Consider the following 55,680-nt stretch of genomic DNA (forward strand, 5'->3'; position numbering starts at 1 on the left):
TCGGATCCCACTGGCGGCATGTGGTTGTTTTAACGCGATAGAGTTAAGGGTACCGTTCAGGGAAGAAAGCGCCGTAGTTGGCGTTGGCGTGTCGAGAAAATCGGGATTGGTTGAGAAGGCCGTGACGTCAGAACCACATGACCTCCCACGGGTAATTCGAAAGCCCCACAACTATCACACAGTAAAACAGTGATGACGTCACTGCACAATTCCTTATTGGTCTACAGGGTCGTGACGTAATTCCACCACCGTTACGTAGTGCCTCCGAAGAAAGGAAAGCAATGCCCTAGAAAGAAATATGGTCGAGCCGAGACTTAACTGCTGCGCCTTGAGTCTTGAGCCGGGCGTGCTACCCCTTGACCACTGAGGATTTTTTTTTTCAACTTGGTATTTATTACTTGAGGTTATGTATGTACAGGAAAGGGCTATATACATAATAATTACCGAACACTTGCTTTGACAGAGAACAGCGTGCTCCAACTCAAGGACGTTTAGTTGTGTGGTCCACTGAGGAACGTTCGTTCGCCTTTTTTTTATTCGAATTTTTCTTCCCCTCTTTAATCAACTATCTTTCAGGCGTAAAATCATTACGTTACTAGTTGATCAGCACCAAAAATAAAAAAATAACATTTCTCTTTGTTTTACTTGGTCTCAGTGACTGTTGGGTTCTGTTATATGAATGCAGAACGCCTAGAAACAGCTGCGAAAAGTCTACGAGGCTATAGCGGAGCTTAGATGAGTTTAACTTAACGCAGCTGACAATGGAATGAAACTTACTTCTTAAGGCAGTGCGCAGCGGTGAGCACCCAGCGAGGGGATATCAGGGCTCCGCCACACAAGTGGCGTCTGCCCAGCCGAAGAGAAACCTGCACCGTCACAGATTTAATTGGATGCTGTGCCATGCGCATAACACGAATAAACAATGCAAGTGAACAGCGCATCAGACATTTGAAATTATTCAAATATTCTAAAAAGGAAAATAAATGGTGGCGTCCTTACTAAGGAAGTCATCTATCCCACGAAATGGTATCGTAATAGTTTAATAGTTGCAAGGTCCATCCGACTGTCGCTGATAAGGAAGGTCTTTAAAAAGCGAAATAAAGTTGAGACATGCAGTTCATAAAACTAGTTCAGGTATTAAATGGATAATTTAACCTGTAGGCTAAAATTAAAAATTAGGTATCAAAAAGTGCCACTAGAAGACGTTTTTTTCTTGTTCCGCTTATGTATATTAGGTCACGCTACATGTGAAACGCGTTTTTGTTCTCACAAAAAAAGGGCAGGCAAAACGCGACCCATGTTTGCAAATCGTTGCCATTATCTTTTGTTCCCAGATATCGGAAACGAATACTGTCGAATTATTCCCTACCGTCCTGGCATCACGCTCACCAAATATTACAAGTGCAGCTGAATAGGAACACAGTAAAATGTAATTAAATTTAAAACCTAAAAGTGTCGCATTTCGCCCCACTCAGTGGGAGTAAATGAGGGTGCAGGGGACAAATTGAGACGCACTTTCAAAATCACCTTATTACTTGTCCTTGCAATAAATTTAGATTTTAAGTTGGCTCTATGGGCACCTAGACAATCTGCGGGGCCTATTCGAATGACCGACACTGTACTAAAACCGAACCTGACAAGATTTTGTTCCATGACCCACTATAGTCTGAAGTTATACCACCAGGCTGTGCTTGTAGCCCGGCAACGCGATGTTTTTGAATTTGCTGCCTTCATCGCAACTTTTTTTTTTCTGTTTTAGTGCCATAGTTGTTACTCTTTTGCTCAGCCGTGTTCATTTCATTTCATTTCATTTCATTTATTTGTCCCTTAAAGGCCCGGATGCATTACATAAGGGGGCGGGGGGGGGGGGGGGGGGGCTACATATAGGTTGGAGGGTAGTGGTAGAGAACAAAACAAGAGAGGGGAAAAAAATACACGGGTACAAAAAGAGTACAATAATATACAAACTAAAAGCAAGAAATAAACAAAGAAAAATAAAACAGAAAAAAAAGTTGGCACTTCAGTGTTGCAGTATGAATGATGTTTTGGGAAGTGGTTAGCCAGTTTCTCGCGGAAGAGGTGGCGATTGGATGGACATGCCATTTGGTTCGTTTCCTAGTACGTGAATACAAGTTTTTTAATGTGATTGTAGGTCAGACCGAACAGCGCTTGCTCCCTTGTCAGAATGTGTTATACAAATAGCTGTTCATGCCCGCCGTACAGAGTGCCACGCCGAGGTTTGCAACATTTAATAACGGGATAGCATGAGAATGGTCATAAAGGCGAAAATTGTTCGACGGCGTCTGTGTGAAGCCTACACCTGCTGGGTGGTGTGTAGGGGAACCTGCCTCTTTCCACCCGCCACCTGTCAGCCGTTCCTCTCTTCACTTGTAGGGGAGAGTAAGGAGTCGCCGGACGATGAATGACTCAGCAAAAACGGATATGTGCATTAAAGTGACTCATACAACAGAGAGCCTAGGTGCAAAATACACAGCCTCTCGAAAAATATATGTGTGCAAAAATGAGGCCTGCGATAGCTATTATTAGCTGCGATTATTGCTCGTGACAGGGATGTTGAGTTCAAAGCAGTGGTCCTTCCGGAGGTTATTATGCTATCGGTGTGATGTGTTACTTGATTGTGTAGGAGGTGGGGTGAAAGAATGATGTCTGTAAACAATTTTTATGGGAACGGCAAATAAGTGCAATTGTTCTACGAGCTTCTAAGGACGGGAGGGAGAGCGATGTCTTAATGTTAGTTTTGCTGGAATGTCGGATTCAGTTTCGAGCAATTAAATGAGCGGTACGATTTTTATGCGCTCTAGGGAACGAATTAAGTAGTCTCGATGAGAGGACAGAATGCAAGATTCGTATTCAAGTTGAGGACAAAAAAGTGCTTGACAGGCGAGTTGGAAAATGGATGTTGGCGCACCTCTGAGGTTGCGTTATGTAGCCGAATGTTGGGTTAGTTTTGGCAGTAACCTTTTCTCTATGGGTTGGCCATGAGGGATCAGGTAAAAAATGAATGCTGAGATGCTTATACGATGACGCAAGGGTGGCTTTATTGTTATTAAGCGAATAAGTAAATAGAAAATTGAATTAGTTGCGGCTAAATGTCATTCACAGGCATTTATCCATGTTAAGGGATAGTCGCTATTATGAACATCAGTTACTAATGCGGTCGAGATCTTCCTGAAGAGCAATGTGACATTTTCCATGATGAACACCAGTTGTAACTTAATGCGGTCAAGGTCTACCTGAAGAGCGATGCGGTCCTTAACAGAGCGTATTTTGAGATAAATAATGCAGTCATCGGAGAAAAGTCTTATGGACGAGGTAATTAATGGTAGATCATTTATGTAGCATACAAACAATAATGGGCCTATTACACTAAATTGGGGTACGCCACATGTATGTCCTTTAAGAAGGATGAATAAATGCCAGCAGAAGTTAACTGTTCACGAAATGATAAAAGGTTTCTTGTCTAAAAATTTGTTAATGGATCGAGGTGCAATGAATATAGATTGTTTTGCTATTAGGCGACAATTTGGAACGCATTCAAAGGCTTCGGGAAATCCAAGGGATATACAGCCGACTTGAAGACTTTCGTTCATTCCATGAAGCACCTCGTTCGAAAACTCGAGTAGTTGTGTCTCAGATGATAGCTCCTGCCTAAACCCGTGTTGTTTTGAGTGCAATGATGTGTTCGAGAAGTTTGAATGATATACATGTCAGCGACACTAGGCGATAGTCAGCAACATTGGTACGGTCACTGGATTTGAAAATTGAAATGATTTTTCTAATTTTTCACCCGTATGGTATGCAATGAGGCCCTACCTGCCACGGAAACTCCTTGTAGAGGGCCTCACGTCCTCCCACAATTCTTTCCGACGCCACTTGTAGTAAGTTGAGGCTAGCATGACTCACACCGCATTCTTCGCCACCTCAGGAAAAGAGAGTGATATGCACTTTAGTCACCTGTTACAAACTGATTGAATGTCTGAAATGAGTTTGCAAGTTTTTATTCTCACTTCCTTTAAGTGCTATAAGTGTAATTATAGCTCCAAAAGGAAGCCCCACCGCCTGAAAATGTTTTATGATTGATTGATTGATTGATTGATTGATTGATTGATTGATTGATTGATTGATTGATTGATTGATTGATTGATTGATTGATTGATTGATTGATTGATTGATTGATTGATACGTAAATTTTTCAACAAATTAATCTTTATGTACAAGTAAGTGAACCACAAAAAATCTGGAATTCTAAACAAGGAGAGCAAAACGCAATCAGAGTTTCAGAGTTCCTGGGAGACATCTAAATAGGGTTTGCTGCAAAGCCGACTAGATACAAAAGCACCCTAAAAACCATCTTATGAAATCCAGGGCTTGATGGAAACCCGTCTGATCGGGAATGTTCATGGCGGAGAAATATCTAGCGCCGACCTATCTTGTTAAAATGAAAAACATTTCGGCCCCGCTAATGGAGGCCTTGTTCACAATGAGTGGACGGAAGTGAGGGTTGATACATAGGCTTCATGATGTGATGTAAGCAGCGGGTGTACATCGGGAGCAGATTGCCTTCGTTGCGATTGAGCGTGTGAGCCGTCTACTGAATATGAAGGGATGCCAAGTAAAGCTATACTGTCGTCTTCTTTTCTTTCCGGATTATCTTCGCGCCGTCCCAATCGATGTCGTGGCCCTAGGAGACAGCATGTTCAGCCAGCGCGTATGTTGCCACTTGCTTCTTGTCGACATCATTGTTGTGTTGTCGCAATCTTCTCTTGACATCACCCGTTTCACCGATGTACACATGTTCGCAACCAGCTCAAAGAATCCTGTATATCATGCCCAAGAACTACTCCTTCGCTAGCTTGTCTTTTACCGTCACCATTGCGCGTCTAAACTTGCGCCTAGGGACATGCGCGACGTCTCCTGTACGACCGAAAAATGTGGGACACGCTTTCGCTTACACCGCGGACATATAGTAGCGGAATCATATTCCTTTTTCTTGTCTCTAGGATCGTTGCGGCGGTGGATGAGCTAGGCGATTTTCAACAGTCTGTATAAACGAACTGGGATAGCCCGACGACAACAAGGCTTTAACTGGAATCCCTTAATATTCAGACGACGGCGCACACGCTCAATCGCAACGAAGGCAATCTACCCATTTAATGTCTGAGACACACCTATACATGAACTTTAACAATGTACAGAACAGGGTAACCGATCTCAGACAAAAATAAAAATCAAGGCTGGGCTGAAAATACCATCGAGCTTGATTATCGGGAATGAATCATCAATTGTACAGGAATTTTCTGTAAAGATGTGACGCCAACTCGAGTAAGAGTATGTGCTAAGGGAACGTTCTCGCTTACCTGCCAAGGAGAATAACACCAGAAACGTGATCATCGCGAGCACCTGTCCACAGAGAGCCGCCATGTCACTTGCGCCGTTGGTTCTTTTCTGGTGGGCGGCACCAGCGTGTCGAGAGCGCAGGTCCTCCTGCCAATCCCTTAAATAGGTGACTGTCTCTCTGAACAGGGTCACATGAATAAGCGATCCTGGGCCACTGTTCATGTCGCCTTTCCAAGCAAGAAAAACAAGCCAGCGGTAGCACAGGGCACCCGTACGCGCTTACGCATCGGGAACACGCCGTTACTTAATACCCCGCGCAGTCTTCGCAACCTTGAGCCGATTTCTGCCACAGGAAGACCCCGGCCATTGCACGCCTCGTTCTCCGGCTGTTTACCGCCGCGGAAACCTGCGACGGGTGTCAATGATTCTGTTAGCCTGTCTTGTGCGCAACAGCAACTTCGTTGGCGTGCTGCATACATGGGTAAATGTAGCTTTCGCTGCCAAGAATATTCATAATCCTTTCGTCACGCCTTGTTTCGAGGTTGACAGGCACAGCTCTGCAGAGCTGTGGTGAATCGGTAGCGTCGATGCAAACGCTGCTTGTGATAACTGTGGCGTAAAAATGTGTGCCAAAACGTGTAAATTACCTCGCACTTGGAGACTTGACGCACATAATTTTGGTTCAGCTACTCAAGATTCTCAGCATCATCATCATCATCAGCCTGACTATGCTCACTGCGGGGCAAAGGCATCTCCCATGACTCTCCTGCTTTTTGCCAGCTGTGGCCACCGTATCCCCGCATACTTTTTAACCTCATCCGCCCACCTAACTTCCTGCCACCCCCTGCTACGCTTCCCTTCTGTTGGAATCCACTCCGTTACCCTTAAGGACCAGCGGTTATCTTGGCTTCGCATTACATGCCCTGCCCAAGCCCATTTCTTTTGATTTCGACTAGGATGTCATTAGGACGCGCTTGTTCCCTCACCCACTCTGCCCGCTTCCGGTCACATGATCCTGAGAGGGCTGCAGATTTTTTGTTTGTTTAGATTAGGAAACCTAGAAACAGTTATGATATTACCTTCAATCTTGACAGTTTTTTTCTCATTTCATGCTCAACAACAAACGGCACTGCTTTTTTCGTGCATGCGATTCAGGCATCAGCACCATCACGTTGACTGAGCTGATTTTTTTTAAAGTAGACCACTGAGCGGACCCAGATTATGCGCAGTCACATTGCGCAAGCCTTTTCAATACTTAGTTTCACTTTTTAGTATTCACTGCGGCATTATATCGTTCTTGGCTGTCTCTGACCCTACTTTTGACGTGCATAGCGCAGTTTCAATCTGCTGGACTGATTGCATCGAAGAAAATGATGAAGAGTTGTGAGCATAAATTCAGTGACACTTTATCTCATCACTGTAAAGTTATTACTGTGGACATTTATTTGTCTTTGTAGCAGCGCTGCAAATACCGCAGGCATCACCAATGGCGTATTGCGCGTACATTAAACGAAGAGCTACTTCCTTAGTGGCTCCTTTAATCGGTTTGAATAGATGAAGCGCACAAAATACAGCGCACAGACAAAGAATAACACGGGATAGGCTCTGTCTCGTGTTATTCTTTGTCTGTGTGCTGTCTTTTGCGCGCTTCATCTACTCAAGCAATGCACCAACTTGCCCCGGAACGCGTTCTACTCCGCTAATTGGCGCTGGTTGCATTAAACAGTGCTTCAGTTTAACTGAAGACGCCGCATACGTTGGCGCATTTGGTGAAGCGTTGTATGCTTGCATTCAGAATTAAACATTTCTTACAGCAGAATAACCCTTAGTATTTGCAATGACTTCTTCGCAGTGTTGTGTGCGTCACTTTATGTATGAGCACCCGCCGTTGGCAGTAAATTAAGTTGCCTCGCGGCGTCGCACTCAGACCCCATTATATCCATTTACAAAGCAAAAAAAAAGCATAAGTGCAAGCCATAGGCACTGGCAGAGAATCCATTTACATCAGGGTAAGATACGAACGGGACAAGAAGAAGGACACAGGCAGAGACACAACACAGCGCTGAAGATATACTTGACAGATTAAGTCCCCCTAGTTTTTCTAGGCGCCACGAGATGACTGCTCGCTAAGTGGCCCGTTTTTCGCGCTTTATGTGAACCTATTACGCGAGCAAGAGCCGCAATGACAAAGCAGTAATTCTCACCTGGCGTTCTCTTGTTCTTTTGTTTGTTCACTCTATAGTTGGCTGGTTCATTCGTCGCAGCCGCTGCGTCGGTCACAGAGCGCCCAGTCTAGTGTCCACGTTAAAAGAAGGAAAACGCTTACCGAAGGTGTGTGGCGTGGTTGCACTGAGCGGTACGCGGCTGACCTAACGTCAGAAAGCAAAGCGCCGTGCATTAGCATCCGGTTTATATGGCAGTGAGATAGTTCATACATGTTTTTGTTTGTGCCGGTTATGCTTGACCGCTCGGCCGATGAAAGACGGTGCGAACACAGGCACGGTTTTGAGGGTCATCTTTGTCTGTTCGCTGGTCTCCAGTGCATCTCCCGTGTTGTGTTCCTACATATATACGGACTGGTAGCTTTATGGTACCAGAGATGACGGCTATCATGTGGACACACAATCCAACACTTGTTAGGTTGGTTATATTCGAAGTGAACGCGCTGAGTCTCTTATATTCGACGTCAACACACAGCTTTTTATACCAGAAGTTGCATACTTACATTTGTTATATCCGAAGTAATACACAAAAGTTCATATACCCGAGAGTCATATATCATAACTAGGGCCCGGAAATTTAGGCACTAAAGAACCCCGAAATAGGCAGGCATCTAGGCTCTGAAAATATTGAAATACGTGCTAAAAAGCAAAAATAGGCGCTTTGAATAATACTCTTTATTCATAAGTACAAGATTTGTAAGTCAAGCACAGAGCGTACGGAGTCCTCAACTGAAGCAATAAAGCGCGCTCTCAGGCTTTCCAACTTGAAGCTCCTTCGGTTTTCGCTACGCATAGCGTTGTACTTTAAAATGCTTCTCTTGACATCACATGAACTTAGAGGCGCGAACCTAAAACATTAGAGTCGATAAAGGCTTAGGCCTTCAGGTGATGTGGCCGTGTCGTCTCCGCGTAGAAAGTCTCTTATTTGGGAAATTGTTTCTAGGCATCTATTTTTTTCTACTAATTGTTGCATCTTTGTGGAAGCAGTAGCACCCTTTCCTTCCAGTCCCCGAAGTGCTGCTGGTACTTCTGCCACTACCTTCAACGATTCATCTATTGAGAGTCCAGCCTTTTCCAATTTTGTCATCCTTTCCGTCAATGTTGAGAAGTTTGCATTCATGTAGGTCAGGTCTCTTTCCAAACTCGCCTCTTACTACACTTCGAGATAAACACTTCGCTACACTGCTTTCAAGTTACAATTCAAGAAAAACGTTCGGCCAGACCCGAGCCTTTTGTGCGTGCATCGGCGCGCGCCTTTCACCAAAACGGCACCGAGGACCAAAGTGCCGAATCTAGGCATTTACAGGCAAAAAGTGCAGTTAAATAGGTAGTATTTCCTAAAAAATGACAAAAAGGCAGGCAAGTGCGAAAATCCCTCGTTTAGGCATTTATAGGCATTTTTAGGCAAATGCCTAAATTTCCGGGCCCTAATCATAACATCATAAAGATGCAGCCCATTCCTAAATTGTGGCATCGTACGGCCGCACATGGTGAAAGTTTTTTTAAGGTGCACTAAAGAGGACCTAAATTCATTACGAATCAGATCGCAGGAACAGTCGTGGCCTTACGCGTTTTGTATAGCGTTCTGTGCCTTATCTACAGCACTGAAAAAATTTTCACAATGAAAGCATTTTTTCATAAATTTCATCACTGATGCTTATTCTAATGTTTTTGCTTGCGTATAATGACCAAAAGCTAAAAGCAAGGACAAAACTATATCAAATTTCGTTCGTCGGGTTCAACGCCCAACTTGAAGAATGCAACTGCCGGCAGAAATTCAGCTACACCAATCCTTTTCCTTCAGTAGAAGCTACCACTGTGACTGAGGCTTAGAAACAAATGCCGACAAATTGGAGCACCTTGCCCACCGCACTGTGACTTCATTACAACACTTCTAGAGCGATCGCCAATCGTAAATGACGTCTTTAATTGCGCAGAAAAGCCGCCGTGGTAAGCAATAAATCTTAAGGCAAAACCAAACTTATTGGATACCTTTAAGTTCAATAAATTATTGCAAACGGGCGTTAATTCGATTATTAAGGTACCTACGTTAAGTGGCGCCAGTGGGCGCATTGTATAAAGGATATTTGGAGTTTTGTTCGTTATACTTGCAGGTATAGGCATCTGTACTGTAAGAACGTAAGCCGATATAGCAATGGGAGGACATCATGCAGCGCTGACCTTCCGAGGACTTTAATTTGTAATTGAGCACGCAATATATACGCCAAGAAAAAAAAACAGAGGATAAAGCTTACGTGCGTGCGGAATTAAATTTTAACAAGGATGTGCTGACGCGCACAAAACCATTGTAGGCTAATTAGCTACCCCAATTAGTTTTCTTCGCCAACCGTGGATCACTGGAGCGGTGTACTGTACAATCGAATTCTAAGAATTCTAAGTGACATTATTGGCACAATGCTAGATGTAAGAATCGACCATATTTCGACAAATATTTTCTACCTTCACATAGTATCAGCGCAAGGGTGCAATGGACTCCCTTAAAAGCGCCGAGAGATTTGTATGCCGAAGAGGCTTAATCACTGCAAAACACACTTCTGCGAAAGCTATGTTCTTTTATCTGCCTTTAGAAAACAAAAATTTATGGGAAGAAGTTCTCTGAGAAAATATCAGAGCATTATCAAAAACGAACGTGATAGCGTGGCTACTTCAGATCGGCGCCTTGCAGACCGTGTTCAATCGGCGGTTAAGAGCTGCCCTCAACTTTTTTAAAACAAGCGATCCCTGCAGATATCCTCAAGAAGAACGCACCCTCAGCTTGTTAACGAATGTCGCTTCATCGAGAGTTTTCTTTGCTGCTGAAAATCGGAGGCAGCAGCCGTGCGAAGGGCTCACTCTTTGACAAAGTGAAATAGAACGCTTCACCTTTTCCAACTTCATCTTGAATTTCAAGCAGTTCTATTTCAGGTTTGTAGTGAAGTTTTAACATATTTTTTTTTTTTTTACCCCAGGTGGTCGAAATTTCCGGAGCCGTCCACTACGGCGTCTCTCATAGCCTTAGCCGCTTTGGGATGTTAAACCCTATAAACCAACCAACCAACCTAACATTTTCGGCTGTCAGAGCTTCAGTCAGGTGCACCAAGCTAGCGTGGAAAACTGGGAAACACAATTTACAACTTACAAATTAAACTTCTGGGTGTAATCTGACGAAGAGAAGAATTTGAAGAATTTAACGCACGAGCTTCACGCCGGAGCGCTTTACTAGCGCGGCCACAGTCAAACGGAAAGTTCAGCTAGATGGTACATTTTTGAATACAAAAGCAGCGCTGCGGCAGGGAGCGAAAGAAGGAAGGACAAACGCTACTAACAACTGAAAGTTTATTGGAAAGTCCAAGAGAGGAATGGCAAAGATTATTGGAAAAGGCATGGATAATATGCATTCTCATACCACAACCAAGAACGCGTGCGCTTCCCCCCAAAAATACAGAATGCATTACTGCTGGGTATCCAGATACATAATTACACAGTCACAAATGACTTTCACAAATGCGCGGCTGGAGTCCCAAATGCATTTCAGTCCAAATTATGCTAATATCTCTTTCCGGAGACCGTCATATGTGAGACCTCCACTAAAATTATTTAGTTGCGATGCCATTCTCATGCTATCCAATACAACATTCCTCCCCTAGATTTTATGTTTCAATTCGTAACCGCTCCTTACATAAAATGGTACTGCAGAGGTGCCCAAGCGGTCTGAGCATCCGCCTCGCATACGGGAGGTGTAGGGTTCGTTCCCCAATGCCCCCAGGTTATACAATGTGTACAAGCTTTCTCCTGGCCTGGTGCTCGGCTTATTTAGGGTGAAATGCTTGGGAAATGGGTCTTCGACCCCACCTTGAGCTGAAGAAAAGATAGCTTGTGCCATGGCGCTCTTTGGCCACAGATGCCCTTGCGCCATAAAAATCCACCATCATCCTAACATCAGTGGCTTTGTGCGCTCAAATAAACCGTGAATACTGACTCGAACAGACTTGGCTGCAAATGAAACTTGCAATTCGTGTGGTTTAGTTCTAATGAAGAGTTGTTTGCCAATTTTCTCATAGTTACTGGAAACTTTGATAGTTGCGCTCTCCTAGTGCTACATCTTATCCTCACGCCAAATAATTGCATCTTTTCGTCTTTTCAACAGAGTTCCCATGTGTCAAACACCTTCTGATTTTGCACACAACTGCCGATTAAGCACTGCTACGACTCATTTTAATCCTTTCGAGACTAGTGAGACTTCATTTTTTATAACCGCCATCCTTAATAGAGCAAAACGCGGCGCAAATCTGCGAATCATCGCCTGAATTTTATCACTAATCAGGCATCGACAAATATTCCCGAATTGCTACTTTTCAGGCATCGCGTTCACTAAATGTGAAAAGGCCAGCTGAAGAGGATTATCATAAATTTTATATTAATTAAAACTTCAAAATTTCGCACTTTGCCCCAGCCCACGCATGGCAAAATGTATCAGTGCATGGAGAAAAATAAAACATCCTTTCAAAATGAAAATACTCCGAAGTTTTGCAGTCCGTGTACTCAGAGTTGGCTCAGGGCCGCCAACACAATCTTTGTTAGCCTATCCACATAAAAAACACTGTATCTAGACAGAACCCAGAACTGTTTTGTTCTATGGGCTGTTACTGACTTCTACAGTCATGTTTTGCGTGTAGCCTGGTTACGCGTTTCTTTGTCAATGTCCTGTCATCTTCGCATCTTTGCAACCTTTTTCTGGTTTTGCGTCACGGTTGTTTCGGATGGACATATGATTTGGTTCGATTCGTACTTTGTGAACACGAGCTCTTTGGACGGGGTATTTGGTCAGACTGAACAGTTCTCGAACTCCTTTTGTTGCCAATCAGTGTGCTGTTTAGTGGCTGTCCTTGCTCGCGACTAAGATGGCAGGGCTTAGGTTCTAACGAAAGGCTTTTTTTCCCCTTATGTTGCACCCCTCCCTTTACTGCTCTGTACCGGGCGTCTTTCAGGAGGCCAATAGACTTGGTGGCATCGCTGCTCTAAAGCTTTCTTCCTCTATTCTTCGCTGGCCTATCAATTCTTTTCTTTTCAATATTAAAACAATCCAAAAAGTGTTAACAAATTCATGGCTTTGTAGCGAGAAATAAAACCATTATTTTTAGTTTAGGCCCAGCAGAGCACCTCAGTGTCGCGTTTTGACCCCAGGTATATAGCTTGCTGTTAAAATAATTACTTCGCAAGAAGGTGAGGTGCAGACATTCTCAGACTTTTCATGAGGTAAGACCACTGTAAGACAAAATACTTGCGATAATCCAGGACGCTACGTCGAAAGAGCTGCACTTTTTTTAGAACCGTGACGTGCAGAACTTCGCGCTTTCTCTACTGCTTGCTCCCGCATCGAGGCTGACTTGGCATTTTTTTTTTTTTTGCGGGCAGATAGTGCCAGCTAAATATCAAACTTGTTTGCACATTCAAATGTTTGAGGGGGGGGGGGGGGGTGTAAGTAACAAAAATTGGAGGGGACACTTAAGCTCCGCCTTTAGGGTATGACGCGATAGCTTAATTGATTAATTAGGGCTCGTATATGCGAAGTTGGTCATTCTCGACTTTCCTGGGAGTCATCATACCACTGCTGGCGCAGTGGTGCAGAGTTTAAGCGATGCGCCACTGCCCTGCGATGGCAGGTGCTGTCACCTGTAGGGCTTGTGCGACCTACGTTGCTCTTCTTGAGTGAGCAATCATTAGTTTAACTGCCACCTACCACTGTGGTCGGTTTCTTCACTATTCGGTGGGCAGGTTGTGATGACGCCACAAGGTTACGTGACCTGGGTGGCGCACCTGGTTGATTTTTCACAGATTTTTCGCTCACAACGCCGACGACGATGATGCCGGATTTTCACAGAATGGGCACCAAAATCACAACGCCGACGACACCGACGACGACGATGCTCGATTTTCTGCAGAACGGAAGCCTTAACGCCATCGCGTTAAAATGTCGCGTTTTGCCCCACTCTCCCCTGTATAACTTAGCTCAGTAGTTGGGTTTTGTCAAACTTACCTTTATGAAGGGCTTTTCAGAGTTGAATTATCTGCCACACGCTGTGTAGTCACAGGGCATTTTATTTCTGTGTTTTGTCGATTAGCGTTCTGCCCAACTATTCTGTTCATTTAATTGCGGATTCATCGAAGTGAAGAAATAAATATGAACACAGGAACATTGCTGAAGCATAAGCGTCCGCTACTTGTCAGGAGTCACTAGCAAGTAGGAGACAGAAACCAGGCGATGCATCATGGCACACAAATCGTTTTTATTTCAAACCTTGGAGTTTTTAATTTGAACATTATTATTTTTACCTGAACCGGCTGACATACGACCATGGGAGCAGTTCGAAGGCTGGTGTAGCCCTGAGACAAGAACGCCGCATGGTGAAAGGAGTACATTGTTTTGATAGTGATCTCTCATTCAGAAAGGTTCTTCGTATTTTACGCCGCTATTGTTTGTTTTGCGACATAATCTGCAAAGCAGTAATGCAACCTCTCTGTCATCGTATGTTCCAAGCAGGCCTGCGTCGAATAGATCGCAGCTGTCCAATCTAAGCCTCCTAAGTTGAGTGCCGCGCCCACATGCTCCCCGCCCTCCTCACTTGAATCACGTGACAAACATAATGTTCACAAGTTGGCCAGGAGGCGATCGCCACGGTGCTCTATTCTCATTGCTGAAACTGGAGCTGTGAGGTCAAGTGTTTTGTCGCGATATTTATGTTGTGATCTCTGATATTGTTAAGCAAGAGCAAAAAGGGGGGCGTTTGCTATTGTTTGCTGCAGCCACCGCTTCGCTCTTGGTGAGGCGATGTGGTGGCGACTGTTCTCTCTCTATTTTTTTTTTTAAGCGAGTGCTTCGCCAACACTCCGCAACTGTGTACCTTTGCCCCGGTGTGACCTACTCATTTATCCGTACCTCAAATATTTATGCAGATTTTTTATTCCTGAATGAGAAGTCTCGCATCAGGCGGATTTATTTTATATATATAATCATAGAAAACAAGATTAAAAAATTAAGTGATTCTAAAGCGGTGAGACTGATCTGGCTTAAAGCTCACGCCAAATGAACGCTTTATACATACTGTTACTGTACTTGACGCATATTCACTGTACCGGAATATCTGATAATTATGCCTCAGTAAAATAATATTTTGTGTACAGTTCATGCAAGACACAGCCATAATCGTAACGGATTTTTTCTTTTGTTTTTACGCCCCTTACGTCTCGGCCTTTTATTTCTCGTGCCTCTCTTCTGTGACCAAGCAGAATTTTTCAGGGTTTTGTCAAGCCATTGTAGATCTGTCGTTATCTCGGACAGCATCAAAACTGAGGAATAACTGAAGATACGGTGCAGGAAGGGAAATATGCGCAGTCTCTCTTAAACTTGCCCACGCCTCTGCGGCTGTCTCTGAGCTGTGAAGTATTCCGCATGGGAAGCAACGGTTCAAACGGCCTCTTAATGGCACTGAGGAATAATTTTGAGCTACATTACTTTGCCCTCAGAACACAAGACAAGCGCAAATCGTTGAGTGCTTGGTTCGATGTCGTGTGCATTTCTTTGCTGAATCTTTATTCTACCCAAGAATTGACCGTTACAACCCGTGTAATATCCTTAGGACCTCAAACCTCCTGACATTCCATAAAGCACTTTCGTTTTGAAGGTGTGTGTTTCAGGCTTACCACGGGAGCTCTGCCACACGTTAGGGGTCCATACCTGTCACGCGCTTTGTGCCTCTGAGGGCTATTCAGGCATAAGAAGTGTTAAAGACAACGCCTTATAGTATGCAGCCGATGATTGTTGATTGAAAGCAGGTGAGAATGGCAGTTTATTTCGAAACTAAGTTTTCTGCGGACAGAGGGCTACCATACCTTTCCAGTTCAACGCAGTAACAAAAAAAAAAATGTCGTTTGAAGACTACGTGCTTTCTTTCCTGTTGTTCGCACCTGTAGAAGGCTCGACTATGTTGACAGGAACATGAGACCGTGTTGCCAGTGCTTCCCGCAGCGCCTTCCTGACACAGCCACCTACATTACCGGCGAGGTTATTCAAATTGGCGGCGTTAGCCGCACAGCAGCGATCAGCCACGAGCATGTAATACATCTTTTTAAGATAATCATGATCATCATCAGCCTTACTACGCCCAATGTAGTACAAAAACCTCTGCTATCCCTCTCATATTAACCTTCTCCTGTGTCAGCTGAGGCCACTTTATCCTCCGCAAACTTCCTAATGGCATCCGCCCACCTAACCTTCTGCCGCCCCCTGCTACGCTTGCCTTTTTTTTTTTTATTCCACTCCGTTACCCATAACGGCCATCGGTTATCTTACCTTCGCGTTACTTGCCCTGCCTTTGCTCATTTCTCCTTGATTTCGACTAGGATGTCATAATCCTCATTTGTTCCCTGACCCACTCTCCTATCTTGCCGTCTCTTTACGTTATACCTGTAAAGACGAAGACGAACATTCTGTGCAGCGGCGGCAGTCCCATCGCTGCGCGTGCTTTGGGCTCGCTTTGGCTGGCCTTTAATAAACCCCCGTCTTACATACCTATCATTTTCCTTTTCATAGCCTGCTGCGTTGTCCTAAATTTCAGTTGAGCCCTTTTCGTTAACTCCCCGTTTCTGCCCTATAGGTTAGTACCGGCAACATACAACTGTTTTATACTTTTCTCTAGAGGGATACTAGTAATCTGCCATTCATGATCTGAGAGTATCTGCCAAATGCACTCCACCCCATTCTTATCCTTCTAGTTATTTCACTCTGGTGGCCCGTATCTGCGGTCGCTACCTACCTCTAATATATGTAATCCTTTACCACTTCTAGCGTCTCGCTTCCTATCGTAAATTGCTGTTCCCTTCGGAGGATGTTGTACATTTAGAGAATATAAGTACGCAAACTCACCGGGCGGTCTTGTCAGAACGTCAACCACTGACATAACATGTTGCCACTGAGAACCGTAGGTGATTACACCCTCGCCGCGCACTATCTATCACTTTCATGGCATCGCTGCCTTTGTTTTCTTTTTGGGTCACGCTTCAAAGATCCACTGAGAATGTGAGCTTGAAGAAGCCGTTTTTCATTCTTTTATCAATCGTCCTCTCCGAAAATATGGTTACACTCTGACTTATCACCAGTGCGCGTAGCGCCGCCGGTAATTCGGGAGCATGTCACACGAAGAGGCTGCCATGTAGTGCCGCTTCAACCAATACATTCGAGCTCTGTGCTTCTATTTTTTTTTTGTTTTCGTATCTGCATACCATCGAACAGTGGCGCCTTGTTTTCCATCGTGAGCCCAGATAAGCCTGGCGCCCGTTTGGAACGATAGCTGCATCAAAGGTGTTTCGTGGTGTTTGCGGCGCGGTGTAACCAAAAATCTCAGCGACGTTACCACTTCTGGACTGCCTGACCACCCTTTGACCGGTGGCAATAAAGCGTCGCCACGTTTGGCGTGCTGGTCAGTAAAAGTGTGTCATCGGTGAGCTTTAGACTTCAGCCTATTAACCTGAAAGAAGGCAGGGGTAGAGTGAGAGAGGGAAGGCTCTTTATCTCGACGCGTCCCATAGGTTGGCCCATTAGGAACCGCCAGTGAAGAATCATGGTCATGAGGTAGGGCCATGAGAGACCAGTCCAGAATACATGACTGAGATGGATCCGTCTTCTACTCTGCGCATTTCCGCGAGAGGCACCCGAACCGGGATCACCGCATACACTTCTGGCGGTGATCTAATAAGCACAACTAAGGTGCAGCTATTTTAATCGAGAGAAATTAATGACGAGCCACCTTTCATCTTCGTCACTAGTGCTGAGCTACCTATACCTTCACACGGAGCTGGTTGGTGGTGAAACCTGTTGATAGGCTTCAAGAAAAAAAAAAACGGCTATGCAACGAGAACATTTGTGTCTCCGGAACCTTCTGGATTTTGATATGTCCTAAAGCAGCTCACCAACTTTAGTGCGCCGCCGGTGGCTCAGTGGTCATGGCTCTCGGCTGCTGGCCCGAAAGACGCGGGTTAGATCCCGACCGTGGCGGTCGAATTTCGATGGAGGCGAAATTCTAGAGGCCCGTGTACTGTGTGCTGTCAGTGCACGTTAAAGAACCCCAGGTGGTCGAAATTTCCGGAGCCCTCCACTACGGCGTCTCTCAGAGGCTGAGTAGATTTGGGTTGTTAAATTCCCATAAGCCCTAAAACCATCTTCAGTGCGCGTCATGGAACAACCCTATTTGTAAGGCTGAAAAACGCAACGCGATAGACGCTTCCGATCCGCCAAAGTTATGTAGAACGGCTACAAGCACAACCTTCCGAGCAAGAAACTTAGAAGAAGACAACGACGCGCATGGAACATATCGCTGCTTACGGACAAGCCTTGGATAGGCTTGTCCTTGAATAGCCTCTAGGCTTGTCTCTAGAGCGGGCTATCCAGCGGCCATGATCTATGCTCCATTCACCTCAGGAAACTGTAATCCCTCAAAGAATTCCTCAGGCAACAATAGTAAAACTCCGTAAACGTTTGCCCTCATTCACAACGAATAAATGACACCTAGAGTCCCATCATCTCCCTCCCTAAATTCTTTTAGAAATATTTTCACACACGTCTTGTGTTTGCGGCGCAAATATTTCAAAAAGCATTAACAAACTCGCCCAAAACGCAACCCTTCTGCCCTACCGGAAGGAGCCCCAAAGGAACCGCAATTTAAAGCTGCTAACACTATGCGGAATTCTTATATGCCCGCTTATAGTGTGGCCAGTCAACGCAAAATTTATCAGCATGAATTTGCGAATACAAACTGAAATATTATATGTCAAGAGGGTTTTAAATTGTTGGCACAGGGAGTGACATACACACTTATCTAATTCTACTAATTTTTTTTCTAGCTTGTTTTCAACAGCTGAGCAAAAGGCGATATCTACGTAGCATTTCCTCCTTCTTTTGTGCGCACACGGCGTTCTAAGTAAATGTGTGCTGCCGCTATCTACCAAACTTCTTGGAGTTGTCTCGTATCCAGTCGACGTAGTGCGACACCTTGGTGTACACTCCGGCATAGCGCGCTCTGGCACAACCGCGGCCGAAAGACACGATGCCCACGACGACCGCCACGCCTTTGTCCAGCTGGGTCGCAGGACCTCCGGAGTCGCCCTGGATGCAGTCAGAGAAACCGAGTCCTTGCATGTTCGCGCTAATCTTTTTACATCCAACAAGCCCAAATTCATTTCCCTGCGGCCTCTGAAATCACTACATACTCAGCAGCTCAGTACCCCCCCCCCCCCCTCTCGACGACGCCAAGTATGCGGTGGCCACCAGGACAATACACAAAACACAAAACATATATTGCTCCTTACCTACCCCAATATGCTCAATCGTCAAGCAGTACTAAGCATTGCTCCTACTAAACTATTAACGGATCCTTTACGCGCACTCCCTTACAAAAATTTCTTTAGACAGCCTATAGACTGTTCATTGATGTTTGTCTACAAAGTCTATGGACTCTCTATAGACAAATCTTACAGACTAGTCTATAGTCAATACAAATCCTATAGACAGTCTACAGGCAATCTATGGATATATGGCCATACAATTTTAGTAGACTTTCGTCTGTAGACAGTCAATTGACTAGGAATAGACACAAGGAAATATCTATAGGAATGCAATAGAGTGTATCAGAAGTCTACAGGCACTCTATATACAGTCTATAGATCATTTTTATAAGGGAAGCTTACGTCTTGGTGACATTTTCTTGCTCTTTCTGCATACAGAGACGTGGCGATACTGCTTCAAATCTAGCAATGAATGTCCTACTGTGAACGCTTCATTTCTAGCTCTTACCTTGCAGGAACCTCGCCCTCCGAGCAGTGCCCTGGCGCAAAACATGCTCCTTCGGTCGTACAGGGAGCTGAGCGTGATCAGCTGGCCGTACTGGTACGTGCAGAAGAGGTCGCTTCCCACCGGAACGGACACAATGTACAGGTCCTGCGTAGTCTTTCCGGCTGCACGCGACAGGAAAAGGCAGGAAGGTCACGTTTTTCACCGCTTTAGTTGCGTGCATGTTCGAGACATGGATACTTGCTATGACTTCATTAGCAATGAGCCAACAGCGGTGCCCTGAAAACTGCAAGCCCTGTTAGCACTCTTTTTTCCTGCTTCCTTGTCACGACGCAGTAGCTCCTATTTCGTCTTAAAATTAAGATGATGCTCCTAGCAACAAATTCAGGCCTAAAAGCACCTCGTCTATTATTTTGACCGCCTCCGCCATCATCAGCCTAGCTTAACTCAAATGCAGCACTAAACAATCTCCAAGCGCCCTCCACTTGCATTGATCATGCATCGTCGAATCTACCCCATTCCATCAATGATATTATCCTAATAACTGAAAGTAATTATTTTAAGCGATTATGTGCCCGAGTGTGTAACTGAAAATATCGCGTAGAAATTTCAGGAACGTTAATACTGTTAGCCATCCTCACTGCAGTGGGATGACACAAGCCTTTTGAATTCTTAACTATAACGCTGCAGTTTAGAGTTCTTCGTGTGTGGACCTGTCGCGATACTTGATTGGCTTTGGCGTTTGGCCGCTGATCCCAAGGTCTAGGGTTCGATCCCGGCCGCGGCGGCCGCACTTCCATGGACTCAAAATGCAAAAACGACCCGGGTGCTGTGTGATTTTAGCGCCGGTAGAGAACCTTAGGTGGTCTAAATTAATCAATCCGGTGTCCTCCACTACGGCGTCCCTCGCAGCCCAAGTGTCGGCTCCAAGTCGCTTAATCCCACGTGCAGATACACGTTGTTTTCGAGTAGCCCCGCCGCGGTGGCTCAGTGGTTACGGCGCTCGGCTGCTGACCCGAAAGACGCGGGTTCGGTCCCGGCCGCGGCGGCTGGAATTTCTTTGGAGGAGAAATTCTAGAGGCCCGTGTACTGTGCGATGTCAGTGCACGTTAAAGAACCCCAGGTGGTCGAAATTTCCGGAGCCCTTCACTACGGCGTCCCTCATAGCCTGAGTTGCTTCGGGACGTTAAACCCCAATAAACCAAACCAAACGTTGTTTTCGAGTGTATCCTTGAAAATCGCGGCTCAAAAAAAAAGGGGGGAGGCAGACATCCCAGCATGCACGTTTACAAACAGTATAGAAAACAATTAATGTTCTAAATAAATGGGACGACAGTGGACACTACCGCTATTGAACACGTCCACATTAGTACAAATCTGCTGATGTTTGTGGAGCAATACTTACTTTCGCGTATTTTTCCCCAGCCGGAAACCGTGATGCTTCCTTCCATGCGATGATTCTTGTCTGGCAAGCACACAGGGGCTACGTAGCCGTCGGAGCCCTTGAAATCGAAAGGCTCCGCCAGTTTCAGCAGTGCGATGTCGTTGTTGGCTCCGTCAGTGCCGAACTTCGGATGGCGCCGAATGCTTGATACCTGCAGGGATTAGGTCCCCACGGTGATTGTTTAGAAATGCGAACAGTTGCGATTAGTAGAGCTGCCGTATTCTTCCACATACTTCCCCACAACAATACGCAAACTCGCTTTCCGGATTAAATCAGAAGAGAAGCAAAAAAATACAACTGTCGCGAAAATACGGTTGGTTGTCGTTTATGGGTATCCTGTGCTAAGGTGAACAGTCAGAAGGCGAATCAGAGGATGCGAAGGAGAGTGAAATGTATTTGGAAGGTATGCGAGCAAGGTTCTTGTCATTAACCTGTGTTTCTCGGAGCATCTTATCACTTTTGAACTTTTACCGCAGAAAGGAGAGGGGGGGGGGGGGGGGGGGGGTTACTACATGCTCTTGATATAAGACACAGAGATGATCTTAAGTTTTGTCATTATACGCCGAGTCTTACCTTTGCCCTTAAACCTTGCCTCATTCCCATTATGAAGGCAACTTATATGCCTAAACGCCTGTCTGCCAGTTGATGTGGGGGAGTTGCAGAACTTTAACATATGTTCGCTTATCTTGTGAAACGCTTAGCTTGTGAATCGATGAAGATCGCGCCAGTGGAATTTAGTTTTATTATAAAAACAATATTTTATAGTGTCCAAAATCTGCGGAAATTGCGATTCCAAGATGTTTTTAATATCGTAACTTACATTTCGACGTTGGTAATGGCTGGTTCTTTTCCCAAGATTCACAATGCCAGCCACGACGGTGAAGCCATTTGGAAACCTATGCAGCAAGAATTATCACTTTAAAATGTTAAACGTCGCTGGAATTCTTCGAACACATGGTGGGACCATCATGCTTGTTTTGCTTTGCTTTGCTTACTCAATGTTGTTCTTCTGGTAGAAAAATAATTTGGTACTTTATGAGTAGTCCGGGTGGGGCTTAATTAAATAGAAAACATGCAGACGACGTGGATGGCAACATTCTGCCGACTGTTTGATTGTCCATGAGTGCTATTTTGAAGATGTTTGGATTCAAAATTTGCTCTTCATTTTTTCAGTAAAAGTAAAATCAACTTCTTAATAAGCCTAGTTGTCAAACTTGCCTCTGTTATTTGGTCAAATAAAAAATAACAGCCCCGCCGCGGTGGCTCAGTGGTTACGGCGCTCGGCTGCTGACCCGAAAGACGTGGGTTCGGTCCCGGCCGCGGCGGCTGAATTTCGATGAAGGCGAAATTCTAGAGGCCCGTGTGCTGTGCGATGTCAGTGCACGTTAAAGAACCCCAGGTGGTCGAAATTTCCGGAGCCCTTCACTACGGCGTCTCTCATAGCCTGAGTCGCTTTGGGGCGTTAAACCCCAGTAAACCAAACTAAACAAAAAAATAACAAGGTGCTTTGCCGCATACATGTAGTGTCTGACGTTGTGACAGAACAAACAACAAAGAAAGCAAAATTTCGTGTGAAACACTCACCGACGAACGCAGTGTGCCGCGGTCAGAACAATAGTGGGTTCAATTATTGAGCCGCCGCAAAATGGGTATCCATTCCTCTGTAGAGATACCTACAAGGGCAACAAATCCATGACTTGAATCGAACGGCACAGTTAAGGCCGAGGTCAATTTTGGAACAAGGTGGGTCTTTAAATTAGGCTTAAATAAGGCGTGGGGTCACAAATATGCGTGCGAGATGATATGCGGAGGTTAGGTTAGACCGCACAGGTAGGGCGCGTTGTTTTGTCTGGGACATTTTTATCGCTGTTTCGTTGCAATAGCAAACTGCGAGATTTCTTTATCATCTGCACTAGGTACGTTTGTGGTTCTCAATTTTTTTTTTTTTCACGAGTACTTAAAGGCAAAAGTGGTCGCCGGTAAAATGGATGCTAGGCAACAAAATTATTCATATGCCAGAAGGAAATGTGCCATTCATTTCATTGTCTAGAAAAAATGGTTAAATGCGTGTATTCCTATACGCATCATCGTTACTCCGTGCTCAACTTGTTCAGCGTTAGCTTTGGTGGGTTTACTTATCGCCACATTTATAGTATCTATCATTTCCTTAATATGAAGCAAACCAATGTTCTCATACGGGATAAAATGCGAAACAAAAATACCATGCTTGAAATTTTGCAAACGGTTCTTTGTCTTCTATCGTTCATTCATTTATTGTTAATTGATTGTCTCTTGTATCCGCAGCAAAAATCAAAACATCTCTGAATACTGTAAGTGTACAGCGCAAAATCAGGACACAATTGAGAGATACGAAGAACTTAATGAAGCGTTAAATGCAGCGTATTCACGTAAAGCAGCGGAGATACTTTTAGCAGTAATGTGAAAATCATGCGGTCAGCACGCGCGTGCTACAGAAAAATTTCACTTCGACGAAAGGCTTTTTAAGGCTTACCCGCGCATGTTGACTCATGTAGCAATAAAATGAGGCAACACAGTACGCGGCAACATTCAGACTGCTAGTTGTTTTTGTTTTTTCATGAAAGAGCTTTTTTTTTCATGGCCCGGATCGTGGCACGACGCCAGACATAGCTATGTAGGCAGCTGTGGATTGCTACGCCCAGTTCATTTGCTCAGGTAGCGGAATTACGCCATTTTCTGCTTACCCTGAGTAAGCAGCAAGTAGGGGCTTCTAAAAGGGACCCGTTCAATACCGAGGCAGTTCAGTGTGTTATGGCACAATTTGACAGTAACGGCCTTCCAGGAAACAAATGTGAGTTCAAAGGGCATCGCGGGTGTACATTTCAAAACCCCTCTTTTTCGGTGCAGCTAAGTGATGAGCACACAACACCCGTCCACTCAAGCGTAAACGGTGTCTTACTTACCTGCCAGGGAACTTCGCCTTCTCTGGCTTTCGAGCCGCCAACAATTCTGGACTGCTGAGCATCTTTGGAAATTCCGCATTTGACTGAAACAATTTTACCCGTTAGTTACTAGCGTACTATCGAGATAATGGTACAGTTTAATGTTATTAAAATGTAACATTTAGCTCAGACTATTTTTGATCTCAGAGGGAGAGATAGAGGAGATAGAGACTTAAATTCGAAGGCCAGTCTCTGCCTTCAGGAGCTTAGTATTTACTGTGGTCGTTTTTGCTGTTATGCAGCAGTTGGTTACGATTGCGTCCCTACTCCTGGCGAGTTTAGCGTTGCCTGTTCACTTCCTTTTGAATCCAGTGCATGCACTTTTTTGCTTGTCTATCTGGCCCGTTGTGCGCTCTGTCAGATGGGTAGTTTTTGCTTTACGATGCGGTGTCACGAAATTATTTTTTGAGGAATGCATATTTCATGAATTACGATTTTTGCAAAAATGCTGCTCTCTTCTACGTCACTTTACATTACGTGTCGGGTCCTTGGAACGCGCAGCTGTTTCCTCGAGACGAAAAATAGGTGCAACGATATCTAAGGCCTGCTTTCAGCATGCGCGACATTTTGCAGCCGAAGAGAAATGCTGTGCCCTTCCCATTTCTCGAAGAAAAGCAAAATGGAACTTTTAACCGACTTTAGAATGGCTGCTGTAGGACTATATCCGGCGAGTACTTGAGGTAATCTTAGAGCGTGCAGGATTTTTTAGCCACTGAGCACCTTCTTTTGGTACACCCTTCTAGAAGGTAAACGGCAGTCGTAGTTGGCACAGGGAAAACCAAATTCGAAGCGTTTTAACAGAATATAACGAGGAGACAAGTTACCAGGAAGTTAAAAAATGTACAAATATTTAAATAAATTGTTCTTGCTACTGATTCTCAATAAGTGCTTTCTTATCTAAGATAAAAAAAAGCCCGACAAAGTAGAATATTCGCTCTTCAGTTAAAGGTTGAGTCATTATATAAGTTCTTTAAGGCTCTTCACGAACGTTTGCGGAAATTGATCCTTAATTTGATTCCGCGTATGAAGCGGAAGTACTTCTCTTCATAACAATACAATCCTTGATATTTCCTCGCGAGAACCAAATTTCAAGCGCATCTTCTGATCAACTACGTTGTCCACAATGGCGAACCTAAATGCGATGTCAGTGCACGTTAAAGATCCCCAGGTGGTCTAAATTTCCGGAGCCCTCCACTACGGCGTCTCTCATAGCCTTAGTCGCTTTGGGACGTTAAACCCCATAAACCAACCTAAATGCTACTCAAACCCAGCAATTCTGGAGAAAAGAATTTTTCACCAGGAAATAATTTATGAACGCTATTTTTCGTATATTTTAGGATTTCCGTATAACAATCAATATAGCCTCAGATATTCCGGCGGCAGGCTGCCGTTTTTTTTTTGTTTTTTTCTTTGCTATTAACGTTCTTGCTATCGCCAAAAAAGCTCCCGCCCACCGCGGTGGCTCTGTGGTTATGGCGCTCGGCTACTGACCCGAAAGACGCGGGTTCGACCCCAGCCGCGGCGGTCGACTCTCGATGGAGGCGAAATTCTAGAGGCCCGTGTATTGTGCGATGTCAGTGTGCGTTAAAGATCCCCAGGTGGTCGAAATTTCCGGAGCCCTTTACTTCGGCGTCCCTCATAGTCTGAGTCGCTTTGGGACGTTAAACCTCCATAAACCAAATCAAAAACGCTCCGCATTGGTTTTCAATGGCAGTCTTAACTGCTCGTCGTGAACGAGGGGGAAACTTTAAAAGAGAGATTTTGCTACGCGTCGGAAGAATGGACCGTTACCTTCAAAACTTCTATTACAGTACCTTACAGTATTCCATTATTCAAAATTTTTCTCCACAAAAGCCGGGCATGAGGTTGACCTTGCTCAAAGATGCCATCTCGAGGCAAAGCGGGGCAGCTCACCTTCGTCGTTGCTCGACGAATCGGCGCTGGCGGCGGCGGCGACGAGGAGCAGAGCAGCCCACATGACGGAAGAGGCATCAATGACGGCGCCTGCTTGCCTTTTGAGAGCAGCGAACGCACTCCGCACCCATGCCGCCCCTCGCATAACTTCCTGAATTGCGCTCGCGTTCGGATGCGAGCGCATGCCTCCCCCCCTTTGTGGCCCATAAGTGGAGCGTGAAAACTGCCGGCGCCGTATTTGATACTCTGTTCCGTGTGAAAGTGCCGGCGTGTGAAAGCGCGCTAATCAATCGTCAAGCAAGACATTAGACTAAGCAGCCCGAATTTTGTTGTATATATCTTTTTTTTTCACTTTTTATGCTTCTTCGCTGTGTGTATGTTCCCGATGCAGTAGGGCAGTAAAACAAAAAAAAAAAAGGGAAAGATTTAAGAACCTGTGTTGTATATCACATCTCTATCTTTATGTGTGTACATTCGGTGTCAAAAGTCTCCGGACCACCTGATCGACAAACGAAGCCGATAGCTCTATTAATAGCCTCCGGCTGGAGTCCACAATTGTACAGGCGAAAAAAGAGGATTTCGACTTTCAACTCGACAAATGTGGTCTCTAACCGGCGACTAATAATAGAGTTATCGACTTCGTTTGCCGATCACGTGGTCCAGAGACTTTTGACGCCGATTGTACCTTGTAAAAATAATTGCGGTCACGCAATTTCTATAGCGGTAAGAGTGCTGATTAGTTAGATGTAAACCATTTCTATGTCAAAAGACACCAGCTATAGGCTGTAGGTCGTGAAGCTGTCAGAGGTAATGAAAGTAGGGGCAGCAGAAGGGGGAAAAAAACATGCCAAACAAAGAGGGGAGATAAGTACCACTGCGTAGACGCGAAATAAATTCGTTGGACGGAAAACAGGAAGGAAGAGAGGGATCGATTTAGCACTGCATTCGCCGCGAGACCATTACCGTTAAATCCACCTCCAATATCCTGCAGAAGACTTGTACACACGCGTTATGATTGAAGACATAATAACGTGTAGTGAGCAGTGAATTTTCTACCAAATCGTGAGCAGCAGGTTTTTTTTTCCTGAACAAGCAAATATTATACGGGATTAAAGAAAAAAAATAAAATGACATAAATTGGCGATATGTGCCGCATGTGTTGTTGGCTGTAATTCTGAAGTGGCTTCCCTTTTCTCAGAGCTACTATTTGTTTTCTGCTCGTAGCTCCCCAGGAGAAGACGAAAGCGTCCCGTATACCGTCGGAGATTTTCTAAATGACTATTAATAAGGTAACTTGTGTGTCAAGCCAGAACTCGTATAACGGGCCGAAGTGAGGCCAATAAAGAGACTAGAATTCGCAATAAAAACAATAACGTAGCTAACGAGGGAAATTACTATGGCAGAGGTGTCGTTAAAAGGAAAACAAAGAACAGCCCGAATTGGGAAAAAACTGATACTTCAAGATATTTGAGTTTAAATATGGATGAAAAAATCGGCATGACCACGTTCTACTGCAAATGATTTTCACGGACAGCTTAACACGAACATAATGCTGCGGACGCACCGTGTAGCTAGTCGGAGAGGCACATGGTACGCAAGATACCGGAGCTTTTGTTATTCAATACGGTCGCAAGGCATTTCAGCAGGCTCATGATTGAAAGGGGCAGTCAGTTCAGGCTTAATTACGTGTGTTGAAACTTAAATAGACCAAATCACTCCATTACAATACTAGGTGATATTCGTATAGAAGCTGCTTTATTCTTTATCATCTCAACCTCCTCTGACAGCAGGAACGCAGAACAGAAGCAGCGTACGCTGTAAGTTATACGGCTGCTCTATATTCGGCGTGCCCAGCTCTGCCCTGTTCCGTTTCACGCGCATCTATTTTTCGCTTTCCCGAAGCCTGCTTAGGCGGGTATTTACACTTTCGCTGTCGGCGAATGATCGAAAGTCGCATCCGGTCGTGCGACTGGCCTGACCGACTTTGTGGATGCGCATAATCGCGCTTTCCGACGCCCTTGCCCCGCCCGGCCGTTTTCTCACTCTCCCCTCGTCGCTCTGCGAGCACGCTTTCCGGTTTCCGCTTTGCTTACCTGGATGCGCCCACTTTCTCAGCCGCCTCTCGTGCGCTCACGAGACCTACATGATCGCGAACGCGTACAGAATCCAGGGGAAGCGTGAACGTGACTGCTGTGCGCAGTCTGGTTTGGTGATGTTTGCGGTGACAGCAGAGCTAGGGAACGTTGATGGCTGAATGACGACTGTGCTGTTCAGAGCGTTTTGCATTGCCATGCACGCGCAGGTGTGAAACGCACCTCTGGATCCAAAGACTCCGGGCGGGCTCTCCGACAGCGGTCTGCTACGCCGGCACGTATCTTGTACATGAGCTGACTCGGGCCTCGGTCATGTGTTCGTTTGAAATAACGCATCGTGCGCTGTATCCGCCAAAAGGAGGCCGTTTGTATCTGTAATTTAGTTTTGCATGTCAGGTATGTCATGGTATACAATAAATTCGCAAGCATCGGCTATGCCTTCAGGAGTAACCGTCGCTTACGAGCACCAACCTTTTCTGCTACCGGCATCTTGCTGAAGCCCATCATCCAGTTTTATTCGTCATTAGTTGGAGCCCATACACAGCGAAAATGAGACCAGGAGCGTTGGAAAGTACTGCGGTTGAAACATAATGTGCGCGAGATCACATCAGTACGAAACAGCCTCGGGCGACGGGTCACGCAAGTAGCGGCTCATCTATGCAAACGCCGGTGTGCGTCGATCCAGTCCAGGTACTCGGAGACCCTGGTGTAGACGCCAGGCCGGCCCTTGCGACCGCAGCCTTCTCCCCAGGACACGATGCCCGCCAGAACAACGCGACCACGGTGCATCTGTATCGCCGGACCACCTGAATCCCCCTGTACGCACAGTCGGAACAAATAAAATATATAAGATTTACTCGTACATTATTACATTGTGCTGCTTAGTGTGCCAGCACCAAGATCAACAGGTTGTTTCTCGATAAATTAATCAGCATTGATTGATTGATTGATTGATTGATTGATTGATTGATTGATTGATTGATTGATTGATTGATTGATTGATTGATTGATTGATTGATTGATTGATTGATTGATTGATTGATTGATTGATTGATTGATTGATTGATTGATTGATTGATTGATTGATTGATTGATTGATTGATTGTAGCATATACAGCTCGCCAACATTGCCTGAAGCAAATGAAGTCCTTGGTAAAGTAAGTCTGCTGCTTCACTCAGTTATTTACTACAAGCTGTGAGAAACTGACGAAGCTGTATCCACAGTACTGCATCACGCTTGAATAGATGTGAGGTGCCAGCAGCAAAGTCTACCGCTATAATTATCGGCCTCTTCTACTTCATTCAGTCATTCGTAACCATAAGCGGAAATTTTATAAACGTAAACTGTACTTTGAAGGACGCACTAAGGAGCTAACATTGCAGCACAGATAATAATGATCCCTAACCACTTACATTTGTCGAGACAGTTAGAGCACTGCCGGCCACCAGATTTGTTAATTTTTTCTCAACTTAAACGCCAAAAAGCGTTGCTAGGTTTTATTACATACATGCTTCCGAACTGGAAACGGACTTATCGAACTCTTAAGAGTAAAGTATAAAAAGCTATGCATGTATTCAACCAATGACTAAATCACCATTGATGTTCTACAAGTTAACAATAATTCTGTTACATGCCGAAGTGCTACGATCACTACAAGAATCATTGTGGTACAAAAAGCCAAGGGAAAAGAAACAACGTAAAAAAAACGTAGCCTGATAGGTAATCTCTTAGTGCAAGAAAACAGCGTTGTAGATAGAGATTATAGAGAATGCGTTCTCTGTGGAAGACAGCATAATGTTCTGGTGAGTTCGCTCTGCGAATTTAAAACACTTTTCTTGTTAAATCTCTATATCGTGTGTGTGCGCTATACTGCATGGAGGTATCAAACTAAATAATGACAAAATCCCACCTTGCACGAGTCTTGGCCCTTGACGAAGTCAGCTGCGCAGAACATTGTCTCCGGGTGGTATCGTTGGCCGTAAGCCTTGTCGCACGTCGCGTTTGGAAGCACAGTCATCGTCGCTACCTGTAGCACTGGTGCCAGCATGTTACCATCTGAACGAAGCATGAGTCATGTTTCAGAGGCGATGAAAACAAAAAAAAAGTGTAAACCAGTTCGCTAGTAGAGCCGTATGTCAACAACCGTCCTGACCTCCACAAACACGAACCTCGAATATGAAAAAAATAAATTCTGGCATAGCATTCCCAAGGCGCTTCTTTTATAGCGAAGATATAATTCATTAAACCTTATCAAGTTTCATGGAGATTATCAAAATATTGCATCGAGTAAGTTACTTTCTTATTCCTAGCTTTTGTTAAGGGAGTTCGACTCTAATAAGCCAGCAAAAAGATAAAAGTTATCTCGGTTCTTGCATTCGTACACAGCTGCTGAAGCAGACAAGCAAGGTTTCACTGAGTTCAGTACAAATTCACTGAGTTCAGTGTCATGTTTACGAAAATAATTTGCCTTCAGGCACACCTCAGATTTTCAGCCGCACTACGCCTCTTCATAATCAGGATGATGTGTATTGCCAGTAATACCTTCCCTCCGATAGCCGAAGCCGGAAATGGACACAAGGCCGGAGACGTTGTAGTTTTTTGGCGGAAGGCAAATGGCGCCAATTCGCCCGTTGGACTTCTCAAAGTCGAAGGGCTGCTTAAGCTTCAAGAGTCCGATGTCGTACTTCTGGTGGCCGTATCGTCCGAAGAAGTTTTCGTGTCGGAATCCTTTCATCCCCTAGGAAATAAAAAAATACAGGTTTATAGTGTGCTCAAACCCTTGTGCTCGCGCTCTATATGTATAGTGTTTTTTAAGTTCGGAGACAAGAAGGCAGCCGCTTCAGACATGATGCATAAATGGAATGGTTGCTTTCGTAACAGATTGTTGTACGGTTTTCCGTACAGAAAGGCAGTTGCCAAAACAAACTTGTGTGTACCGTCTTTTACCGCAGCTTGAGTTTGCATAATCTATCAACTAGCCAAGTTCAGCATTTTGCCCTTGTATTGGCTAGCATAACTATGTGCTGCTGCTCTTTGCAACTGCTGTTATATAACGTCTCTTCTACATGCTTAACATAAAAACGCTTAAGGTACTTCGCGATTGGCCCGAAATTATCCTGACCCCCATTTTCACTATCGTATGCCGCTCCTACTAGTTGTAAAAGTTGTGGAGCTAAGGTCAGTTTTCCATTTTTCACTCTATCAAATCCTAAAAATTTCCAGCCTCTGAGTTGCACGAACAAGGCGAAATTTTCAAAGGCCCATAATATTCCCGGCCCACAAGCAGCGTGACAAGCGCATCTTAGAAAAAGGATGCATGTGCCCACAAGCAGCTTCACTTTTCGAGAGGGATGAAGGGGTGAGGGGTGAGAGAGGCGAGAATTCCCTGGTTCCCCGTTTTGAAACGCTAGAAATGGACGCCATTCTTTTGTGCTTATCTATTACAGATGAGTCATCTTCATGAGATTTTGTCGATACTTTAAACTTTTGGCACATTTCCGCAACTTTAATTGAAATTTAGAGCCCATTGCATGTTACAATTCGAAAGTCGCAATTACGAGCTCCTAGTCCATTGGTAGTGCTACTCCGTTTGGTGTTGTGGCCCTTGTCCGAAAGCACCCAATTTATATTTTTTTTCCTGTAACGACTGAAGCGCTGAAAACTGGGTCCCGTCTGAGACGCTTTGAGTAAATTAGCTTACCTTCCTTTTCTGAGCAAACTCGTCTTCCTGTCCGCTGGTGGCAGGGTGCTGTGCACCAGCGACCACCTCCAAGTCTTTGACAGTGTAACTAAAAAGGAGAACAGATGTGGTGTTACGAACACAGAGCGGAGATGTCAGAAGCTGCTGTCAGGCATGAGTTGCAAGATGGTTTGCAGACGAAACATAATGACGCGGTGAGGGAAGCGATCGAAGACCGGCAAAGTCATTAAAGGGTCTTGCGTCGTAGTGTTTCGTGAGAGCTCAACGCATTCCGACATGATAAATAATTTGAAGGCCAGCAACTGCAAGGTGAATTGGACGCCGTTCGCGTGCCTGCGGCAGGGGCGGATTTATGGGGAAAGGGTGAACCCTCAGCGAGAGAATTTCAATACGAAAACCACACTGGACCCCATTTTCGGACGATAAAAGTCGAAGTAATACACGGTTCTAGCGAGACCGCCGTGACCTAGAAACCCGCCCCTGGCCTGCAGTTTCTCCTTTAGACTCTTGAATACGATTTGGGCATTTTAAAACGCCATCCTATTTCTCTAGGGGGCGCAATGAGCTTTAGCGTAGTGTCTTGGATTTGCCTTGCAGTTACGAATATTATTGCTATTACACTATAACAAGAATCAGAGCAGTGACTGGGGCACCACTAGTTTTTCTCTTTCTTTTTTTTTTTTTGGGGGGGGGGGGCGGTTACGCACCGCTTGGCTGATATGCATACGTGAGGCTATAGGTAATTATTTCAGACCAAAACTGTTTGGATTCTTGACGCCTTATGCTTTTAGTTCATTTTTCTGAAGCCCAAGTTTAGTGATAGGGGCGAATAAAATCAACAATGAACCAAGTCGAGCCATACAGACAACCACCGGACAATTTTATGAAGCCAGTCAGTCGCTTAACTAAAGGTATTAATATTTCATTTTCATACCATTTAATTAAATTCTGTTTGGCCCCAGTTGTCTCGCGCGACTCGTTTAGGCTTTTCATATTCCTAGAGCTTCGAGATTTTATCTGGGTCCTTACCCATCCACACATATTTCGCGTAGTAATCTCATTTCGATTGAGGTCTAAAGCTCTGAATGATTTATCTGACAGCTAAAATTCCGGTTCTTTCACTTACTTTGTTACACAGTGAGCCGCGGTAACCACTTCATTCGAAGAGATCAAGGTGCCGCCGCAGAACTGCTGACCTTTCCAGACGAGGCTCACCTTGATACGATGCGAAACAAGAACATGCTCGAAAACTCACCGCGCTTCCTCTATTGCACAGCAGTCAACGTTATCGGCAGCGGGATTTTAGAAAGTACTAAACATCTACATATCGTTAAGAAGGCCATATCGCTCCGAACTGCGCTTCCATCTAATATGGCACCGTGCTACCTCAGCGTTCGTGGATTTTCGTACAACAATGCTTGTCTTATGAACCATGGGTTAATTTTCTCCCAATTAGAGTTCTCCCAATTAAGCTCGGGACAACGTTCCGAAATAAAACAATCGCTTCGGCGCAGGTCAAGAATTACGGAAAACTGCAACACCAGCTAGTCTTACAGAACATCGTTAACGTCTGAACAGCTATGATACTTTGGTATGATTGTTTTTCTTGCTTTGCAGCATACTTCCGAAGTTGCTTACTAGGGTAATCGAAAGCGGAAGCATTAAAAATAGCACATAAGGATTTTATTAGTCAGCGCCGCCATTCAAGTAAGCGCCTACGTAACAGGTAGTTACCAAAAACTTTCACGTCTACCCGCTGCCCAAACCCAATACCGTCCTGCTGGGCCTGACTCCTGAGCCATATAGAACATGATGGGCGCTAGGGGTGCGCAAAATAGAAGCAATTTTCCAATATTGACCGCGGTGGAAGAGAAAGAGTCCAATTATTTTCTCTCTCACCTGCCATGGAAACTCTCCTGTCATGGCATCCCTCCCCCCAATTATTCTTGCCATCAGGAACTTGCTCTCGCCGCATTTGTGTGCTGAAAGCAATGGCGTCAGATTTAGTTGTTTCTCTCTCTTAATCGACAAATATGGGCCCTGTCGGGCACACATCTCTCCTGCAGCACCGATGGTTGTGTCTAAGACCTATTAAGGTTTAACCACTTAAAATAATCACTGTCAGCTCACGCTAGCTTTAGTTGTTTGTAGAAAACTATCTTTGGCCGTGTGCCGCTCAGCCCTGTCGAGCAACTGCTTCAGTTCCTGAAATAAACTGAGCGATCTTCAACTTCCTGCCGCTTTAAGCAATCTCATTTGTTTTGCTCCGATGGGCTTTTAACTATATCACGGACACAGCGAAGTTATTCAATAAACAATTCCTAGAACAAAACTTTCAAACACTCAAAGACTGCTAACTTATCCTGAAAATGGATATGCGCATTCGATACAGCAAATGGTACTGCACGCCGACTACATGGGTACACTTACTGACTGTACCGAAATTTTAGTACTACGGAGCATCCAACAAGTAACAGCTTACCGGCCGTCGAACGGTCAATGATGGAGATTATCAAGAAAAGAGTGATTGCGGGAAAATACATGACCCTCGTGTAGCCTAAACCACGTTGTATGGATGAAAAGTTATAAAGGACTGGGCTAGCTACTGCCGCGCTTTGCATCTGGGCGCAAAAATGCCTTTTTATGCTGCTAGCCGGAACGCCCCACAAAAAACCTATTTGTGTCACCGGAAAGTTACTCACTGCGCTCCTGTTTTCTCTGTAAGAATTTTGTTGCTTACGGTTTCCGTTAACAAAGACGCCTTCCGACAGAACGAGGTCATTTAGGTCATGGTACGTGGTGTCGCCTGGTAGCAATATCGGACAAGGGCAATGAGAAACCACCATAAAAAGCCTGACATATCCTTCGTTCTTAGAATGCCTTCAGCCTAGTCATTTGTTGCTGATGAGCAGTGAAGCTTTTGGTGCTGTGGTATATGAACGCCTCTCTAGAGATACCCGTAGGATGAAGTTCGGTAACTTTTTTGCCTGGTTCTAGCCACTACAGCTGCTTTAACGCCACTGGAAACAGAAGTGAGTATTTTGCTACTCTAGAATTTATTGAAGAATATGAGGCAAACATGCCACGCAGCTGCACAAAAACGTATTCCAACCCATCCTTTGTTAAAACCAATAACCACTTGAACAGTCTGTATTAATTCTGAAACTAAAAAAAAAGAGATAAATGTGATTTGAAAAATGTGATGATGTAGTTTATCACCATGCTGGTCTGTACACATTCGTTTTGCTAACTTACACCTTCTAAATTTAGCACATGCCTTGACAATTAATTCAAGAGAACGGTAATGACGCAACTACACCACTGGCAGGAGGATTTCGCATCACTGGCTCCTTCCTTCGTAACAGTATAAGCTCTGACGAAAGGGGAGCCTTTCATACCTTTGAAGTCGGGAACACTAAAATTTCTAAAGGCTAACGCTACTGCGAAGCGAAAGAAGGCTGCATCAGTTTATTTTTGTAGAATTCTTAATATTCGAAATGTGTTTCATTATTTGAAGGCGCAGAAGAAATTACCAAAAAAAAAAAGATTTTGCATAAGTGAGAGACAAGGCCAGCATTTCTTACCATCAAGAATATTTTTTTTTGTTCTGTGCTAACCAGTCTTCATGCCGTATTCTTAAGAAAACAGAGAAAACAATGGTGACCAATAAATTCCAAGCAAAACACTTTTTCTTGCTTTTTGGCAAATGGAATAACATAAACAATCCCCTGCGTATCGAGCAGACAGTGAGACTCAGTCAAGGAAGATATAGCAGAAACCACTAAACTCTAGCGAAAAAAGGTGGACGCGAATATAAAACTTTTAAACGGTTGCATCAAAAGCGAGGCCATTTAGTACAGAATGAAATATTCTTTATTAAGCAAAACATACTTTCATAAACCACACCTCCTGATTAGTGACAAGATTTCTAAGCAATTCAATCCATTATGTTTCCGAGACAAGGAGAAATTGCAAAGCTTCGTAGGTGCATTTTTTTAATAGCTATACTTTTCAAAGTTATTGCTCATAACTATCAGTCACTACTTCAAAACAGCTTCTAACGTTTTATTGCGAACTACCTGCTTGCAGAGAGGAAGGTTGCCGATTATCACAAGCTTTTGGCTTTTTCCTCAATCCAGTCTATGTAATTGGAAACTCTTGAGTAAACGCCGGCGTGGGTGAGCCGAGCGCATCCCTGTCCGAAGGAAACGATGCCGACCAGAACAGCAGTTCCATTACTGTACTGAATCGCCGGGCCACCCGAGTCACCCTGCAACAAAAAATGTCCATTCAGTTTTCCGCGCTACCACTGGGAGCTTTTCTTTTTTTCTTGTTTCCTTTTATTGTTGTCTCAGTGTCTCACCTTGTCTCACGGTAACACTTCTAACGGTGCTTTCGCATACTTGCCCGAAGTGTTCATAAATGGGTACATGTCACTTTTTGCGTGCTCTTACTCTGAGGATATACACAAAACAGATAAAATCACTCAAAATTTTTCATACTCCCCTGGCAACGATGAAAACTTCTCGCTGATTTTTTTTTTAGGTTAACGTTTGTTTGCCAGCTCCTTTAAGTTATAGTTCGTTACAGACGAGCAAAGAAGGCATGATGTCGCTAGATAACACTTGAAACGCTAAGATTTACAGCGCTTCAACGAGCCAACTTCGCTCCCTGTAATAGTCTGTCACTCCCCATGGCACCCTATGAAGCTTCTTGTTATAAAATGTATTTTGCTTCTTGTTTTCACTTGAATCGCCGATATACAGTCATATATTCATATTAGTAACAAAATCTACCTAGGATATATCTTCACAGCTTCAAAGAGGTGAGACATCCCCATTTTTTTTTTAGTGTGCCCAGTCACTTCCACACTTACAGATAGCACCCAGCTGTAGCGTACTGGCAATTGTGGACATGTGCCCCTCTACGTACCTGGCAAGAATCTTTGCCCCCCATTGGCGCGCCAGCGCAGAACATGGTCTGCTTGTCGTAAGCCGAGGTCAGAGTGCTGGCCTGTACGTACTGCAGTGCGCAGTATACATCGCTCGTGACAGGAACAGACACTGCCATAAGGTCCATGGACAAGCTGCCTCCTGAAACAATGAGCAGCATTTATTGATGAGGGCGCCTTGGTCACTAAGTGCAAGCTACGACACGCAGACTTCACAAGTGAGATCTTTACGACGACTCCTGTGGATAAGAGCGTCCCTAGAGTAAATTGAGGCGGCTCCGCCTTGATGTCATAAGAGAAGAGTCCAGCATTTACTTCGCACGGGTTGACCTTGGCCATGTGAAACCAAGGACTGTTTTCTCGTAAATGGGCGTTTGCACGGCCCTCCCCCCTCTCAATTCTCTAGGCAGTGCTCTTGTTGAGCATGAACCGCCCAGCAACCCTTCCCGAAACCTAGCTTGGGCCCCTGCAAAAAAAAAAGATGCCTGGCTATGTGCGTGGAGTCAGCGATCATATTATGCAGGTTATTTTGAGGACTTGTCGAACAGCTATCGTCATCACTTCTTTTTCCGGACGAATGACAAAAGCCTGGAAGGTTTCTTTTTTTTTTTACATTCAGTTCCCATAAGATAAAAAGAAACACTTAGGCGATCCTTGGTAGATTGTTTGAATAGGTAAGCAGCCAAACGTTCGGTATATCCAAGTTTATCACACTTCAGTTTGTTGTATCCGAGGTGCCATAATTAATTTCGGTACGTCCGAGATTAACTCACTAAAATTCGTTATATCCGAGGTTAGCACAAGAAATTTCGTTACATCAAAAGTGGCATACTGCTACGTGCCACGGTGGGCAACCTGGCTTCCACTGGCTACTGAAGACAGCGGTCGTCATTTCCACTTGCACTGAACCATCTGGCACTAACACATTAATAAGGGATGTCAATTCCTGCCTGGATCAGGGCCTGCCGTGTACCCGAATTCAAATATCCAAGTTAACATTGCTTAAGCACAGTTTAGTTACATCGTCATTGCCTCGTACTCTGCCCGCTACACTTGGTGCTGAATATGCCCATGTGTGCTCACTACTGGGGGTTCAAAACCACGATCAGAGTGAGGTGGTTAATCTGTGATTTCGGAAGAACAAATGTATCTGTCATGTAGTCGTGAAATGTCAATTCACCTTCTCGTGTGGTTCCCCAGCCGGACACGACGATGTTGTCGCGCACCTGGTACCCAGCGTCCGGCAAACAAATGGCGGCAACGCATCCTTCGGATTCGTCCAAATTGAACGGTTCGTTGAGTCTCAACAGAGCGATATCGTCCCGCATTCCGCGCTTGCCGAAGTTCTCGTGCCGAGCGGCGGACTTCACTCCGCGAAGCTGGTAGTGCGCATTCCTCTTCCTAAGGTCGACGTTTCCCGCCATGACGGTTAACGAAGTCGGGTCTCTCCTGGGTGATGCCATGAGATAGCATTGTACAAGCTCCGCGGCTTCAGAGCAGAGAGAGGTCTTAGCACAGACTATAGCAAGATGCCATCATCCTACTTACCTGACCGGTGTAAGTGAATAACCATTTAAGTTTGAACAAGTTTTGCTTTCTAAAAGCAAGAAAAGATTGTTTGGTTCGGTAATTTATATAGCTGGTCTGATCCAGAAGGTAATCTACAAAGTTCCGACAGCAGGAACTTTTGTGACCCTTGTATTCAAAGAAAAAAACTCACATGCATCCGGTTTTCACTCAGCACCTTGCCTCAGCTGGTGTGGAACGATGAAGTGCTGAGCTAGAGTCGGCCGATGGGACAAGCTGTGGAACGTGGTACCGGCATGCCCCTATAGTGTGGCTCTATAGATCAGAGTACTCGGAGAAAGGGGCATTGACCGCTCGAAAAGTTGCTAGCGTGGGCGTCTTATTTTCTGTTGTTTTGAGGAGACTTCCTGCGAGTGCAACTGTCGGCGAGACCTAAAATGAATGCCGTCCAACTTTGGGAACCAGAATATGTGCGCTTTGTTATCTTAATGCAATAAGATAAAGCAAATAGGCTTTCGAGCACCTAGTCTTCATTTTGGGCTTCTCAGCAAGTGAATTCTAAGTTTCATTGTAACCTAAAAGGAACGTTATGTTGCATGTGACACTAAGTTATCAACCGTGTTATTACCTACTGGTTAATCTTTGAAATATAGTATATTTGCCCTACAACACTATTTGATTTGTTAATTTACGCTGTGACGTCAGCTTATCACGGCAAGTTATAACCCAACTTTCCACGCACTGTATCACTTGACATAAGCCCGTATGTTAACTTCTCGCACATATTCCGAAGCGGCACCTAACATTTCTCGCTATTAGCATGTAACTGGTGGAGTAAGGTTTTCTTTCAGTTTTTCTACTTTGACATTCATTTTCATTTACGAACATGTTACTTGTACTAACCTTGTCTGAAGTTTTGTTTTTGCTATGTCTAAAAATTTGTGCACGCGAAGACTCTCGGATAAATTTGTTGGATGGAGAAATGGTGGGGTGGGGGTGGTGGTGTCTATATACAGGCAGGATTGGGCTTACAGTGGTCTGGACAGAATACAGTAAGGAAAGCCAAGTGGCTGCACTTCGCTTTCTTGCTATCTAAAATTGACATTTCTTTCAAAGTGCTTGCTGATTCGATCAGCCAGGCAACTACGTTGGACTACACAAACCGGCGCCACTCTTGCCCCCAACGAAGTATAACCATCCCCAAAAGGCACTGTCGCCGGTAGAAGGCCGTATAAGTGAAAACAAGCGATCAGGGTTACCTTCCGCCCAAGCAGTGGGCTGCCGTCAGTACCGTGTCTGGCGAAAGGATCGATCCTCCACAGAAGTGGTAGCCGTGCACTTGAAGCGATACCTTCGTGTGAGAAGAAATTCGACTTTATTATTATCCCGTTTAGTTGGTGGCTCCGAGGTTTCGCTCATTCACGAGGAAAATTATTTCGGTAACAACATTCTCAGTCCCGCCTACAATGAACGTGAATTGTTTAGTGTTTGTCATATCAACAGCATGACCAAAGAATGAATGCCTGCAATAGCGTCTGCGCCTTTTCATTTATGGTCTCAGGGCTTGTCGATACAGGATCTGTTCTGAAAGTAGTAGAACTGGTTTTTTCCTGGGCGAACGGGTGGACGAGAGCTGGTTTGCGCGTGCAGGATCGTTGAAGGGGGATATTGGGAATGCTGGGGAAAATCGGCAGTCGGCTCTCGGCCGTTCAAGAGAGGAGGTCGCTTGTACTGTGAACCCCTGTCGAAACGTCTCGTCACGCAGAATCGTCGAGCGTTTACTGGATCAGCGATACGCGATCAAATTTTGAGTAAATCTTAGTAAAATGGGCAAAGAGACTAACAACATAATGAAGGATGCCTACGGTGACGCTTCCATGGGTAGATCAGGTGTTTTTTGAGTGGCACAAGCTTTTCCGAGAAGGTAAGGAAAGAGTGGAGGAAGACAACCGCTCCAGACGCCCTTCGACCAGCAAGACCAACGAAAATGTGTGGCGAGTGAAACATTTACTTAACAGTGATCGTAGAATGAATATAAGAATTATTGCTGATGACTTGAGCATTCCTCAAACCCAAGTTCTTGAGATCGTGACAGAAAACTTATCCATGAGGAAGGCGTGCGCGAAGTTGGTGCCGGGAGTGTTGTCAGAGGAGGAAAAGGCCAACCGGTAGGATCTTCTTCATCATGTGAATGAGGACCCCGATTTTTTGCCCAGCACAAGGTGGCAACGCTGTCTCAGCACCCCTAGAGCCTCGACTTGGCCCCGCCAGACTTTTCTCTATTCCAGAGAATAAAATCGACGCTCGAGGGGAAACATCACGGATCGGTAGAGGCGGCTCAACAGGCCGTGACGAGGGAGCTAAACAGCATTCCGGTCTAGGCGTTCCTGGAGGCGTACAAAAACTGTAAAACTCATTAACAGCAGCGTGTAGGTGCGGAAGGGTGATACCTTGAAAAATTGTAATCGTTTGTACTATTCTCTTGAATAAATTTTGTTTAAAAAAATGAGTCCTACTACTTTCAGAACAGACCATGTATTTGTGAAGACGCGTATACCATTCACATGAGGATCAAGGAGCCAATTTATTGCTGTTAATAATAATAAGGAATAACAAAATACGCTCCTATCCTTTACTTTTAACTTCGCAGCATGCCTCCGACTAAACTCGTTCAAAAAAGCCTCTTTGCTGGTACGTTTGCATACAATCACAAACCGTAAAACCGCAGTGACGTCTAAAGTTTTACTAATCGCTGCACTTTTATGTTGCTGAAAGCACGGCAAACACTGGGACACTCAGGTACCTAAGCTCTCAGTAGTCTTCAATGGTCAGCAGGGTCAATGAAGGAGCAGAAGAGAAAAGGAACCCCACCTGCCAAGGGAATTCGCATTCCTTGGCCTGTCTTCCTCCGACAATTTTCTGCGATGATATGTTTCGCATTCCACAGTCGATTGCTGAAACTGCCATAAAATCAAATTGGAATGTGGTTGCACACAGGCGCTTCATGAGTTCACGGACACAAAATACCGGGAAAACAAAAGAAACCACTTGGTGAAACAAGGCTTATCTGCTTGCCGTTGTGAAGATAGCGTTGAGAATGGCCAAAAAAAATTCGAATGAAATAGTAACTGCCTGCTATGAATCAAGCCGCCAAATGGCAAGCGCGAACACCATGGAGGGGTGTTGAAGAGCTTAATTTCACACTTTGAGCTCATACTTTTTATCTTTATCTTTTATTTTTGGTGAAAATGACTAGTGGTTGTTATTAATTTTATGCTAAATGGTGCTGTCTTCTCTTTCAATTGACCTTCTCATACGAGGATAGTTCTCACTTTTCAAAGCTTCGGCCAGCCAAACTATACCTTATTCGAAAGTTGCCGCCAAGTTTCTGCTTTAATGGGAAAAGGTGCTTCTATCGATCGCGCCATAGATTGGGACACTAGAGATCGGAGGCAGAAAAATCTAGTGTACATTACCCATGCCGCTTTCAAGAACACAGAAGAATAGAACAAGCGCCACTGCGCTTTGATGGTTCATCGTCACGTCTTGGGGCTTGTCCTGCTTCTCGAACAATACCAAAGTGAGAGAGATAAACTCTTCGCATAGCAAAGGAAAGTAGTGACCGATAATAGTTGCCGCGGGCCCTTCTGAATGGTTCCAGCCCCTTTCAAATTGTCATGTAGGCCCTAACGCGATTTATCAGCGAGAAGATCCGCATCAGACGGCGAAATGATAGGTCTTAATGCGGGTAGGAAGATGAGTTACCGTCGCTCACTCAACCCGTGCAAGAAGCACATGTCAGCTGGGAAAAACACGTAATGGCGATGCGGGTTCCGCAATACATTCTGGCTAAACGCAAGCTTCCTGTGTTTCGAAAGGGCAGCGCTGTACCTGACGGTGCATGCAGCGTTGGCAGTAAATGCAAAAGGGAATAAATAATGAGAGAAAGCGAAGCTGGTGGTGACATCCGACGACTCTCAGTTCAAGCAACCGTAGTCGTCTCCTGGTGCTTGCGAAGGTGATATGCGATAAATGATGAAACCACAGCTATGAGCTGTGGGGGGTGCCGTAATAGCGAGCTCCAGATAACTTTGGCTACGTGGGTCCTAAAACATGCGGTAAAATCTAAGTACGAGGAAGGTTTTGCATTTCGTCTTCATCGAAATGTGGACGAATTCCGGCCGGGATTCATGCTAACGCACGAGCAAACTGTGCCACCTCGTTTTGTTTATTACTGCCTGAAAGACATACCATTGCACACAAACACGACAACGAACCAGATAAAATCGAAGGAAAATAATCAAAATTTCAATCCGTCCTGGAACTGGAAACGACGGCTAAAATCACGCTCGGCATGCTTAATAGGGCTTCAACTTCAGGAACCTAGTTTTGACAATTAGTCTAGCCACTGCGTCACCGCGGTAGGTACAAGGCATCCGACAAACTTAGTTTTCTCTTGGCGCGCTCATGCATTTTGAACATGTGGGTTGCAATGGGCAATTGCACCTGCTAAAAACGCAGTGCAAGTTTGTACACTGCACAAAGTTAACATTTTTCGCGTTTTTTTTTTCGTTTAGGTTCTTGTCTCCGACTTGTTTTCCATACAAGAATGCATCTGGCGTTAGGTGCGCCTATGACTTCATCCTACAAGGGCACAACAATAGCAGCTTTTCCATTCCGGCCCATTAGGACCATGTGCGCATGCATTAATGGTGGCAGGCAGTAAAGGCATACGGCTTGCTAAAACACTCTAACCAAGACGAAGCGTGCCCCGCAGTCACAGAGCTGTGGGTTACTTCTTACTGCAGCTTATACATCACCTAGGGAAAGGTAAGTGATTTTTATTGGTTTATTGGGGTTTAACGTCCCAAAGCGACTCAGGCTATGAGAGACACCGCAGTGAAGGGCTTCGGAAATTTCGACCACCTGGGGTTCATTAACGTGCGCTGACATGGCACTGTACACGGGCCTCTAGAATTTTGCCTCCATCGAAATTAGACCTCCGCGGCCGGAGTCGAACCCGCGTGTCTTTCGGGTCAGCAGTCGAGCGCCATAACCGCTGAGCCACCGCGGCGGCCCAAGTCATTTTTATGTACTCGCTCTTACTTGCATTCTGGAAAATGCACTACAGAGTATGTTGCATTACAGCTCATATAATGGCCAATCAGATCATAAGACTCACTTTTGAAGCGACGTAGAATAAATACGAGCAACGGAGGAAAACAGCGTAGACGACTGCTGCATACTACATCAAAAATGTAAGACAAATCTCTTGGTCATGTAAATCAAGATGTAAAAACCAGCAAGCAGGAAAGACACGCTCGTAACGGTAAAAATTTTCACTTAGCTTTGGGTTGCGATCTACGCAGACTATAACACACAGCGCAGAACCTACCCCACCTACGAGCTACGCCTATGCAAGATCTAGGCCGTATATCATATTTTCGGCGGTGTTTTGAACTTACTTCATTGATAGCCTTCATGATGGACTTAGCCGCCTATGGGACATTAAACCCAACACAACAAATCGCAACTCATTGTCCACCAGGTCTGCTACATTGCATCGTTTCTATGCGCGCAATGTCGCACTGAAGCGGGGCTGCCAGGCTACACGAACATATGGCTATTCCGTCTGCAGTGTAAAGCTTTTCCATACATGATCTTCGGTGCATTCTATTCTCGACTTTATTGAATCCAAAAGTGTTGCACTCAGTTTATAATCGAGGCTGCAATTTTCACAAACTGACTAGCGTGGTTTATTGTGTTCCGCATTAAGTACCTCAGTAATTGATGCAGCGTCTGTTCAGGTGCGTAATATCCAATCGATCCATTTCTTGTCCCGAATCGATATAAATGTTAGTGCTGCCTAGGATGAAAGCTGAGTACTACTCAGCTTGTCAGTTAAATGCTTCTCAACTGAATACTTCTTGTTTTAAGGGCTACTCAAACAGAAAATTACATGGCACGTGTTTCTCTAGGTGCAAAATTTGCCTGTTCGTTGATTACATCGACATTTTTTTTTTTTTAACACGGGTTCCTTTAGTCAATCTAAGAGGCCTGAATTTTTTCCCCATGCCTCAAAGCCTTCTGTTTCTAGCAAACGTCACATCCTTATAAGCACCGGAATGAAGCCATTTATGAGCTACACCTATCACTTACACATCTGCATTCATGTGCACGTTTCATTGTTCCTTCATCGTAGCCCATGACAACAAACATTTTGCACCCCTCTGTGACGCATCACAGTTTTTTTTTTTTTTTCAGGATTATGTCCCATACAGGACAAAACTGTTTTAATATCCACAAAATATACCAGACAATAGACTTAATGCCCGTGGTAGCCTCACAAAATGTTGAGTAGCTGACAAAACGTAAGTCAGTTCTGTTCACCTGCCGCTACAACGTATAGAGTAATGCAAGGGAGCAGCCTTTCTCTACTTGCATGTATCAGGCGACCATCGAGAATAATCATTCAAAAATAATGAATACGAAATCTGTTCCAGGTATGCGCAAATGTGGTCGTTCATTGCCTTGGAAAAGAGCTGTAAATCGTGTTTAAAACATTTTATTTGTCTTTGTTTACCTTTTCTTCCTTGAGTTTTCAGGTCACTTTTGTTGGCCGTTGTTGGAGGTCATTATTTAATGTTGGTGTATTAACGATACTATTATATTTCTGCTTGCGCTTTCTAACAATGTGGCTCAATTAGAGCAAAATTTATGCACACGATTCGATGCATTTTTCCAATCGGCTTTCTTGTGGGCTGGGCGTATCTAGCGAAATCTGTTGTGGTGGAAGCTAAGGGTTTCTGAGCAGGCGTAAACTTGAGCTTCCTTTTCTTTAGCGTCCTCTATAACCCTGGTGAAGGCTAATGAAGGAAGGAAAAACTTTATTATACTCTAGTGCTTCTTTTTTTTTTGCGGTTTTGGGGCATCCTCAGGGCATCCTCTTCGGTTCTATCCCCAGGAGCTTTCTCTGTCGAAGTCGTCCGCCTCAAATCAATGGTCGGGTGCCCTCAGTCCGGGGCTCTGCTGGCCACTGCCGCCCGTTGAGCTCACTGTACCAGACCTTGTTGGTCTTCACAGCGGTCGCTGGACAGCAGAGTCTCCCATTGCTCTGCACTCGCGTTTTGTATTTTGGGGACCACGTCTATGTTTTGGCAGGCCCGTGAGATGTGATATAGATGTGATTTATCCATCAAATATATTTAGACGGGGGCTTTATATGAGGGGTGAGCGGCTTGAGTTATACATAAGGATATACTCAACGGCAGTCTTCAAACGTTCAGCAATGGAGTGATGCACGACTTGTTCGGGTATATAATTATATAGACTCTGACTACGTGCACAAAACAAAAGTAAAATTTGGACGACATTTAATCTACCCTTAAGAGTACAATACGACAGCGTTGGAGATGCCTCCCGTACAAGCACTCCTTCGCTTTCGAAGATTCATAGATCGCAGGGAGTCCTCATACCACTAGCACTAGTGGCGCAGGTGGGCCACCTGCTCTTTTGTGGCACGAACGGACGGATGTCGCCTTTTCTCGTCAACGAGAGCTATAATGCTGTCGCATTAAAATGCGACCATGCGCGTGCATGCGCACATTCGCACGTCATTACTTCGTACTCCCTTTTTTTTTTTCATGTCTACTCCACGTTGCGGGTTTCCCCTGAACACATTTAGCTACAACCTACTGGTTGCATGCCTAACCTGAACTACCCATTGGTTTACGGCGAATAGCTAACATTGCCTGTTCTCATGAAGCAACGCGAAGCTGCACATCCTGCTTCTTTTTCAACAGTGACGTTTCGGTAGCAAATTTCATGAGACATCAGACTACAAGTATACGCTTTTCAGGCAAGCAAGACGTAAATTTATTTTTCGACTTGAACGTTTTCGTCTGGAAAAGTCGGATATCGCTTAGTTGGCTCATGAGCAGTATGGTACACTGCGGCCTCGTCATTGGTTTAACCCTTGGTGGCGGACGTGTGCGTGAGGACCCATGGCACGTAGCGCGCCACCTCAGTGTAGACACCGGGATAGCGTGAGTGGCCGCAGCCCACACCCCAGGAGACCACGCCCACTAGCTCCGCAAAGCCTCCGCGCCGTTGTATGGCGGGTCCTCCAGAATCACCCTGCGCAAAAGAAAAAAGGGATGATGTTGAGAACGGTCGGACACTTCGAAACGCTGATCTAAAAAGCAGCGGGCCTTAGTTCAGTGGGCATTTGGCACAATCAGGGGAGTTCGGCTCGCTTTTGTGCTACTTTCTTTGCGAGCACTGTCTTGTTCTCACAGATGTCTACGCAGATATAGCGCTAGTTTTTGCATGGCACTGTTTCACTCAGGAGTAATCAAACGCACGCACAGACTTAGTTTATTTCTTTTAGTGCTTTGCATAATCATGGGACGTCCGCAGAGAGCATATGCGGTACAAAACTGAACGTCTGCTTCAGAAAATACGACAAACAAATTTTACAGCTATAGAAGCTAGCATTGTGCCGTGCTTTGCTTTATCGTTCACTGTCGTATAGTTTCCTGATAACGTGCACTCGGCCTGTTTGACACGCTTATGATGAAGCGCTACAGACAGCTTCGAATACTTAAGAAATGACTATGAAAATCAAGAAAAATCAGCTGTTACATTTCGACCAGAACATTATTTGCTGTCTAATGTTGCTCCAGCATGTCCCGAGATGTCAACTTTTCTCATCCTTTCGTTATACGTGTTTTTAATTAATGAAATGATGTTATCCGGAGAAGTGTTGCGAGGGGAGGCGTAGGAAGGGGCGGACGTTTTAAAGCATACGGGCAAAAGTTCATTTTTGTTTTTTGTTTTTGTGCGCTGTACTTCACTTTCCTTCTATGATGCGCCTACAAACTCGGTCATGTTTCACGTCAGTGCCTGCATCACTGTGGTACGATATATTGAAAGTAAACTCCTCGCATTCTTGCCCTGTGTTCTTCATTGACATGGTCGCTAATAGGTATTCTTCACTTTTGTGAGGTAATTTCTGGGGTTTTGGGCGGTATATTATGTCCTCTCATTCGGACCACTGCTCCTTCACCCTCTCCACCCTGCACAGATTCCGGACACAAGAACGCACTGGCTGAAGTCATTCTCTCCCCTAATATTTGTAAGGCGCTGAGGTAAAGTCTCTAAAACGTACTTTAAAAAATATCAATAGCCAGTCTACCGCTCAAAATTACGCTGGCAGACTTCACCTGACAGGAGTCTTTGCCACCCCCTTCTTGCATGGCGCAGAACATGGCGTCCGCGTTAAACGGGTTTTCTTCGTGGAAGCTGTCGAAGGCCTCTTTGTAGATGCGGCCGCATTTCTCATCGTTGATAATAGGCACAGATACTGCTCTCAGCTGCCCTGCCACTGGTCCACCTGTTATGCACGAAAGATTTCATTCATTCATTCATTCATTCATTCATTCATTCATTCATTCATTCATTCATTCATTCATTCATTCATTCACGAGATTTTGGCGTTGTGCCTACAACAGGAGCAGTTTAACGTGCAGATTACAGGTCGCGTTGTTAAAGCTTAAATACCTAATTGTAAGTTTTGGGTGATATCTGGTCATTTGTTTGCTCTCAATACACATTTCCCGCTACTTGCGTTGTACCCAAATATAGTACGTAAGCTAAACTCGCGGTGCAATGTCTCGCTTCTTGGCATGCTTTACAGTACAGTGAAGCAAGCTGTTTACTAAAGTAGACCTCTACAAAACATGGGTTCCCCATAGGCTGCGACAGCGATGCCGGAGCCCCAATCTTTTCTTCGTATTCTTTTGCATAATTAATGTCGAAAACGTTACCTGCAAATAGCGTGCCGTAACCGGACACGGTGAGCAGAGCTTCGGGCTTGTAACTCTCCTCGGGCAGGCACACGGGGCCCACAAAGCCACCCGAGCCTTCGAAGTCGAACGATTCGTTGACCTTCAGCACGGCTATGTCGTTGCTCAGCTTATCGTTGCCTACGAAGCCCTCGTGCACGATGATTTCTTTCACCTGCGCTCGAGTCATAAGGGTGTTAATCTGAATAATATGAATGAAACAGATACTCTTTTAATAAAGAACAGGAGAAAGAAATATCTTGAAGCTTCTCTGTATTCAACGCAGAGCAAATGTTGTTAGTCAATGAGATCAGTGAACGTTACCAGGAATTGAATGGAACTATGAAGCTTTGCTTTATTTGAATATTTTTAACCACCGCCGCGGTGGCTCAGCGGTTACGGCGCTCGGCTGCTGACCCGGAAGACGCGGGTTCGATCCCGGCCGCGGCGGCTGAATTTCTTGAAGGCGAAATTCTACAGGCCCGTGTGCTGTGCGATGTCAGTGCACGTTAAAGAACCCCAGGTGGTCGAAATTTCCGGAACCCTTCACTACGGCGTCCCTCATAGCTCAGTCGCTTTGGGACGTTAAACCCCAATAAACCTAAACCTAAACCTGAATATTTTTAATTTTCTCTCAGGGGAGGCCCTTCCGCTCTTGCCATTCCGTATGTTTTCTAAATTTTCTGTCCCTATCAAGGTGAAACTAACCTTGCTCCTAAATTCCAGGTGCTTTTTTGCTGATCTCGTGCTCTACAGAGATTTCACTTGCTTTGAAGGGATACTTACCAATCTTTCCTGAGCGGTGGCGTCCAACGGCGTAGATTTTTTCAGACTTCCTGCTAACACGTTCAGCCGCTTGGGGCTCATTCTGCACGCGTCAAGGAATAAAGCAGAAGAGTTGTAGGGATTTATCGTGCTTGCACAGAGAGCACATGCATTTTATATAGTTCGTTTATAGTTTTATATAGTTTATATAGTTCGTTGCGCGCGCTCTCAAGCGATGCATGTCGGTCGGCTGCTTTGTGCAACAACCAATCGCTTATTACATATATATGGTGTTAAGCTTTTGCGGTTCCCAGACGCAGCACCACTTTCGTCTCTCAACATTTTTCCTAGGACATGCTACCTAAAGGGCGAGAATTTCTGTAAACTACATGTATATGCACACTGACATCGTACAACGCGCGCAGCTGCACAAGTAGCCTGAGAGCCTTGCAACAAGGAATTATGTAACATCTGCTTCCGCTTGTCGGTCAAGCGCTTTTTAGCAACACTCTTCTGGAGCTTATTTTTTGACAGGGAGTGCTTCAAAACTAAACGAAAAGCATTGCCTGTACGACCTACAAATTATTTGTCAAACAGCAACAAGCTAGCCTGAGGTTGAAACGTCTTAAATTTTTTTATTGCCTATAGAACGAACTTCTACAGTGATTAAGGGGCCTCCCCGGTTAATTAATGGTTTCTCACAGCTTTTCACGTCATTTTCCTTTCTCTAATTAATTTCTCCCCTAAAATGGCTGCATATACACCAGACCTCAAAATGCTCAATGAGCGTGTGCGGTTACAGGAGTCTGTAACAAACTATAAGCGTCAAGTTAACAAACTTAACCTCAATCAGTTAACACTGGAATGCACGGTCATCTGGTCACGGCGTCTGCAAACGAAACTTGGAATGTGTTCGCCCGTTGCAATTTCCATAGGGCGAAATTCACCACCTTCGATTACGTGGGCTCCGACTAGGAGTAGCTGCCCTGCTCTAGAGCATGTTTTTTTTTCTCTCTTTTTTTGGGATTGACACGGCCGACGTGATTATCAGGTGTATTTCTCACCCTTCAACGCAGTGGGCCGCGGTCACCACTTCTGTCGGCGAAACAATGGCGCCTCCGCAGAACACGAATTCTCTGATCCTCAACGCCACCTGTGACAGAAATGACGCAAGAAGGCATCCATTGCAGTTTTCTTCTTACTTCGCCACATTGCGAGCTTCTGCAGCTCTCACTCAGACGTTAATGGCTTGCACGAAATTTAGAACGTAATGGAGTTCGTATTAACCTCCTTACAGATAAATCTGTACTCTCTCAGCCTATCTGGAGAGGCACGAACGTACCTGAATGAAGCATCTGTTAAAGACGAAAGGAGCATTCTGTTATGTTATTAAAATTTACGGCAACAGGGGAGAGCGCAAAAGAGAGAAAGGCCACATCCATGAAGCTAATCAGGCGCGAAAGGAGCGCGGAATAGGCTCAGCGAGCCTGCGTGATATTAAGATATCGTTGAACTTTTTCGCTTTTTTAAAACAATTCCTTTCTCATGATTCTATGCGTTAAAATATCTGAAAACTGACAATACGGCTCTCAGCTTTCACATACCTCTCAGGACGTCACCGAACATGAATTATAGGCCCCCGGCCAGCTGTGCTTATTTCATTTGTCTGCGGTGTAATCATGTATGCTGGCTGATTTACCGTCCCGCATAACTTTCTGAGCTAAGCACGGGGCGAAAATCAACCCAAGCCTACAAGTAATAAAGCAGCCAACATTATTATTCATTCCTGTTGAACCTAAATTTCGGTTAACAGCATTAAGTCCTGAAGTGAAAAGAAAGTAAAAGTTGCGCATGTAAAAAATTCAGACTTCCGTTCCTACGTTCTTTAGCTGCCCTCTTAAATGAAACAGGCCAGTACCTGCCAAGGAAACTCGCCGGGCAATGCTTCCCGTCCACCCACAATGCGCCTTCCCGGAGTCCGACTCACTCCGCACTGAACAGCGCCTGCGCGTAAAAGGTTCAACGGTTAGAAAGTGTCGCGACCATTGAGGCCAGAAAAGCAATGTTTGGAAAGTCTTGCTTTCTGTGGTACTCTTGCCTTTGTGTCGGCGTGTGCTGCTGTCCTGAAGAAGCAAGTTTTTTTTCACAAGGTACTGAAAGTAACTCGAACATTTCAGCCGCAAACAATGAGCAAATTAGTTTCATTTATTTTCTTTACACGAAGTTCATAATCTGCCTGAAGAATGAGATGAAGTTGAAACTTAAATTTACTGGAAATCGCCGTTTGCGGATGTACTGCGAAAATCCATGGCAAGGTGGCCACTTTAGGCTTAACCTGACCGGATTGAAGTGCTCGTTTGAAGTTTTTATTGCGAGGAAGGGGAACCAAGTACATGACCGTAACATGCCTGCTGGCTCGTCTGTCCGGCGCCGTGTCAGCCACTCACGGAAAGGTTTACAGCTATTGCTTGTCCGACGCGAAACTGATCACCCTTTTATTGGCAGTTAATGTACGTAAACATTTCTGAATACAAACGTGTGAATACCTTCCACAACACACTTTGCAGAAGGTATAGCGGCCTTTCTCAACTTGGACTTTCCAAACGGGAATAAATTGCAAGCTGCATGCCTAACTCTTCATCGAACAGTGCCTCTCACAAAGTTACCCATGAGTTAGAGTCACTGGAGCCAGGGGTCACGGGTAAGCGCCACCAAACGTCTGAAGCGAGAAGCTGACTAGAATTTGTGGCAGCGGCGTTCCGAGGGGTCTACTGGTGGCGCTTATTATCAACCGAGTAAGAGTGCGGTTCAGTCACTATTGAGTTCACCTTATACAAACCGAAAGCGGGATGAGTACGCCGCTTCACTAATTATATATACTTTCTTATGTCAAGGAAACTTGTTCTGCATGTTGGCCCGGTAAAACGACTCTTCGTGAGGAAGACTACAGTTTCATAGTTGTTTTTTTTTTTCGTTGAATTTCATACTGGCATGAGTAAACTTTTTGTTTTGTTTTTGTTTCTATGTAAATTTATCCTTAAGGACCAGGAAACTATTAAATGTAATGCATTCCTATTGTAGCAGATGTTCAGAGGAGCAGGCGGTTCAGAGCCGCCGCTCTATATTTTACGGCTTTGCAAATGCCTCTATCTGAATGCAGACGCGCCATCGCACAAAATTACAGAATATTTTTTTTTCTGTTACTAATTAACTTGTTTAAAAAAACAACATATGATATAAATACAAGAAATGAGCAAAAACTCCAACACAAAAATGTAAAAGTTTTTCTTACCATGTGTTGCTTGTGCGAGCAGAGCAACTAGAACGGCTGTTAACAGTGCTACGGAAGGCATCTTTGTAGTATAAGCGTCTAGCTTCACTTCTCTTTTAAACGTTCGCCTCTCTCGCAGTCCAGGATATACGCTCATTGTGAATGGCCAAGACTCTCATAATGTTAGCGCCTCTTTGCGAAACGAGGTTTTTCTCGAAATATGCGGGCGCCAGAAAAAAAAAAAAAGAACTTCTAACCAGCAGAATATGAGGCAGTGATGCGTCCTGTACCCTCATCTCTGTCAAAAGGTGAGTGACCTTTCTTTTTTCTTTCTTTCGAGCACTCTATCTCATTCAGATGGCTTCGACAATCTAGTGGCGACGTCGCTACATTCTGTGGGTGGCATGTATCTTGTCGCTTCGTGCCGAAAAAGCATTGCTGGTTTTCGAAATGAACTGCTTTTAACCACCCTGTCAAGCTAGACATGGAACAAAAGTATTCATGCATCACACGGTAACATTTTATTCATTTGAGCACGGCTATGGACGTTAAAAAGTGAGCAGAGAAAAAGTGCAGAATAGCAGCGCTGTGCACAAAATTCCTTCATTTTTGTCAACAGATGGTGATGATAATAAAGAAGATAGTGCTGTTTTCTTCGAACTGTGATAACCTCATGATAACGTCGACATAACCTCATCAAGACTGCTCAAATGGTAAGTATCCATGGCCACAACTATGGGATAAAACACCGACAGCCTTCACAAGTTTTGAAGAGATATAGGTTCAGAGGAGATTTGGTTTATCCATATTCGCAAGAAACACGTCAGAACGTCCAACTAAATTGTCGAGACATGGTTCGCGCGATCCTAAAGAACTCGACTGTCTGCTAGCGACATTTCCGAAGATTTGGCCCCAGTATGAGACTCTATAGTGGCTTCATCGACTGTGAGACGCCATGTACAATGTGCTGGGCTAAACAATAAGAGCCAAACTCGAAACACACACATTTGTAAAAACCATTCGGTTTCCAGGATGATGGAGGTAAACAACACCAAGAGTGGATAGGTGACGTGTAGAAATGTGCAATTTTGTTAGAAATCACTTATGCATATCAGCTAACTAGAACCGCTAGGATGTGTAAGGTGGGGACGAATCGTTCAACAACTCCAAGCTGTAGCGATGCTAGTCTAGTGGTTATGCTGAAATTCAGGAAGTGGGAATAAAATGTCAATTTTACCCCACTTTGTGGGATTTCCCTGGAGATTGACTTGGCGGTGTGTAAGTAAACATATACAATATGCGTATATCAATGGGCAGTTTTTATTTCTTCCTGGTGCGTCAAAAAGCTTATATGGCGCTTTAAGGTCAGCACTTGGGTACGCAGTGAGGTGTTGTAACGAATGCAGAAAAAAATTGTCCATCGATATGTGTAGTTAGGCCAATGCGAAATTAGGGGGGCTAGCACTGCGCATTGTGGTGTTCGGATTTGTTGTGAACAACGGATCCGAACACCACAACGTTTCTGCCACAGCGTTAATTCCAACGCATGCAGCGGACATCTATCTGTCACAAACGCCACGTGTAGCTCGACTGAGGTGTTCACCTTTTGCTTTGGACGCTCCCGCTCTTCGTTGGTTTCGTTGCTTAAAGCGCGACTAAAGGGTCCACTGTCCCAGAGGGACATTTATGCGCCTTCCCTTTCGTTTATCTGTTGGCAACGTGGCATGGACTTTTATTATGAATGTCAAACGCGGCCATAGCGAAACTGGCTTTACCTAACGTAATGAAGCCTTCGCTCCACCCCCCCCCCCCCCCCCCCAAAAAAAAAAAATAAAACAACGATCAACAGGGGTATGAACTGAACAGAGTGCGGACGTACGCTTGATTCCATTCTTCAGTAAATGCAGTCATTTTTCCAAATTTTCACCAGTTCTTAATTGAGAACGTGCAATCAAAAATATTTCTTTATTTCACGTCTTGCGTTTATCTTCAAGTTAATTTTTATGCAATGAAGACACCTTTATAAGAAAAGTAACCAGATATAACAAGGTTAGAACAAATAGTTTGATGACTGCCTCGCAGACGGGTAAGGAGCAGCGCTTCACCAAAATCGAAGCGGCGAAATCTGCTAAACCGGCCGCGCTGGCTCAATGGTTAGAGCGCTTGGCTACTCGCGGCGGCCGCGTTTCGATGGAGGCGAAACGCAAGAGGCGCCCGTGAGCTGTGCGATGTCAGTGCAGGGTAAAGATCCCCAGGTGGTCGAAACTATTCCGAAGACCTCCACTACGGCACCTCTTTCTTCCTTTCTTCTCTCACTCCCACCTTCTTCCCTTCCCTTTAGGCGCGGTTCCGGTGTCCACCAAGATATGTCAGACAGACACTCTGCCATTTCCTTTCATATCTCGGTGGACACCGAGTTACGTGAGACAGATACTGCGCCATTTCCTTTCGAGGGGACTGGGTATCTGTTTCAGCCGGCGTCTCGGTTTGGCAGACGCGGTTCTTGCGACACGCGTCTGTTATTTCACTCTTTCATATCTTTCAATTCTCCTCTATCTGCATGTATAGCAGCGCGGTTGTGGCTCAGCTCGAGCCAGTAGGCAGGCCCTGCACTTTCCTTTTCATCCTTCTTTCAGTCGCAACATTTTCTTTAAAAAAAAGGAAAAAAATTGGCGACGATTACGTTACTTCCTAATGCGAAATTTGAGCGCAGTTCATCACTTGTTTCCGCTTTTCGAAAGATTGAGGCAAAACATTCGAGCAAGACATGTACGTACAATTACAGACAACTTCTTTTTCACACATTTTCCTTCATTAAACACTCCACTAACAGTGCTTGATTGTCATGAAGGAAGCATTGTAGTAGAAGAAATATGCATAGATGCTCGACTTGCTGCACCAATGCCTGGTTCTCAAAGACGAGGTCTAAGCAAGTATTTCGCGAGGATGTCACAGCCATGGGAGGCGTTACAAGCGAGAGGAGCGGGATGTTCTCCCGCATAAGTGGTAAGAAAGCCCTGTTTGCCTTTATATGTACACTAAAGTCCCCACCCACCCAGCCATCCTGACAGTTGGTGACACAGATGGCAATTTGTGGTTCTAGTGATCGAGGATTGATTGGTATGTGACAGGCGATGGTGAGTTAATGAAGTCGTTGTAATTAGTTGGTTAACTGAAAATGCAAAAACTGGAAAAGGGGTTTCAAAGATGTCAAAATGATCAGGATGAAAAGTCAATGCTTGATGATGCTAATTAAAAAAAATTACCGTGTGTAATTTATCAATTCTTAGAATTCTTTTTTGCGCACACAAAGACGACACTAAATAAGACAAGGGAGACGGGACGGAAAGCAAAATTTCAACTGTTTTATTCAGGAAAAGCACATGATATCTATACCAAAAAAATGGATAATCATAGATGCCACGTGCAAGCCAAAAAACCCGGAAAAAGCACAAAAGGAAGGGTAGAGGCATAGTCCTTCAATGTTTTTGAAAAGCATTGAAGGACAATGGTAGAGGTGACTCACCTCTTATCTAATTTATCCAGAAAGGCCGAATCTTTGTCATAAAATGTCACAGATGGTGTACTAACACGTGAACTACCGACTTTCCTAATATGGTAGGCATCAGCCAGTTATCGCGAAACGTGTCGGTGCTCCTGGACGAGATGCTAGTGCCTTGGAGCCTTGCATCACACATTTTTTTCTTTGTTTTTTTTCTTATCCACACTCATTGATGTGTGCCGGCAGGTGTGAACCGGTACCGTT

At 44.8% G+C, this 55,680-nt stretch overlaps 4 protein-coding genes across 4 annotated transcripts; all 4 read right to left on the reverse strand.

The window, feature by feature from the left end:
* Positions 1-18,570: 18,570 nt before the first annotated feature.
* LOC149340945 (trypsin-1-like) lies at positions 18,571-25,825 on the reverse strand. The gene is made up of 7 exons (XM_089551363.1): positions 25,762-25,825; positions 23,809-23,891; positions 22,451-22,539; positions 21,687-21,762; positions 20,828-21,017; positions 19,426-19,586; positions 18,571-18,738 (listed from the first exon to the last, which is right to left on the reverse strand). Exons 1-7 carry the CDS (start codon positions 25,823-25,825, stop codon positions 18,571-18,573), a joined length of 831 nt encoding a protein of 276 aa, XP_089407489.1.
* A 2,680-nt stretch (positions 25,826-28,505) lies between these two features.
* Positions 28,506-32,796, reverse strand: LOC149340946 (trypsin-1-like). The gene is made up of 5 exons (XM_089551209.1): positions 32,771-32,796; positions 31,556-31,643; positions 30,397-30,592; positions 29,765-29,910; positions 28,506-28,670 (listed from the first exon to the last, which is right to left on the reverse strand). The coding sequence occupies exons 1-5, from the start codon at positions 32,794-32,796 to the stop codon at positions 28,506-28,508; spliced, it is 621 nt and encodes a 206-aa protein (XP_089407335.1).
* A 2,867-nt stretch (positions 32,797-35,663) lies between these two features.
* On the reverse strand, positions 35,664-37,834 carry LOC149340947 (trypsin-1-like). Its single transcript, XM_089551210.1, has 3 exons — positions 37,687-37,834; positions 36,488-36,648; positions 35,664-35,825 (listed from the first exon to the last, which is right to left on the reverse strand). The coding sequence occupies exons 1-3, from the start codon at positions 37,832-37,834 to the stop codon at positions 35,664-35,666; spliced, it is 471 nt and encodes a 156-aa protein (XP_089407336.1).
* An 8,167-nt stretch (positions 37,835-46,001) lies between these two features.
* LOC149340948 (trypsin-1-like) lies at positions 46,002-51,313 on the reverse strand. Its single transcript, XM_089551211.1, has 7 exons — positions 51,310-51,313; positions 50,562-50,647; positions 49,708-49,796; positions 48,665-48,746; positions 47,861-48,053; positions 47,258-47,427; positions 46,002-46,169 (listed from the first exon to the last, which is right to left on the reverse strand). Exons 1-7 carry the CDS (start codon positions 51,311-51,313, stop codon positions 46,002-46,004), a joined length of 792 nt encoding a protein of 263 aa, XP_089407337.1.
* Between the last annotated feature and the right edge of the window lie 4,367 nt (positions 51,314-55,680).

This window comes from Amblyomma mixtum, chromosome 6 (genome assembly GCF_055824585.1).
Source record: "Amblyomma mixtum isolate Tamu chromosome 6, ASM5582458v1, whole genome shotgun sequence".
Lineage (NCBI taxonomy): Eukaryota > Metazoa > Arthropoda > Arachnida > Ixodida > Ixodidae > Amblyomma > Amblyomma mixtum.

Bases quoted from the DNA above. Each gene is read 5' to 3' on its own strand.
- LOC149340945 (XM_089551363.1), bottom strand. From the start codon at position 25,825: ATGTGGGCTGCTCTGCTCCTCGTCGCCGCCGCCGCCAGCGCCGATTCG. The intron at 21,018-21,686 runs GTAAGTTACGAT...TAATCCCTGCAG, and splicing joins GCCATTACCAACGTCGAAAT to GTATCAAGCATTCGGCGCCA. The intron at 18,739-19,425 runs GTAAGAGCTAGA...GACTGCATCCAG, and splicing joins GAGGGCGAGGTTCCTGCAAG to GGCGACTCCGGAGGTCCTGC.
- LOC149340946 (XM_089551209.1), bottom strand. From the start codon at position 32,796: ATGTTCTTGTTTCGCATCGTATCAAG. The intron at 30,593-31,555 runs GTAAGCTAATTT...TTTATTTCCTAG, and splicing joins AGTTTGCTCAGAAAAGGAAG to GGGATGAAAGGATTCCGACA. The intron at 28,671-29,764 runs GTGGGATTTTGT...CTGTGCGTACAG, and splicing joins AGGGCCAAGACTCGTGCAAG to GGGGATTCAGGTGGTCCGGC.
- LOC149340947 (XM_089551210.1), bottom strand. From the start codon at position 37,834: ATGCGGGACGATATCGCTCTGTTGAGACTCAACGAACCGTTCAATTTG. The intron at 36,649-37,686 runs GTGAATTGACAT...TCATTGTTTCAG, and splicing joins CTGGGGAACCACACGAGAAG to GAGGCAGCTTGTCCATGGAC. The intron at 35,826-36,487 runs GTACGTAGAGGG...TTTTTGTTGCAG, and splicing joins GGGGCAAAGATTCTTGCCAG to GGTGACTCGGGTGGCCCGGC.
- LOC149340948 (XM_089551211.1), bottom strand. The intron at 49,797-50,561 runs GTACTGGCCTGT...TTTCTGTCACAG, and splicing joins CCGGCGAGTTTCCTTGGCAG to GTGGCGTTGAGGATCAGAGA. The intron at 48,747-49,707 runs GTGAGAAATACA...TGACGCGTGCAG, and splicing joins GCGGCCCACTGCGTTGAAGG to AATGAGCCCCAAGCGGCTGA.